The following is a 60,948-nucleotide window of genomic DNA, read 5'->3' as shown; positions in this document are numbered from 1 at the left end:
GTTTCTTCAAAATCATTCATGAGTAAAATGTTCTGCAAAAGATGTGCAGAAGTGTTGAAGGTAGAGGAGATAAATAACTTTATGACGAGAAATAAAGGTTGAAATTGTGCAAATATAACTTAATCAGAATCAGAACTTCTTAATCATCAATGACTTCAAAAAGGATGACTTAGAGCATGTCATCCTTTTTGTCAACTCACTTAAAAAAAAGTTTTCACATCCAACTAAGGCTCATTTTTTTTTTTATCCCTTCTTTTCTTTAGCTTGACGGCTGCATTATGTCATTTGGCCCGAGAGAGATTTTAGTTGCTCAACCTTGGTCACAGATCTACGAGTACAAAACGAGGTTTAAAAGTCCATCAATAAGTTTCTGAGTCAAACAATACACTAAAGAATTATTTACACAAATATTAACGTGTCACATCTTTTGGACTTTATTTAGAAAATATTTACAATAATTAAATAGAAAGAGGTTTCACCAGAACTTTAATTTAACACCAGACACGTGTAACACGTGTATAACAACACAGTTGACGAACATGTACACAATCAACACACACACAGAGAGTGTGTTGCCGCAGCTAAACGTGTCCACGAGCGTGTTGGTCAATCCCGTCAAGACGTTGGCGAGTAAGAAAAACACCAACTGGTTCTGTCCGATGGCTCGGACCAGACAGACGCCTTCGCTCTTCTCGTCCCGCGAGTCTTTTTTGGTCAGACTCCACGACGACGGCAGGAAACTACAGCCCGACGCGCTTTTGGCGAAAGACAAACACAGATCGACGATCCCGAAACACGACAGCAAGAGCAGACACTGAGCCACGGTCCAGACGCAGAACGGGAAGTTAGCCATTCGTCTGGAAACCGGCTCCACGAGACTCTGACACGCAAACAATCCTCCGAATAAAACAAGACTTCCAAGTAACAGGTTAAATACGACCTTCAGCCAGTCTTTAACTCGTGACCTTGGTTTCATCACGTAGTGTCCGATCTGAACCCCGGCGAGGTAGATGCACACATGGCCTATCACTGAGAATATTCCCTCCTTGTTGGCGTACAGGAAGTTCCTCCCCCGGTCGTCGTTGTGGATCAGGAATTCCTTCAGCGTCGTGGTCTCCAGGGCGAACTGGTACGAACCCCCGATCAGGACGGAGACGAGGGCCAACGTTCCGGTCGGCAAAACGGTCAAAAGCACGGACGACAGGATCCTCACGCCGGCCAACGTGAAGAAGAAATTCCAGTGAACGCCGTACTCGGTCACGTGCTCGTGGTACCCGCTCATCTTGACGCTCGCCAGCCGACCCGCGCCCAGGGCCATCAGGGGCCAGACGGAGACCAGCTGCTTGAAGATCTTGGATCCGGGCGAGGGTTTGCTCCGAGCCTCCGGCGAGACCACGGCGTTGGCGAAGACGTAAGCTCCGACGCCGAAGTCCATGACCCCGGTCCCGTAGGTTTCCGTCTTGGCGAATCTTCGCGGGAACACGGCGAAGTCCACGGCGAGGATGCTGATGGCCGTTTTTATACTTATGAAAACTCGGAAGACTGTCAAGAAAGGGACGTGACTCGACCGGACGTGGCCGAGGAGGAACTTGCTCGCCGTGTTCTTCGGGGCTTTGACCCGACACGAGGAGAGCGTCAGGGCGGCCAGCAGCAGCGAGCCGGACGCCAGGAACACGGCGTGGAGGTGGTCGCTGAGGAGGGTGCACGATACGACCAGGGGGAGGACGAGCACGGAGAAGTCCAACAGAAGGTGAGACACCGGTGAGAAGGGGAGGTTTATCTTGGCGTGATGGAGGAGGATACAAGTCAGGCCCCGGCCGAGGACGCACAGCGGCGCCAGGAGGGATCCGATGGCGACTTCGTCTGTCGTGGTCCCGTTGAGGTTCCGGTAAAACGCTTCCTTCAGGCTTTTCTGAGACATGATCTGTGAACAATTGTCACAATATTAGGCGTTTGGTCGAAACTAATGACCATCTGAATAAGAAAACAACATGTAAAATGTAATTTACAATCTCCATTTATTCGTAAAAGTATCAAATAGTGAAGTTAAAAATACATTAAGCGAAAAAAAGGGTCAAAATTTACGATAAAACAGTGACGTAAAACAGTCAATAATCTATTATTGTATGAATGTATCGCCTATTAATTATTTAATATACATATATAAATCTACAAGTTGGATACATTTGTGGTTGCGATAAATACTTCAGTAAATGGACTGATAAAGGAAAAGAAGCCAAACTACCTGTTAGTGTTTAACCGGGTATTTTCAGCGTCGACCAACATAAACACGGAAGTGTTTGAATCGTGGTGCGTTCACGATAACTCGGACTTTAGGGATTTCATGAAAAATAACGTCACCAACTAGTTTAAAATCATGTTACTTTTTCTCACATTTAAACTATAACAATATTATTATTTCGTTTTAAAACCTTTAAGTTGGAATCGCTTAAATGTTGACTTTGTAATTATTTTATTAGTATTGCTCGTTTTTCTTCGTCTAATAAACATGATACTCATATACATTTTAATATTATAAAATTACAGTATAATCGTGATTGATTGTAGTAGAATAAAAAAATGTACTTTTGAGATAATATTCAATGGGAAAATAAGCGCCGTCGTGGACCCTGAACGCACCGGGGGGAGAGGGCGGGAATAAAGTGCGTGGTTTGGAGTTCTGGGAGAGTCTCTTGGACTCTTTCCGACTCCAAGATTCGTCCTTGAAGGATTTCAAACCGCTATGAAAACCACGTGATATAACTGTCTTCTTTTATTTCATTTGATCTTGTTTTATTTAATGGTTTTCGACTCAGAGTTAAATCCAATGAGTTCGTTAAACAGACACGTTTTAGGATCTTCCAGCAAAGCAGTGGAACCGGTGAGTCAGGAGAGAAAAAACACACAAACTCTCACTTAGTTTTGACTTTAAACCTGTCGTAACTTAGATTAAGTACTTTAAGAAGTACTTGCATGCATGCATTTGTCTTTAAAAAAAAATACACAATTATTCACCACTTGACTATGTGTACTTAAACTTTACCAGAGTACTTTACTAGACCAAATATTGACAGATGGAAACTTTAAATTGACAATAGATAGCAGAAGAGAATCAAATAATAACAACACAGATAGTTACCGACCAATAAAGGCAATAACATCAAGATTATAACTACGTTATAACCATCACAGAATTTAAGATAAACTCACATATTATTCGATTCACAATCTGAATTCAACACAGAACATTTCATCTTGATTTATTATATTATATGCATTGATGGAAATAACGTCATTATTTCCTAGATATATAGATTTATTGATGTGAAAATAAATAAATAAGATCCAAATCTGAGATTCACAATCTTGACGGGAAAACACATGTGACAATAACGTGTTGGAATATTCGCACCTGCGTTGTTTTCCTTCTAAAGTCATGGCCAGGTGTTAATTCAATATAACTAAGGCTATTAAACGGTTTATAAATGGCTTGTGCGATCATGAGACGTAGGCCACCTTAACTGGATTAATACGTCTGTACGAACCTTCAGGTTAAACTCACGTGGACCTGCCAGGTGAGTTTAGACTTTGATAGGAGAAGATTTGATTTTAAATAACTCTTGGAAACTCTTTGACATTTCAATGTCTGCATCTTCCTCGTATATCTCAGTGAATGTTGGTATCAATGTTAAATTCCAGGTTAATGGCTCCGTTCAGAAGCAGGAAGTGGAGGCTTTTCTCACAGACGAGGATCAACTGCACACTTTCGATGACCTTACTAAAGTCAACCCGGTCACGCCGACGACCGGTAACGTTTGAATAAGAGTTGTGTGTGTGTGTGTGTGTGTGTCTTCTGCTCGTGTAAGTGATTGTTCAGCCTTTAATTTGTTGTATAAACTTCGTCTCTATTGACAATGTTGCAACCAGCATGACCAGTCGCACTGAATTCAACCCTGTGTTATGAACCAACAACAACATGGAACCACTTATTTGGAGTTTAAACTCTTATCATAACTAAGGGTGTGTTTTTGTAAGAATCTGGCGATATACGAGCAACGATACGATATATTGTGATACTGTAGTAACAAGGATTTATGTGTAGTATTGTCTAGTACTTGACTCTGGTGAATTTACAGACCACATGACTCTTGACAAAGTCGTAACTGCTTTCATTTTTTTTCAAACCGAAATATGTTCAAACATCAGCTTTAACAGCTGCTGGAGTCACTGTATCCTCTCGTCCTCAGTCATCGCTATAATATTTTAATTTCTAGCTCCTAAAGTTCTTAACCTGGATCTAAAAGCATTTTTCTTAATCTAAATTTATTTTCCCCAGAAAGTTTCTGGCTTGTGAAGGTGTCTCAAATATGGATGTGTGCTATCTATAATCTTGCGATACAGTGTCACAGTACAGGTGCAACGATACAATATATTGTGATACTGAAGTAACAAGTATATATTTGTAGTATTGTCGAATACTTGACTCTGGTGTTGTAGAATTTACAGACCACATGACTCTTGACAAAGTCGTAACTCCTTTCATTTGTTTTCAAACCAAAATATGTCCAAACATCAGCTTTAAAAGCTGCTGGAGTCACTGTATCCTCTCGTCCTCAGTCAACGGCAGGATCTCGCGGGATTTCATTGCTCCTTTAGCCGTGGAGGACGTAATGACTGCTGCAATCTATCAGATGGGAGTTTAATTGCGACAAAAAAATGAGGAAACACAGTTTCCTTTTTATTATTAAACTAAGTATATCTTATAATAATGATGAATCTGCTTTTAACAATTATATTAAATGTAAACAAAAAATATTTGTACTTAAAATAGAAACCACTAAATAACTATGATAAAAAAATATAATATGATTTGAAAGCCAATTAGTTTTTAATCAATCAAAACAATGCTGTTGAATATAATACAGTATTGTAAAAAAAACAAGTGTATCAATATTTTCTATCTACGAGGAGTTTGCATGAAAGACCAAAAACATACACATTCGTATTTTTTATGTAGTTTAGCTTCTTTCTCACAATTTTTTCTTCCTGTTCCCAGTACTAAAATGTCTGCAGGCCAGGTACAGCGCAGGGGTATTTTACACCCACGCTGGCTGCACTTTAGTGGCTCTGAACCCCTTCCAGCCTGTTCCAGACCTGTACTCTCTGGACAAGATGAAGGAATACCATGGTGCTGCTCAGCCACAGGTAATAACACAGAGACTTGCGCTCAAACATTTTGGCATGTAAGGTTTTTTGGAGTCGGATCGTGATTTTTAACTTCCTTACTCTGTGTTCGCAGGAGTCTAAGCCGCACATCTTCATCGTGGCTGAAGAAGCATATCGGAACGTGAAGGGTCAGCTGGAGCCGGTCGACCAGTCGCTCGTGGTCAGCGGGGAGAGCGGCGCTGGGAAGGTAAATACTGCTTCATTTATTCACAACAAACATTCTCGATATGCTTTATAAATCACACTTTGTCCTCATTCAACATAGAAATTCATGACATAGATTAGGGGATGGATTAACTTGAATCATGTCAGAGGCGAAAACCTTCTAAGATTTTAAGTCACGGCCTGTTATTGTTGTGTTTTTCTGTACTACTTCCATCTATATTCTCATAATGAAAATGTTTTTATTATTGTTTAATTATTATTATTGTGTTATGATCATTATAATTATTGTTATTATTAGGGTTATTTAGTTTCTATCAGGCGTGCCTAACTAATATTTAGATGTGCACGACGGCAACCTCAAAATATTTGCATTGTATTACTTTTTCAAAACAATTTTTACGTACAAAATATTCAAAAGTGTAGTTATTTTAATTGTTACGTGCTTTAAACATTTATTTTTCCGTTTTTCTTGTAAATAAAAAGTGTTGACTTTGAATTTGATGTACTTTTTTGTGATATATAGAATGACATTAAGTGTCTAATATTTTGGTATCTGTATCAATTTCTTTGGTATCATGACAACCCTATATGTTATTATACTATTATTGTTATTTGTTTTACCGAATGTTTAGTCTTGTGTGTGTTGTGTATGTTTTAGCTTTTTCTGTTCCTGTTAATTTGTGATTTTCGCAGAATCCGTATTTCTTAAGGACATGAAAAAGGCTTTTAAGAAGAAGCGCTAAGATGCAAGTGTTTCCGAAACACATTCCTAACTGCCTTGTTATGTAGAACCTTAATATTAAGACGAAGAACCTTCGTAAGAAGCTCTTAGTGATCTTTGGCATCGCCTTTATAATGTGGACCTCTGAACAATTTGGTTTGTTTATTTCAAAGTATAACAACCACATGACATGTTTTGTTGTGAACCTTTTCCCTCTTTTTTGTGTTTAATTTTCCTCAAAATAGTTTTGAAGTAAATTGACACATTTCATCTTTTATTTCACATCTAAAAGATTGTAACTTATTGAGCTTTTGAAGGACATAAATGTCGCTGAGGTTGGTCATGTGATAGCTAAGACGACCTTGTGGGTCAGCTCCATCTTACATTTCCTTCTTAGTGTAAGATCTTCTTAAGATAAGAGCGACTCTGGGAAACACTTCTTTCTTTTCCCAGCGTTCTTAAGAGCGCTCCTAAGAAGGTTGTAGCACTTACGAGCTTCTTAACCAATCTGGAAAAACTTGGCGACCACTGCCTTTGGCTTTTTGGAGGTTTGACATGTCATAATGACCTTCATCCTTGATCAAACATTCCCGTCAAAGTCCTTCAAAAATTAACATTAATCTACTTTGATTTACAGCTAAATACAAGTATCATAACATGATATTTTAACTTCCCTTTGCTCTTGTAATCGTCATCTTTTGGTTCCAGACGTGGACGTCTCGGTGTCTGATGAAGTACTACGCCACGGTGGCGGCGTCCTCGTCAGTGCAGAGGAGTCAGGACACCGTGGAGAAGATCGAGAGACGAGTGCTGGACTCAAACCCCCTCATGGAGGCTTTTGGTGAGTTTAAACAAGGGTTAAACTAGTGATCAATGTCAACACGCATGTATGCATACTGACCACTGGTCTCTCCTGAAGGGAACGCCTGCACCTTACGGAACAACAACAGCAGTCGGTTTGGGAAGTACATTCAGCTCCAGCTGGACAGGTGAACGTGATCCATTATGAAGTGTTTTATTTACGTGTGGAGTCACACTGTGTGTGACCAGAAACTGTTTCCTTCAACTGAGAAAAATCTCTAAACTTGACCATGTGTTTGTATCTTCTCGTTGAGACTATTTTAACAGTTTATTTTGGTGTCTAAAAAAGAAGGAGCTGTCTTGCCTGCCGTTGTTATAAAACTCTGCAGCAAGAATTCTGACCCGCTCTAGTAGAAGAACTTACATTTCCCCGATCCTCAAAAGTCTTCACTGGCTGCCAGTTTCTTTCAGGATCAACTTTATAATTCTGGTTCTTACTTTCAGATCTATTCATGGTCAGACCTTCCATCAGTGTGTATATTGTTTTATGATTGTTCGCTTTACAAAGAACATCTAGCTTTGGAACAAACTTCCTCTCTCTTTGCGCTTGATGGATCTACTGACTCTTTCAAGAAACATCTTAAGAGGTTTTTATTTGTTCAGGCTTTTCCTTGATTTTCTGGAACTCCTGTTGTGTTATCAGTTTAACTTGCCCTTTAAAGTATATATTTTATTGAGTATTGTTTTGATTGTTTAAGCGTTTTGTGTCTGGAAAAGCGCTTTATAAATACAAATTACTTACTTACTTATTTACTTGCAGGTGCCAGCTGTTGGTGGGCGCGTCGGTGCAAACGTATTTGCTGGAGAAGACGCGAGTGTCCAGTCAGCCTGGCAATGAAAGAAACTTCCACATATTCTATCAGGTAGAAACAAACATCGGACACAACCTCGTGTTTGGAAGTGTTTTTTTTGTACATCTGAATATCTAGTGGTAGAATTGAACATTTTATATGTTCAATCTTTTAAAATTTCAATTGAAATTTTATCGTTTTGTTTTTTTTTAATCATTGAGTTCAACATATCATTTTTTTACACATATAGTTTGATATTCTAATTCCAATCATTCAAAAATCTGTTATAAATTCAACAATTTTTTATCTGTAACCTTTTGAATTCAATATAAAAATGTTGGTATAAAAGTACCAACGTGATTGGCTGAAAGTTCGATGGTTTAGCTTGGTACTCTTTTGGTATTGTATGGTGTTACTACTATTAATTATTGGAATATGAATATCAAACTATTTATTTTTTTAAAGAAAGCAAAAATCAATCATATTGAAAATATAATCTACAAAAAAATCAATCATTCAATATTCTAATGGCACTGATATACTTCCACTATAGTGTCTCCTGGTTAATGTCACTTTAGGATTAAATTAAAGATGAATTATTTAATCAAACTCTATGTTTTCTCGTCAGATGATGAAAGGTGCGACTGACGAGCAGAGGCTCGACTGGAAGATGCAACGAGGCCGACACTTTTCATGGCTGCCAAACGCCGAGGAAACTATCGAGGGTACGATCGTGTCGAAGCTTGAACCTCATTATTTTAATAACATCCTTTTTCTCTCAAGAGGATTGTTTCGATGAGACGCTCGACGCTATGAACCATCTGGGGATAAATTCTGATTCACAAACACAGATTTTTACGGTAACTCATTTTTTTTTAATCGTTGTAATGTTTATTACAATAAATGTTTGTTTTTTTAATCACAGATTTTGGCTGGGATTCTCCATCTGGGCAATTTGACTTTCTCTGGAGCGGATGAATCACAAGTTTGTAACATCGACGATTGTTCCAAAGGTAACACAATGTTTTTGCAACATAAAAACGTCTATAAAGAGTGTATGAGTGTTGATTAGAGGTGTGTATTGATAAGAATATGTGGTACAGGGTCAACGATACAATATATCGGGATACTGTTGTGAATTTCTCTACTTAGATAAATAAAGTATCTATGTATTTATCTAGTAGTGAGGATATATTTGTAGTATTGTCGAGTGCTTGACTTTGGTGTCTCTTTGAAACCAAAATATTTCCAAACATCAGCTTTAAAAGCTGCTGGAGTCCAATGTATCCTCTTGTCCTCAGTCACCATATAATAACCATGGTAAAAAAAATAAAATATGATTTGAAAGCCACATTTTAAATGTATTTATTTAATTTAAATTACTAAGTGCGTTTGAATATCGATACAGTATCGTGAAAAAATATTGCAATACATCGCTGTATCAATATTTTACAACACCTTCAAATACAGGGTCAACGATATCATATAATGAGATGTAATACGATAATGTAGTATGAAGGATATATTTGTAGTATTGTCGAGTATTTGACTCTGGTGTTGCAGAATTTACAGACCACATGACTCTTGATGAAGTCGTAACTGCTTTCATTTGTTTTCAAACCAAAATATGTCCAAACATCAGCTTTAAAAGCCGCTGGAGTCACTGTATCCCCTCGTCCTCAGTCATGTCAAGTCAGTATCTTGCTGCTTTGATTGTTCCTCCACAAAAATGAAAAAAAGCCGCAAATATTGACATGTTGATTGTAAAGATGTTGCTACTATAGTCAAATATATCCTCTCGTCCTCAGTAATCACATGGATCTCTTATTTTAAATGTAATTAATAATGATTATATTTATTGAATAGACATTGAACTATAAACCATAAAATAAAAAATAAAAAATGAAAATAAAATATGATTTTAACCCCGCCCAAAAAACAACAACAATGTTTAAATACTGATAAATTAAATCGCAATATTTAAATGTATTGATTCGTACCTTATTTACTTTCACAAAAACACTTTCAATAACTGATTACAGCTTATATCGATGAAAACACATTGTATCATCAGAACATGAGGTACTTGGCTCCATAAATGAAATCAATACACACTTAAAAGTAATGAAAAGTACTTGTGTTAGACTTCCTGCAGAGCGCCGCTGACCTCCTGCAAGTCCCGCCCGAGGATCTCCAGGCGTGTCTGAGGGTCAGAACTCTGATGGCGGGTCGACAGAGTCTAGAGAAGCCGTGCACACAAGCAGAGTGCGGCATGAGGAGAGACTGTCTGGCCAAGGTGGTCTACGCCCAGTGAGTATTCTGGAGGTCACTCGGTTCAATAATACCATACGACCTTCTGAGGTTCTTCTCTTGTCCTGCAGAGTGTTTGAATGGCTGGTTTCATTCATCAACAGAAGCATTTGTGCCGACACGTCTGCCTGGTGCAACTTCATAGGTAACTTTCATCCTGTTTATATCAACGTCAATCACTGTCGTCACAATATTGGATTCAACATTTGACATGTTGACACTTTGAATTTATTTATTGAAATGTTGTTGCGAGCACATTTAAAAAAAATGTATTTAAAAAATGTTTAAATTTAAAGATTGAATGTGTTTTTACTAAACAATTAAATCCAAAAATAATATATATTTTAAGGTTGAATGTGTTTTCACTAAACAATTAAATCCAAAAATAATATATATTTTAAGGTTGAATGTGTTTTCACTAAACAATTAAATCCAAAAATAATATATATTTTAAGGTTTAATGTGTTTTCACTAAACAATTAAATCCAAAAATAATAAATGTGTCTTTTCAGAATGTGTTATTATTAAAACGATCGATTAGAAAATGTCTAAATTTAAAGATAGAATGTGTTTTTACTAGAAATGTAATTAAAAATGTCTATGATTAAAGTTTGAATGTGTTTTTTACTAAATATTTAATTAAAAATGTCTATAATTAAAGGTTGAATGTGTTTTTACTAAAGATTAAATTAAAACATGTCTACAATTAAAGGTTACATTTTTTTTTTTAAACAATTAAATTAAAAATTGTATATAGTTAAAGTTTGAATGTGTTTTTACCAAAGATTTAATTAAAAAATGTCTTTAATTTAAGGTTGAAAGTGTTTTTACTAGAAATGTAATTAAAAATGTCTATAATTAAAGCTTAAATGTGTTTTATTAAACAATTTAATTTAAAAAATGTATATAGTTAAAGTTTTAATGTGTTTTTACTTAACAATTTAATTTAAAAAAGGAATATTTTCAAAATGAATGGATTCAAAGTGTAAAGAAAACCCCCATAGAATTTAATATTCTAATACTAATAATTCAAACACAAATATAGTTTAAATTGTAGGCTTTAAAATTCAATATAAAAAATGTTGATATTAAAGTCAGTCCAAAAAATACAAAAACTGTGAAAAATAACTTTTTAATTTTTGGGATTAAAATATCAAACTATACATGTAAAAGTATTAATATATTTTAAAATGTTGATATCTGTATTTAACTAAAACAACTTCAATAAAGATATGAAATAAATTAATGCAAAAATAAGAATAAGAAATTCGAAGTTTCAACATCCATTCATTCCTCTGCTGACACCGATCCACGAACCATAAATCACGAGCTATAGATCTACGATTGGAAACACTTCACTGGCTCCTCCTCAGGCGTCCTGGACGTCTACGGCTTCGAGTCTTTCCTGATCAACAACTTGGAGCAGTTGTGCATCAACTACGCCAACGAAAAGCTGCAGCAGCACTTTGTGGCCCATTATCTCCGCGCCCAACAGGTGCTGTGATCCATTACTACCTCCCTGGAAATTATTAGAATATACAAGATGGCGTCTACGTTGAGTTTGACGTACTTTTCTACCACAGGAGGAATACGTGTCCGAGGGGCTGCAGTGGTCCTTCGTTAAATACCAAGACAACCAAAGCTGCCTGGACCTTTTGGAGGGAACTCCCATCAGTGTGTTTTCTCTCTTGAATGAGGTGCGATTGTAAAATTCTTTCCTACCAGCAGGAGGTGTAACTAACTCTCGGTCTGTCCTTCTCTGCAGGAGAGCCGCCTGAACCGGGTGTCGGACGACGAGACTTTCAAGAGTCGTTTGGAACGAGATCTCGGCGACAACGTCAACATCCGGTGGGACAAGTTCAGCAAAGTGCCGCATTTCACCGTGAGCCACTACGCCGGCGACGTCAACTACCAGATACGAGGGATGGTGGAGAAAAATAAGGTTTGTTGTAAATAGGACTGTACGCTTTGAAATATTTACATATATACTCTTAATAGTACTATTTTAATGGTTTAAACTTCAGTGAGTGTGTGAGTCAAATAAAATACATTTTTATTTACAATTTACATGCAAATATTTACAGCGTTTGTTCATTTTTGTGTTGCTATTAAACTTCCTGCCGCTAGATGGCAGCAGCCATTACGTTCTCTGCAGCTAAAGGATCAATCAAAGCCAGCAATGACTGAGGACGAGAGGATACAGTCGACTCCAGCATCTTATAAAGCTGATGTTTGGACATATTTTGGTTATGAAATCAGTTACGACTTCATCAAGAGTCATGTGGTCTGAAAATTCTGCAACACCAGAGTCAAGTACTCGACAGTACACATATCATTCCTATAGTATCACAATATATCACAATGTATCGTATTGTTTTTTTTTTGGTATCCTCAGCTTTTGTTTTGCTTTGAGACCAAAATATGTCCAAACATCGGCTTTAAAAGCTGCAGGAGTCGACTGTATCCTCTTGTCCTCAGTCATGTGGTCTGTAAATTCTGCAACACCAGCGTCAAGCACTCAACAATACTACAAATATATCGTTGTTCCTATAGTATTGCAATATATCGTATCGTTGCCCCTGTAGCAAACACATCGTCTCGCCAGACTCTTAGTCGTAAATACTCAGAGATAAGTATTTGGTTGGTAATCTAAGTGTTTTTTTAAATCCTCAAGTACGTCGATGTGGACGAATGACACAACAACAACTATGTGGATCATCTTTTCAGGACCCGGTACCGCCCGAGCTGATCGGCCTGCTCCAGAAGTCTGAAAATCAGTTACTCCGTCAAATCTTCTCCGACGCTCCCGCCGACGGCTCGTCCGTAAAGGGTCTCGCCAAAGTCACGGTCGTGTCAAAGTTCAAGGTACTAATCTACCGTAGCCCCACTTGAACCATCGGGGTCTTTCTAACGTCAACATCTCGTTTTAGAACTCTCTGGAGACCCTGATGAAGATCCTCCACGGCACCACGCCCCACTACACTCGCTGCATCAAGCCCAACCCGGACTGCAGGCCGCTGGTCTTTAAGAAAGAGGAGGTCTGTCAATCATTCTCTTGACCCTTGAGGCCCCAAAACAAATGTGTTTTTGGTATCCCTTGTGTTGCCTCTGGGTCACCTTGACCCGAGAGACAAGAGGCTAACAATGTTGACCTTTTTATTGACCTAATAGGTGAACCTGCAGCTGGAGGCCTGTGGTATCGTGGAGACCATCCACATCAGCGCTGCTGGATTCCCAATAAGGTGAAACAAAGTCAGACCTCAAAGTACGATTGGATAGAAAAATAGGTGAAGAAATGAAAGGGCCAATGTTTAAGATAAGATAAGGGATGTCAACAATTATACAGAGACGTCCAATGACAGGAAAACTGATGTCGAAAGTATTCAAAAGGGAAGAGAAAGGGAGATGAATCGGATGGAAAAATACAATATTACTACCATAATCATGATTTCTGTTGAAGAATTTACCTTTTGTTTGGACTGGTTGGTGTGATTGCGTTGTTATGACAACCCTGATCTATGAAGGACACAAGATATGTTTCAAGTTAACAAGTTCTTTAACTATTTGGTGATTTTATTTTTGTTTTTTCCAGGATTCCTTTCACAAGCTTCATTCAACGTTACCAATTACTGGTGAAACACTCCGACGCAAACCGCTTTGGTACGTAATCATAAATGTCATGTTTGTAAATAATCTTTTGGTTTTTATCTTCAATATCTTGGTGATTTTAATGCAACTTAAAGTACATTTGTTTTGGACAAATATAAAAATTGTAAATCGCTCATGACACATTCCATGTATTCTTCATTGCTAATATACTTTCTACTATAGTAACAAAAGTTCTTGCATCCACAGTAATGAGTGACAAAAACTGTCTTATACGACTTGATTGACAACAATTGTTTGACAGACAACACTTCTCTATTTTATTGGGATTTAGTAGCTAAACAAAGTGATTCCTCTTCCTCTCTGTAGGTCTTCTGGTGCCTCTTTTTCACTCGCTTTTGTCGTCTATTCCGTACATTTCTTGGGACATTTTCATGATGTTTGTAGACGTCGTCAGGTAGATGCGTGTGTGAGTGTAGTTTGCATCTGCTTTGTCTTTTCTTTTGTTCTCACTTCCCACACTGACTATTTTTTTTGCTGATCCTCGACTAACATTCTCTTCGTGTTAAAATGAGTTGTTATAAAGCAGGTAAAGTCTAACTGGAAATAAATGGTGTGACTTTAGGCATTAATTTTTCCAATCCAGACACATGTTTTCTGTCAAATATTTGAGTTTGATTCTGTATATTTTATGTGTAATTTTAGATTCGTCGACTGAAAACAATCTTGGCACGAGGGTGAAAAAGCTTCTCGGTATTCTGGAGTGTGACGTTCAAAAGCACAACTCCTCTGTTCACATCGGACAAAGCAAAGTGTTTCTCGCCCAGACCATGGTCGGTAACAAGTTGCAACTTTTTGGTTGTGTTTTTTTTTGACCCGTCCGGTCCGTTTCACAGCTGGATCTCCTGGAGGATCGGAGGAAGACGATCCTGTCTAAGTGCGCCTTCTGCATCCAGTGCTGCTGGCTGAGGTTCCAGCGGCACAAACGTAACATCAGACGTCGGTCAGCAACACTCATTCAAGCAGGTATAATCCATACATCTCGATTAAACTGGATACGAGAGCTGTCTGTTGATGATAGTCTAAACACTTGTCGCTGCATGGATGAGTTCACTGAGAGGTAGTGGGGGAAAAGGAGGAGCAGTGTTGGCCATTTTGGAGTTGTTGAGTATTTTAGTTGGAAAGTGAGTAAAGTGATGATTTAATAACTACATCACTGAGTTTTTAACTAATATTAAAAACTCAGTGATGTTGAATAATATGAAGGTAGTTTCAATTATTTAATTATTAAATCGTTATGATTCGATCAAAAAATATTTTTCAATCGAGATTTAAAAAATGCCCATTAATAAACATATTTTAAATCAAAAATATATTTGCTTCAATTAAAACATTAGGTTTAAAGCAATCTTTTCCTTGATTGAAGTATCCTTGTTGAAATTTTTGTCTTATTTCGGCAAACGCAAAATATTTGCTTCAATTAAAATAAAATTTTGAAGTCTTGGGACTGAATAATATAGACAGAAAATAACCTCATGTATATAATTAAGGCCAAAACACAAAAAACTTTTAGAGAAAAATAGTTTCAATCTACAAGAATTTTTTTTTTTGATTGAAGCACCTTTTTTTAATTAAATTTTTTATTTACTTTTTTTCCCCGATGGTATTATAAGCAAATGGATTCACCTTTATAGAATAACTGCCGGTCAGATATTTTACGTTGTAACTTTATCTTTACATAATTTACATACTAACATAAGTACTTTCTACTGCTAACAATTCTACAGCTGTGAGATCACTTTTAAATCAATATTTATTGACCCAATTCTAGTATAATAAACTGAACAGATTAAAGTCTGATGGATATGACATGAGAATTATATCCATTTTTCTGTGTAGCTGTGCGATCGTGGCTCGTCAGGAGGGAGATCTACCGCTGGAACCAGGCGGCAGCACTTATTCAGAACACATGGAGGAAGTGGAAGGTAAGATTGAATTAAATGATTATAAAAATACAGTCCTAAATTAAATATTAACATCTTAACCATGTATGACAACAGTCTTACATGAAGTCACTGACAAAAAACGCTGGTCTCTTTGTCGTTTTTAGGAATTGCTAAATGTTTTGGCCGACGAAGAACTTGACGATCCAAAGGATTTGGTGAACGAGGACCAGCTGGAGTTGAGCTCCGGCATCAGAGCCGACGGCTCGGTGCAGCTGCCGACCATGCACGAGCCCGTCACCGTGCGAGGATGGCCCATGGGTCTGGCTCTGGCCTCGGCGCCGTCCATCACCATGTCCCTGACGGTGACCGGCTTCCAGAAGCTGATGTCGGTCACGGCGTGTCTCAACCTGTCCTCCAGGAAGGGAGACTACAGGGTGGAGACCAACCAGCGCCGCGAAGGAGTCGCCTCCATACGAGCTAAACCAAGGGTGTGGCCACCGCTACAGATAGCCGTTGTTTTTATTTACTACTGTGTCAACTTGGTTTATTTCATCACCGTCCATTTGTAACTGCTGTGTTCAGGGATCAGTCAAGATGCACTACCAGCGCTCTCCACTACTATACGCGGACAGGCAGCCAGAGCTGAGGACCGATGTGACCGGGTTCAACGAGATCCTGCTAGAGAAAACTTTGTAAGATGTTTAAAAGATATGCATGAGCCTGTGTTGCCCAATTTACTGTCGTAACAAGATAATGATCACTTAGAACAGGTATTTTGTTCTCTGCCAAAGACGCCAAGTCTGTATTTATGCAACAGTGAAGTCATATTTTGGCTTTAAAAACAAAGTTTTATTGTGATGCATGATGTCGGATATTTAGCGCCAAGTCTTATTATAGTAAAAGGGCCTAATGTGTTGATTTAAGTGTCACTTAAAGTAATGTTGGAGTCGATTGTATCATCAGTATGTGTCTGTAAAAAAAACGATTTTTTCATTGAAATATTGACATTAGAAAGTGATCTTAAGCCCCGCCCACTGAAAGCACTTCTGGACCTTAAATCGTGTTTATCATAACAACGCCCACTCTTCTGTGATGGTCAAACATTGAGGTTTGTCACTACCCGTAATCAATCCCAGAAGTCTCGACCTCCAAGGGACTCGTTGTATAAACGAAGCAGGAGTGATTACAGCTGGCTGGAGGAGGAGTGAAGCCATTATAACATCATGATGCTCTCGTAACCTCTTGTTCGCCCAGATTTCATGGTCATGATGAGGGACTTCATCTTGGTGAGGAAGACTTCAATATTTAAAACATGCGAGTGAGTCAACACAGCTGGGTTTTCACTTTAGTTGCCCTTTAGGTTGTCAAAATAATTAATTCTCAACTTCTTTTTAATTAAATCTTTGCAAAGTATTTGAAAAGATTTTGATAATATATTTGAATTGTCGGCAAGTGCCTTTACGTAACCAGCACATGTTTATATAATGAAGAAATGTTGTCATTATTTTTGTTATTGCACATTTAGAGAATTATGTTGCACATGAACTTATAATTCAGAGAAGTAAAAAAAACAAAAAGCTGCTTTGGATTTTCAGACCTCATCACATACTTTAAAACATTGTGTACTTTTCATGAATACACTTTTGCCAAGACCAAACAAAACTATTTAAGATGTTAAATGTTTCTATTTAAATAGTAATTGCTTATGCATATTGTGTTGCCTGGAGGAGAGCAATAAAGCTTCACACTACATGAGGGAATATAGAAAATAGTCGTATGAAAACTTGAATTGTGTTCATGTTTTATTGTGTTCTTGAAATAAATTGACCAAACATGACCAAAGGTGAACTTGTTTTGTTCTTAATTAAATATTCAACAAATCATTGTAAAATATAAACTAAAACAATTATTAAAATATATATATATATACAATTAACATGATAGACATTTTTTTAAAAATCATCATCGTCATCATCATCATCATCACCATCTGCATAAGGAAGTTGCTTGGGTTCATTTTCTACAACCTTCAGACATCGATTGGAAAACTCCACAAACAAAGGCTCCTGCATGGCCGACTTCATCGCCTCATCTTTATTGTCTGCGCTGTCGACGGTCTGCAGCAACCGTCTCAGATGTGGGTTGCAGAGAAGATCCTTCAGCTCTTTTGACTGGGCTACAGATTAAATTATGGAATGTTACAAGTGAACAATTAATAATTCAAAGATATATTTTTATTAAATATTCATACCTAATCGCTGGAGGTGTTGAAGAAGCACTTTATCGGTTATTTCCTCTTCATAAAGGAGATCATCGAAATTCAAATCATCTGTGAAAAGCGACAGCTTTAACTTCAGATTGATAAGAAATCAATAAAGACTTTCCACAAGTTGTATTTTTTAATAAACAAGAAACATTACAAGTATATTTTCGCTGCACAACATTAAAAAAGATTTGAGAAAGAATATTAATATATAATAAGAATGATAAAATAATTAAAAGCATACCAGAAAGACGGGTTTCCTTAACATCAGCAACTGTAGCTGGAGGCATATTTACCGGAACACATGTTTCTATAAAACAAAATAAAAATATTTAAAAAATATTTCAAGGTGTATGAACATTAAATGTAAACTAGTAGAGTAGTAAATGTTCATACACTTACCTTTATGTGTTTTGTAACAGCCAAGTGAACAACTGGAGGAGGAAAAGATTGATTTTGATGAAGTTATTTCTTGCACATTAAAATTGAGTTTCGTTTTTAACCACACAAGACGCCGTAGCGTGAGGTGGTGAGACGTTCAGGAACACAAACAAATCCAGCTTAATTATACATCTAATAGCTATTCTGTAACTAAGTATATCAACTTTCAAAGAAATAATAAGACACAAAAGCATAATTTAACACATTAACCACCATGACATTTCCAAGTCGGATACCACATTAACACGGATGCTAACGGTTAGCTACACAGCATTCCCACCGGAAATTCGATTGACTTACTATTTTATTTGGCAGGCAGGACATCTGTACTTCGTCTCTTGCTCACTGCAAACACTACAAATCTGCATTCTGTTGGTCTTTGACAAATCGGAAGATTCGCTCTTCAACATAGGTTCTCCAGTGAGGCACACACGTGTGTATACATATACAAGGAAACGCGCATCCGTTGTGTCGTCTCGACTTCCGGCTTTCAAAATAAAATCTCAATTTAACAATAGACGTTTCAAAATATATGAAAACATTTCAAAACAATTTTTTTAATCTATACATAGTATACTATCGAGTAAATGTAGTTCTTAATTTGCATCGATTGTTTGTTCATGTCTCGTCATTTACTACCTGCAGTGTCATCACAAGACTTTTTTTCTGTTTATATTTCTTCCAAGTAGGTGAGAGGTCATGTTTTCTTTCTGAACTATTTAATTGTTTATGCGTTTCAAACATATAATACAATCCAACACATTGGTTTTATATTAAAGACAAACATCTCATGTAGGTTTTAATAAACATCGACTTTTATTAAAATGTCAATACATCCGTAACATCATGTGATGTCTTGTACAATGTACTCATAACACACCTCTTGAGCTACACACAGTTAAACTCTTCCTCGCACAACTGTAACACGAGAAGCGATGATGGTCCTGTTACAGGGAGGAGTATGGAATTAAAAGTGAGCTCCCTCGTGATCCTGCCATCGCAGCACTTCAGTCACTGGGTCAGGGAGGGAGGAGACACGTTTGCCACAGTCAACACGGGGAAATCCAGCCTCTGTGGAGGAAAAAAAAGGGAAAACAAACCCATTAACTTGTTCAAGTACAGCATAAACAGTGACTCGCTCATGTGGATCGGAGGGAATTTTGGCTTTTTTTAATCGTGTACCAGGGATTATTACGGGGCGTTAAAACATAATGTAGTAGCTCTAAAAAATTAAATAAAAGCTTTGATTTATTAGACAAAAACTTTAAATTTAAATGTAGTATTTAAATGTAACATTCAATCCAAGTAATGGCATTACAGAGGAGAGAAATCCTTCCAAGCTGTTGCTCCTAAGCTTTGGAACGATCTTCCTCTCTCTTTGTGTTTGATGGATCTACTGACTCCTTTAAGAAACATCTCAAGACGTTTTTATTTGTTCAGGCTTTTCCTTGATTTTCTGGAACTCCTGCTTTGTTATCAGTTTTATCCACGCCCTTTAAAGTATATACTTTATTGAATATTGTTTTGATTGTTTAAGCCCTTTGTGACCTTGGTCTGGAAAAGCGCTATACAAATAAAAATGACTTACTTAGTTAGTTAACTTGTTCAACCTACAGCATAAACAATAACTCGCTCATGTGGATCAGAGGGACTTTTTTTTAACCGTGTACCAGGGATTATTACTAGGCGTTACAACATAATGTATTACCTCTAAAAACATTCAACTGAAACTTAACATTCAATCCAAGTAATGGCATTACATTTATTATCGAGATCATCAATCAAATTGTGGATTGGAGCAACTATATAGTAAATTAATAGCCATTATAAACGTGTTAAGATTAAAGAAACAATGTTTTACCGACTGTGTCAAATGTCTCTAAACAGTTCAAGGCCAGTGGAATGTGAACAAAAACAAACGCGGCCTAGTTTATTTTTCCATCTGGGTTGAAGGAGGAACACCTTGTACCCATCACAACCAGTGTCAAGAAAAAACAAATAGCGGTACCTTGAATCAAAACGAGAACCATCAAGGCGACGAGGAGCTCTTGGTTCTTCTCCTCTTCATCTCGCTGTTTTGATATTTCTCGGCGATCTTCCTCTCGTGTCCGGCGGGCAGGTGTCGGTTGGTGTTCAGCTCCATCTCGCGCTTGGACCGTCCTTTCCCCGCGGCGTTGCACGAGTACTCGTTGAGGTTATAGTAGTCGTACTCGTCGTAGAACGCCTGCTCGAAGGAGACGAATATCTCCATTTCTTTCGCCATTTTTCGACAGCTCTCTCTCGAAACTCTCCGTCGCAAGTAAACAACAGATGATGTCACACTCTGTTTATATACACGCGGTCACGTGATGAAAGCGCAAGTCTACAAGCCATTAGGTTAACTTTTTTTTTTTAAATGTCCTTTATTACGCTCGTTTAAATACTTTTATCACCTAGATGTCCATTAGTTTTTAAATCCCCTCGCTATTATTTTTATTTTTCATAAATCTTTATTTAGCGCTTCAGATCACGATTTTTTTTAAATAAAAATAATGGTTGAATTAATAGATAATCGAGGGACAATTTTAATCCTTTTTAATTTAACATTTAGCCGCCGACGAGATTTTCTCCCAGAAGCGTCCGCGACCGGAAGTCCCGCGCCTCGAGGCTCCGCCCACTGACGCGCTCCACGTCTCACAGGCGGAGACTCTCTCGCTGCTGCGTGCGTGTGTATGCGTGTCTCCAGCGCAAGGCCCGGGAGTGATGGCGGCGCCCGTCCTCAGAGTGTCCACCCCTCGGTGGGAAAGAATAGCGAGGCTCCTGGTCTGCTTGCTCGGCGTGCTGCTCTCCCTCTACGCCTTCCACGTCGAGAGGGAGACGGCTCGGGACCCGGGCTTCCAGGCTCTGTGTGACGTCAGCAGCTCCATTAGCTGCTCGAGAGTGTTCAGCTCAAGGTAAGAAGCGCCCGCTCGAAAAAAAAAAAAGGAGCCGCTGCTATTGTAAGGGAAAGGCACCGGGTCTGGCCAACAACACACACACCCCCGGGTATGGCGTGTGTGTGTCTACGTTTGCCGGCGTTGAGCAATGTTTTGTCAGTCAAACACAAGCTAGCAACTTGCAAAAATAACTTGCTATAGCAAGAATGCTAACAATGCTAACGCTAGCAAGAAGGCTATACCCTTTGTATTTCCAACACTATATCCCATTTAAACGACTTTAACCGCTCGTACTATACAAGAGCTCGTTCTCATATCTATAAGACAAGTCTCGTGTGACCAATGGTTCAGTATTCGACGTTATGTCCAATGTTGTCATGCTAACTGTTGACAAGTCCTTGCCTTTTAAAATGAACGTGGAGCCACAAACCGGTGGAGCTGTCACACCGCTGACACTGTTGAGTCGGATCACACCCACAACAACCAGACGCTCCAAGAGGAACCAACCGGCTCTTGCGTGGCGGTCTGACAGGTTCAGTGAGTTGTGCCCACAGTGGGTAACATTGTGGGTCATGAATGATTTGCTATTCAGGTTTAAACGTTGCAACACAGACTAGTAGTTTTTTTTTAATAAACAGGAAACGGTAGAAGTATATTTTCACTGCACAACGTAAAAAAAGATTTGAGAAATAATATTAATATATAATAAGAATGATATAATTAAAAGCATACCAGAAAGACGAGTCTTCTTTACATCAGCAGCTGCAGCTGGAGGCTCATTTACCGGAACACGTGTTTCTATAAAATGAAAATATGAAAACATTAAAACAGTGTAACACCGACTAAACTACAGTTTTACTTGTATTCTCTAGGTCTGTTAAATACGTTTCCATTCAGGCCACAAACATACGTTGGCCTTGTTTTGGGATCTTGTCCTCGCTCACGCAAGAGTAAGTTAGTGAACCGAGCGTTTCACGAAAAACAATCACAATCCACTAAAATATTTAAAGGACTTGTTGGTGAAGCATAAATTATGATCGGGCAGTTCGATGTCAGGTAGTTGTACCGTCTGTGCTTCACTTTACCATTTTAGAGAGAAAGAAAAAACGTAATCAAAGGTCAACTAATTTGTAAACCAAACTCACTCGCATGTTTTAAATGTTGAAGTCTTCCTCTCTAAAGACTGGCACGGGATTAGTTTTACCCGTGGACCTTTGGTGACTAGGTAATTTACGGCAGAATTAATTAAATTAGAAATCACTGACATGGCGAATTCACACTGAATTAAATCTCCGACATTCTCTGCAATTATTACAAATCACCAAAGGTCCACAGGTAATACTTATCCGGTGTGAATCGGGCTTTAGATGCAGTAAGTCCCTCATCAGGACCACGTTTTGAAGTTATAACATTATAAAGTTCTCCCCCGTCTGAAGTCTGGGCGAACGAGAGGTTACGAGAGCAGAGATCATTATTGTGTAATAATGACTTCACTCCTCCTCAAGCCAGTTGTAATCACTCCTTGCTTTGTTTACACAACAAGTCCCTTGTAGGTGGAGTGTTCAGGGATTAAGGGTGTGTGGTGACAAACCTCCACGCTTGACCAATCACAGAAGAGTGCCTGTAAACACATGGTAAACAATATTTCCTCTCCAGAAAAAAAAAAAACACTTTTCAGTGGGCGGGGCTTAAGATAATTTTCTAATGTCAATATTTCAATGAAGAAAGTTTTGTACAAACAGACACTGATGATACAATAGAGACTAACATTTATTTAAGACACACTTAAAAGAACACATTAGTTACTCTCTAATTATCTTCAAACAGAAAGGGTGTCATTAAAAAAAAACTCATGCCAACCGTCACATTTTTGTGCACGATCAGACAATTCTTGTTTGTAAAGCCTTCCAAGTTTTTTTTTTTTTACTGCTTAAAAAAATCCGATCAGTCATCATTTCACTCTACTATGGGATTTTATGAGTCCATATTTGTCTTTGCCGAGGGACCTCGTCATGTCTGGAATGTCCTACGTATCCTGAACAGTATGAGGGTGAATCACTGTGTATTTGTATAAGGTGTGTAACAATGTGCTCTGCTTGGACAGAATGGTCTAGTTTTGCACAAGATTATTGGGTCAAAATTAACTCCACAACCTACTTAACGTCCCAATCAATTTGAAGCCCAGATTCCATAGCCAACAGAAAAACTCCAGAAATGAAATCACTAGCATTGAAACGTCCAGAGGAAGGTTGTTGGTGACACATGCTGACAAGTATGTGAGATATGTTGTTAAAGCAACATAGGTAATGACACAGTGCTGCGGGAGTTTGGGAGTACTGGGCACAGGGAACACCTGTTGACTTGAAATGTTCACATATCAATGTCTTATCTCTGTCAGTTTAGGTTGGGAAATGTCATCAGCCTCTCTCTGTACAAGCATAACGGTCAAAGCAGAACATTTTTAAATCGGCAAAAAACTCAAAATCGGCTTTAGTTTCTCTCCTTCAGAGAAAAATAACACACTGGTGGATCTTGTATATGATTATGTTTATACTACTTTTTCAGGACCAATCAATTCTAACAAAAACTATTTAATATTACACATAGTATAAATTGTATTTTTATTTTGTTCAGCTGTGTTTAATGTAGTATGTAAGTTATTTAATCAAAGAGAAATTAAAAAACATAATTTCCAGTGCAAAAGATCTTTTGCTAACAAGTTGCGAATGTTCTCTAACTTTTGCACTTATCAGTATTTCTTCCGAAAAATCCAGAAATGATCCAAGGTTTTGCTCACAAATGTGCACTGAAAGACGAAGCAAATTTCGATACTCTGTACTACCGAAGCATTTTGGTTGGTGCCACAAAATAACCAAAGTTAAATGACCAGCCCTAGTCATATCTTAGTATAACACCTGGAACTTCTATTAGCTTGACACCAGAATAGTTAACAATTTAATTCGGGTTCAGTAGGTTTATTAACAAAAATATATACAGTACAGGCCAAAAGTTCATTCAATTAATTTCTTAATTTCTTGCCACTATGTAGATCATCACTAAAAGCACAAAAATAATGAATGCAAGTGAAATTATGTACTCGTCAAACACATTTTGAAAGTATGTCTCATTTTTTCAAAGTGGCAATCATTACTTTAAGAAATGCGAGTCAGCCAGACCGGAAAATTGCAAAAAACTTGAATGATTTATTTATTATTTGAATGATCCTGTTAAGTGTCAAAACTTTTGGCCTCTATATGTTAGGTTTCTTGCTTCTACCTTCCTCTTTTCACCTCATGTATACCTAAATATTGAGAAGAAATAATGCAATGATAAATGATATGGTTGTGAAGTCCTTTGCTTTCATGTTTTTTTTGTATTAAAACCAAGTCATGGCTTTATTTGTCTCTCAGATGGGGTCGAGGATTTGGACTCCTGGGCTCAATTTTTGGGAATGACAGCGCACTGAACCAGCCAAACAGTGTCTACGGAATCGCTTTTTATGCTTTCCAGCTTCTACTAGGTAACGTTTCCTGCTTCCTTTTACTAGTATGATTGACCATCGACTACCTCACGTGTCTTGCATTCATGTTTAAATGTTTAAATAAATTGTAATACATCCAGTTGAGATGAGTTTATGAAAAAAGGATAATTTTTGTTTTTCCTACAGGAGGCAAATGGAATAGATTGCATTATGATGTACTCTCTTGCACTTGTTGCTCACTGTTTACGAGTCATGCTGGTGACATTTTTACTAGTCTATTGACAAGAGCTGCCCTTTAAAACAATCAGGTTTGACTAAACTTTAAGACAAGGTAACTGAAAGAGGAGTTAGCTTTCACTTTACTTGATGACATGTCATTTTGGAAAAAGGGATATTGGCTTAACAGGACATCACATAAAAATCTGATTATGATTGATGTGCACACGAAAAACCACAAGTTCATACCATCAACTTTCAATTATTCAAGCAATTTGTTTGGGATTTCTTGTATGCGGAAGACAAAGGTTGGTGCCAATACACAGTCAATTAGTGTTGATGCCAAATTACCTTTTACTTCTCATGCATGCACTTTATTGGTCACAACCAAATCTGTACTCGATGTTGCCATAGAGATCATGGGGTCCACATATTGGACTTCACAGCTAATGTTCCCCACAACCATACAACAGTCTTTGAACATCTAAACTCATGTGACAGGTTAGGGTAGAATGTCATCACGATAAAATGTATGCTTTTAAATTCAGAGCCCCGCAGTGGTCCTAGTGCTGCCAAAAAGTGCCAAGTTACGGAGGTCGTCGCCTTTGAATTTTGAACCGTCTCCTTCTCTCTGCAGGAATGACTGTCAGTGCGATGGCTGCACTTATTCTCATGACGACGTCCATCTTGTCGGTGGTGGGCTCCCTCTACCTGGGCTACATCCTCTACTTTGTCCTGAAGGACTTTTGCATCATCTGCATCACAACGTACGCGCTGAACTTCATTCTCTTTATTCTCAACTACAAGCGACTGGTTTACTTGAACGAGGCCTGGAAGCAACAACTGCAGGCCAAAAGGGACTAAAAGCTGTCGAGAGCGACAGGAGGAAAACAAACAAACAACGAAAACGACAAAAAATGAAATGTGACCTCTGAACATTTTACTCGCCACCAGGAGACCTTGCTTCCAAACAATGTTCATTCTGCTGTGTGTTCAAAAAAAAAATATGAAGAAATTTAACTTAAGTGTTGGGCCTGACATCTCGATGTTGATTGCAAACGGAGGAATTTGTGAGCGAAAGGTTTGTTTTTATTTTCGTTTTGCTTTAACATTCTAGTCACTAAAGGGATGGGGGCACCGGGAGATTCTGGGGTATCAACCAGAGCAAGCAGAGGGCCAGAATACATAAGCGTGGAGGATGACTCTCAGAACCTGAAGACGGGCGACCGAGAGGGAACGTGGGAAAATTTTGCGGGGAGGGGTTTACTTGAACTGGTTAGTTATCGCTGCACAGCAGATCTGCACTAAAAGTTCCATACCTTGCAACAAAAAAACACTCACAGTTATGGTCCTTGTTTGTTTTGAAACAAACGTTTTATTTTTTTTTCATGTTTACACGTTAGATTTTGTTAAAGGACCACTAAGAATAAACGTGACAATGCGAGTTATTGTCCGTCAGTAGTTTGTATTGCAATTCTGTAAATAGCAGCCAAGCAATATTCCAGGCTAGGTGTGGCAAAAGAAAAACCCAGAAGGGAACGTAAGAAATGTAACCAAACGTGATCACTGGAGGGGGACTGTTAAGTAAACAAGGGGCACGCGGTGGAAGTCTGGTATCCTTGGTCAGACCTGCAGCTCACACGTGTGTTACGAGTGGTTTCTGCTCCTGAACCTGCCGACACATTTTACATAAAACCAATGGTTCTTCACATGTTCAGTGAAAACACGTTTCTGGGGTATCGTGTGAAAAGCATTCCTGACCTCCACACAAGTGGATCCATACGACTTATGTGCCTAAAGGATTAAGTTGAATTTTGTTTTGTTTTTTTGAGGGAGGGTGGGCGGGGTCAATGTCTCGTTAACACCACTTTCTGTTGTCTCGCCTCTAAGGCATTTATTTTTGTGACGGCTTTTTGTTTTGTAAATTATTCTACCAGTGAAGTGTTTCTCCCTCTTCGGTAAGCGAAGCGAGGTAGCGAAGGCTGCTACACTGTGATTGTCTGCTCTGAGGTTTGTGGCCTGGTGGCAGAAGCATCCCTCTTCACCTCGCAGAGTCATTTCATGCGTGCGTGTTTGACCTTGATAACATGCGATGTCAAGTGGAAACGGTAGCGGTGGATGTCGTCGAGATGAGTTACGGTTCATACGCTAAAACTTGATAGCAATGGAACAAATGTGACTTTGGGTCATTGGTTAAGCCATTTGTGTTTTCGTTTTTTTTTTTTTATTATTGCAACAAAAAAATAATAATTCCGAACTGTTCCATTTCATCCGATTTATTGATACGGTGTCATCACTGCTGGCTTTTAATGTTTCTTGCATTGTCAAGTTGAATCCACACTCCTCATGTGAGACAGAAACCCTCCTGTGTTAACCCAAACTACACTGTTACAAATGTGATCCATTCATGAGCAGCACTGCTTTAACAATTGTTTGAATAAGTATACGAGATGAAATTACACACTAGTTGGCTTCTAAATGTTATGTAGTTTAATCTCAAATTAAACTACAAGCAAGATGGTGGCAACCCTTAACGGGAAATGCCAAAAAACAAAGAAGGCTGCATGCTTTAACTGCTTTGCACCAAACCTAAAAAAGGAAAATATTTAAATCTTAAAGAATACCGCCTTAATTTTTTTTTCATTTTTGTGCAAATTAAGCAACATAATGTACTAAGTGTTATTTAATCAACAACCCCCTCAGCTTTGAGCACTTTTAAACGGTGCAGTTACATGTAACTATTTCAGGTCAAACTCTGGCTATTGAGCGCTTTTATTATTAGGTATCGAGTCAGGCTCCGAGTTCTACGCCAGCACCATCACATTACCACATGTCAACTCAAGTGCCTTCTGTTTGATCACCAGGCCTCGAGCCAAAGACGAGCAAAAGTATCAGCCTTGTGAAAAATAAAAAACCGGCACTTCCTTACCCGACCAATTGGTTTCTCCAGATTTGAATCCGATTTTGTCGTCCTTCCACTTTTTTTTTTCTTTTTTTTTCCGTCAAGCTAGGACACGCGTGTCAGTCATCACTAATTTTAGCTGTTTAGACTGTTAACATTCAAGATTATTTTAGAAGAAGGTCAAGGGCTGAGAAGGGGCTAGGAATCCATGTGTCAGCATACTTTTTTTCTTTGTGGAGATCCGTCGTAGTGGGTTTGCTTCTGTATTGCCAAATATGTTTTAAAATGCTGTATTTTCTTACATGGAAAAGTGTTACATGAACGATTGGAGAGAGAAATTGTTTCAACCCAAACTGCATTAAAAAGGAAACTGGAGAAGGTAGATGTTTTTTTTTGTTTTTGTTTTTTATTTTATTTTATTGTGTCATTGTCACGTGGAAGTGATCTACCATTAAAACATTCCCTCTGAAGTCAACTGTCATTTCAACTCATTGTCAATATTATTCATGTGTGAAAAGTGGTGACAGGACACTGTGTCAAAGTCAAATTTAGTCAAGATTTACAAATAATGTACTCAAGCGTCCTGAAGAAAAATATGGTTTATCATTTGAAGTACAACAAAACCACATTTCCTAGCTTTGACATAATGAGAAGCATGATCTATCATTTCTAGAGTAGAAATACATATATATAAAACCACCGGTTAATAAAATTTATAATAGAATTGTTGCTACTACACTTTGTCATGTTCCACTCTGATCTTATGTTATTAAAAGTTGAATTTAAAAGACTGTCAAAAGTATTTAAATTAAAGAAAGCACACTATAGATGCAACATTAGAAAATGTACCCATTAAACTATCAAGTGGGGTCAAAGGTCACTCAAATGGTAAAACTTGTTCATTTTCTAATTATTCATCAGTATTTTCCAAACATTGCATCAAATGGGCTCAAACAATAACATCCCTGTTAATGTAAATTACTTAGTTTCGTGTGAAGACACTCTTGGACCTGTGCCTTGGATCTTAGGCGAGGAGTGTTTGACAACAAAGGACAGCTCACAGAACAGGGTGTGGATTCCAACACTGCTTCAATTGTAACACATCTGTCTTAGGCCCATGAGAACATGACTGTCAATGACAGGGCGGAGCTTGTGGTGTAGCTGCCCTGCCCTTATTTTAGTACCTAGTTCTACCAGGTACCAAACTACCTCCAGCCATGCAAAAATGGGGTCATAAAATAAGATTATTGTTTCTCTCAACAACTAAACGGTTCCAACAAAAAAAGGCTCATGGGTAGCTCGGTGCCCTTTGATCAATTAGCTCCCATGATCAAAATACAAAAGAAAAATGTCATACAAGGGATTTTGTCTTTGTTTTTTTTCATTAAAGGTAAACTTTATACTTAGACCTAATAGTTCACAAATATATCTTTAAAGTATCTTTCCTAGAGCACCTAATTTATATGAATAAAAAGATTAAAAAGCATAACCAAAAGATTAACATTGTTAAACCGAAATTTCAGCCTGTTTTCCTAAGATGATTCTGAACTAATGTTTTAATTTATATTTACAACACAATTGTAATATTAAAGTGCAAGTTTATTTTTTATTTATAAATTTAATGAAGCAGTTTAGAGATCTATGATTTCTTGAAGAAATTGACCTTTAATAATTGCATTTTCGCATTTAAATAAGCGGAAAAAAACGTTTGTTTTTTTATATATGATAAATGTTTAGTTGTAACCATTTAAAAATTTAAAAGAATATCATGTGAGTGACACTTCTAGCGAAGGTTGTGTATAAGTCATCATTCGAGAATATAAGTGACCACTTTTCCGCTCCTATTTTTGAGATAAATAACTTAAATGTATGCATTAATCCAACTCAGCATTTGGTGCGCCTACATTATGTTATTTATCGTCTTATTTACCACAATGGCGGGATGATCACAGATCTGTAGAAATTGCTGTATGTATTGGCTATTGGAAAAAAAACACTCCCGAAGGAGACCTCCGAAGGGATCAATAAAGTTTTGTACCTTACCTTCATTGGACACAGGTTGTTGCTGGTGTAGAAGGAGTTCCTTCTCAACCGCTTGAGGAAGTTGAAGTCCTTGATGATCAATTCAGACGTTTTCAAGCCAAATCTACAACAACAAAAAAAAGACAAGATCTAACCAAAATGGTTCTGACCATGTTCAATGACCATCAAGGCTGAAATTAATAATTGTTTTCATTCATTCTTTTTTAATCAAAACACCACTCTATGGATTATGGTCAACTATGCTAAAGGACGAGCATTGCAGCTAGCACAACAGGTGACAGTTAAAATGTGTCTCGAGAGACGTTTGCTCTGACGGTTTTTATTTTACAGCTGAATATATGCCAAGTCAGCTTCAGCGATTTACCATATACATGTAACCCTTATTAAAACCTGTTAAAAATAATAAATATAAACATGTCAAGTATTTGAAATATTGGGGTTGTTTTTAGTTAAGAGAACATTGTTTTCTTTGATTAGAATTTAAAGGTATTCCACGGAGCCTCTGGCCTTTGGCTGGTGCTCTTCTCTAAAGTCCACATCTTTGTGATGTCACTCTGGAAGGAGAAGCAACAGTCGCAGCTTCAATATGTGTTTAAAGTAATCTACAAGTGAGCGGTAGAAGATGTGCGCTTGTAAAGACGGAATGGTGAGTATCTTTACAGTACTAAAAGTCCATCATTTCTAACTTACTCTATAAGTGGATGTTCACCTGCGTTAAATCAACTATGAATTGAGGTGAGGAAGCAAAAAAGAGAGTTCTACGGGGGGAGAAAGAGGATTTTAAATTCAGTATAATTTAACTTTACAATGATATTCTGAGTTACACTGACGCCAAACTCTTCACCTCACTCGCCCTATTTTACGGAATTTTGAGCGTAGTTTAACTTGGCTATTGCACTAAAGGTTGAAAAAAACAACATGTATTGTTTGTCGCAGGATCTTTTGCAAATCGAAAACCTCGGCTCAGTTAACCCGGGAGTGATGGCGGCGCCCTTCCTCAGAGTGTCCACCCCTCGGTGGGAAAGAATAGCGAGGCTCCTGGTCTGCTTGCTCGGCGTGCTGCTCTCCCTCTACGCCTTCCACGTCGAGAGGGAGACGGCTCGGGACCCGGGCTTCCAGGCTCTGTGTGACGTCAGCAGCTCCATTAGCTGCTCGAGAGTGTTCAGCTCAAGGTAAGAAGCGCCCGCTCGAAAAAATCATTTGCTACTTTGGTTGAAACGTTGTAACACAGACTAGTTGTTTGTTTTTTTTTTAATAAAAAAGAAACAGTACGGGTATATTTTCACTGCAAGACATAAAAAAAATTTGAGAAAGAATATTAATATATAATAAGAATGATATAATAATTAAAAGCATACCAGAAAGACAAGTCTCCTTTACATCAGCAGCTGCAGCTGGAGGCTCATTTACAGGAACACATGTTTCTATAAAATAAAAATATTAATATATTAAAACGTTGTAACACCGACTAAACTACAGTTTTACTCCTATTCTTTAGGACTGTTAAATACGTTTCCATTCAGGCCACAAATATAAGTATGCCTTGTTTTTGTAACTTGTCCTCGCTCACGCAAGAAATATACATTCACGAAGAGTAAGTTAGTGAACCGAGCGTTATACGTTTCACGAAAAACAATCACAATCCACTAAAATATTTAAAGGACTTGTTGGTGAAGCATAAATTATGATCGGGCAGTTCGATGTCGAGTAGTTGTACCGTCTCTGCTTCACTTTACCATTTTAGAGAGAAAGAAAAATGATCTAAACAAAGGTTAACTTATGTGAAAACCAAACTCACTCGCATGTTTTAAATGTTGAAGTCTTCCTCTCTAAAGACTCGCACGGGATTAGTTTTACCCGTGGACCTTTGGTGACTAGGTAATTTACGGCAGAATTATTACATTAGAAATCACAGACAAGGCGCAGTCGCACAGGATTAAATTTCCGACATTCTCCGCAATAATTACAAACCGCCTTTGGTCCGCATGATATACTTATCCGGTGTGGTATCAGGCCTTAGATGCAGTAAATCCCTCATCAGGACCATTTTTGGAAGTTATTACATTACAAATTCGTCTGAAGTCTAGGCGAACAAGAGGTTACGAGAGCAGAGATCATTATTGTGTAATAATGACTTCACTCCTCCTCAAGCCAGCTGTTATCACTCCTTGCTTTGTTTATAACAACAATTCCCTTGTAGGTGGAGTATTTGGGGATTAATTAATTAATATTTAAATGAAAAGAGTTTTGTACAAACAGACACTGATGAAACAATAGAGACTAACATTTATTTAAGACAAACTTAAAGCAACACATTACTTACTCTCTAATTATTTTCAAACAGAAAGGGTGTCATTAAAAAAAAACTCATGACAACTGTCACATTTTTGTGCACAATCAGACAAATTCTTGTTTGTAAAGCCTTCAAAGTTTTTTTTTTACTGCTTAAATAAATCCGATCAGTCATCATTTCACTCTACTATGGGATTTTATGAGTCCATATTTGTCTTTGCCGAGGGACCTCGTCATGTCTGGAATGTCCTACGTATCCTGAACAGTATGAGGGTGAATCACTGTGTATTTGTATAAGGTGTGTAACAATGTGCTCTGCTTGGACAGAATGGTCTAGTTTTGCACAAGATTATTGGGTCAAAATTAACTCCACAACCTACTTAACGTCCCAATCAATTTGAAGCCCAGATTCCGTAGCCAACAGAAAACTCCAGAAATGAAATCACTAGCATTGAAACGTCCAGAGGAAGGTTGTTGGTGACACATGCTGACAAGTATGTGAGATATGTTGTTAAAGCAACATAAGTAATGACACGGTGCTGCGGGAGTTTGGGAGTACTGGGCACAGGGAACACCTGTTGACTTGAAATGTTCACATATCAATGTCTTATCTCTGTCAGTTTAGGTTGGGAAATGTCATCAGCCTCTCTCTGTACAAGCATAACGGTCAAAGCAGAACATTTTTAAATCGGCAAAAAACTCAAAATCGGCTTTAGTTTCTCTCCTTCAGAGAAAAATATCACACTGGTGGATCTTGTATATGATAATGTTTATGCTACTTTTTCAGGACCAATCAATTCTAACAAAAAGAAAATTATATTACACATAGTATAAATCGTACATTTATTTTGTTCAGCTGCGGTAAATTTCCACTTCCACAAGTTATTTAATCAAAGAGAAATAAAAAAAAAATAACCCGTAAAAACGTGCAAAAGATCATTTGCCAACAAGTTACAAATCAAGCGAATATTCTCTGCCTTTTGCACTTATCAGTATCTCTTCCGAAAAATCCACAAATGATCCAAGGTTTGGCTGATAAATGCGCACCAAAAGATGAAGCAAGCTTCGGTTCTGGTTCTTTTGCGGCACCAACCAAAAAGCTTTGGTAGTACAAAGTTAAACAACCAGCCCTAGTCATATCTTAGTATAACAGCTGGAAGTTCTATAAGTTTGACACCAGAATAGTTAACCATTTAATTCGGGTCTAGTTCAGTAAATATATTAACAAAAATATATACAGTACAGGCCAACATTTTGGACACACCCTTTCATTCATTTTTTTTTCTCTCCACTATTTAGATTGAAGATCATCACTAAAGGCACAAAAACTATGAATGGATACAAGTGAAATTATGTACTCGTCAAACACATTTTCAAAATATGTCTAGCTTTCTTCAAAGTGGCAATCATTACTTTAAGAAATGCAAGTCAGCCAGACCGGAAAATTGCAAAAAACTTTGGACGATCCTGTTAAGTGTCAAAACCTTTGGCCTGTATATGTTAGGTTTCTTGCTTCTACCTTCCTCTTTTCACCTCATGTATACATAAATATTGAGAAGAAATAATGCAATGATAAATTATATGGTTGTGAAGTCCTTTGCTTTCATGTTTTTTTGCATTAAAACCAAGTCATGGCTTTATTTGTCTCTCAGATGGGGTCGAGGATTTGGACTCCTGGGCTCAATTTTTGGGAATGACAGCGCACTGAACCAGCCAAACAGTGTCTACGGAATCGCTTTTTATGCTTTCCAGCTTCTACTAGGTAACGTTTCCTGCTTCCTTTTACTAGTATGGTTGACCATCGACTACCTCACGTGTCTTGCATTCATGTTTAAATGTTTAAATAAATTGTAATACATCCAGTTCATGAAAAAAGGATAATTTATTTGTTTTCCCTACAGGAGGCAAATGGAATAGATTGCATCATGATGTACTCTCTTGCACTTGTTGCTCACTGTTTACGAGTCATGCTGGTGACATTTTTACTAGTCTATTGACAAGAGCTGCCCTTTAAAACAATCAGGTTTGACTAAACTTTAACACAAGGTAACTGAAAGAGGAGTTAGCTTTCATTTTACTTGATGACATACAAAGTTATATTTTACAGCCTGTAGGGACATGTCATTTTGGAAAGGGATATTGGCTTAACAGGACATCACATAAAAATCTGATTATGATTGATGTGCTCACGAAAAACCACAAGTTCATACCATCAACTTTCAATTATTCAAGCAATTTGTTTGGGATTTCTTGTATGCGGAAGACAAAGGTTGGTGCCAATACACAGTCAATTAGTGTTGATGCCAAATTACCTTTTACTTCTCTTGTACTTCACTTGTTAAGAAAAAGGCATGTCTTATGCATGCACTTTATTGGTCACAACCAAATCTGTACTCGATGTTGCCATAGAGATCATGGGGTCCACATATTGGACTTTACAGCTAATGTTCCCCACAACCATACAACAGTCTTTGAACATCTAAACTCATGTGACAGGTTAGGGTAGAATGTCATCACGATAAAATGTATGCTTTTAAATTCAGAGCCCCGCAGTGGTCCTAGTGCTGCCAAAAAGTGCCAAGTTACGGAGGTCGTCGCCTTTGAATTTTGAACCGTCTTCTTCTCTCTGCAGGAATGACTGTCAGTGCGATGGCTGCACTTATTCTCATGACGACGTCCATCTTGTCGGTGGTGGGCTCCCTCTACCTGGGCTACATCCTCTACTTTGTCCTGAAGGACTTTTGCATCATCTGCATCACAACGTACGCGCTGAACTTCATTCTCTTTATTCTCAACTACATGCGACTGGTTTACTTGAACGAGGCCTGGAAGCAACAACTGCAGGCCAAAAGGGACTAAAAGCTGTCGAGAGCGACTGGAGGAAAACAAACAACGAAAACGACAAAAAATGAAATGTGACCTCTGAACATTTTTCTCGCCACCAGGAGACCTTGCTTCCAAACAATGATATGAAGAAATTTAACTTAAGTGTTGGGCCTGACATCTCGATGTTGATTTTCGTTATTTTCGTTTTGCTTTAACATTCTAGTCACTAAAGGGATGGGGGCACCGGGAGATTCTGGGGTATCAACCAGAGCAAGCAGAGGGCCAGAATACATAAGCGTGGAGGATGACTCTCAGAACCTGAAGACAGGCGACCGAGAGGGAACGTGGGAAAATTTACTCTTCGGTAAGCGAAGCGAGGTAGCGAAGGCTGCTACACTGTGATTGTCTGCTCTGAGGTTTGTGACCTGGTGGCAGAAGCATCCCTCTTCACCCCGCAGAGTCATTTCATGCGTGCGTGTTTGACCTTGATAACATGCGATGTCAAGTGGAAACGGTAGCGGTGGATGTCGTCGAGATGAGTTACGGTTCATACGCTAAAACTTGATAGCAATGGAACAAATGTGACTTTGGGTCATTGGTTAAGCCATTTGTGTTTTCGTTTTTTTTTTTGATTATTGCAACAAAAAAAATAATAATTCCGAACTGTTCCATTTCATCCGATTTATTGATACGGTGTCATCACTGCTGGCTTTTAATGTTTCTTGCATTGTCAAGTTGAATCGACACTCCTCATGTGAGACAGAAACCCTCCTGTGTTAACCCAAACTACACTGTTACAAATGTGATCCATTCATGAGCAGCACTGCTTTAACAATTGTTTGAATAAGTATACGAGATGAAATTACACACTAGTTGGCTTCTAAATGTTATGTAGTTTAATCTCAAATTAAACTACAAGCAAGATGGTGGCAACCCTTAACGGGAAATGCCAAACAACAAAGAAGGCTGCATGCTTTAACTGCTTTGCACCAAACCTAAAAAAGGAAAATATTTAAATCTTAAAGAATACCGCCTTCATTTTTTTTTTCTTTTTTTGTGCAAATTAAGCAACATTATGTACTAAGTGTTATTTAATCAACAACCCCCTCAGCTTTGAGCACATTTAAACGGTGCAGTTACATATATGCTTTAAAATGCTGTATTTTCTTACATGGAAAAGTGTTACATGAACGATTGGAGAGAGAAATTGTTTCAACCCAAACTGCATTAAAAGGAAACTGGAGAAGGTAGATGTTTTTTTTTTTTGCTTTTTTATTTTATTTTATTGTGTCATTGTCACGTGGAAGTGATCTACCATTAAAACATTCCCTCTGAAGTCAACTGTCATTTCAACTCATTGTCAATATTATTCATGTGTGAAAAGTGGTGACAGGACACTGTGTCAAAGTCAAATTTAGTCAAGATTTACAAATAATGTACTCAAAGCGTCCTGAAGAAAAAAATGGTTTATCGTTTGAAGTAAAACAAAACCATGATCTATCATTTCTACAGTAGAAATACATATTATAAAACCACCAGTTAATAAAAATGATAATAGAATTGTTGCTACTACACTTTGTCATGTTTCACTCTGATCTTATGTTATTAAAAGTTGAATTTAAAAGACTGTCAAAAGTATTTAAATTAAAGAAAGCACACTATAGATGCAATATTAGAAAATGTACCCATTACACTATCAAGTGGCTTAGGCGAGGAGTGTTTGACAACAAAGGACAGCTCACAGACAGGGTGTGGATTCCAACACTGCTTCAATTGTAACACATTCGTTCTTAGACTAATTGAGCTGGTGGACAGCTTCAAATACCTGGGTGTTCACCTCAACAATAAACTGAACTGGTCCACACATATCAACGCCGTGTACAAGAAGGGTCGAAGTCGCCTCCACCTCCTGGGGAGACTGAGGTCCTTCGGAGTGTGCAGACCACTTTTAAGGACCTTCTATGACTCCGTGGCAGCCTCTGCTATCCACTACGCTGTGGTCTGCTGGGGAGCAGGCAGCACGGACCGGGACAGGAAGAGACTGAACAGGCTGGTCACGAGGGCCGGCTCTGTCCTGGGCCGCTCGCTGGACTCGGTGGAGGAGGTGGGAGAGAGGAGGACACTTTCCAGACTATCCTCCATCAGGGACAACACTCTCCACCCACTGCACCTGACCGTGGAGGAGCTGGCCAGCTCCTTCAGTGGCAGGCTCAGGCACCCACAGTGTAGGACGGAGCGTTATAGAAGGTCCTTCATCCCAACTGGTGTCAGGATATTTAACTCTTTACTTTAAATATCCTGATGCTAATCCGTAGTGTGTTTTTCTTCTCGTATTTTATTTTATTTTATATTTTACTTTATTTTATTCTGTTAATAGTGCTAATTTTCTAATACTGTAAATAATTTGTATATTTTTAAGATAGTTTTATTTTATTTTATTATCTCTTTTACTTTTTCTTTTTTTCCATGCACTTTATTTTCATTGTCCTGCTGCTGCTGTTGTAACAGTGTGTTTCCCCTCTGGGGATGAATAAACGTTTTCTATTCTATTTTCTATTCTTAGGCCCATGAGAACATGACTTGTCAATGACAGGGCGGAGCTTGTGGTGTAGCTGCCCTGCCCTTATTTTAGTACCTAGTTCTACCAGGTACCAAACTACCTCCAGCCATGCAAAAATGGGGTCATAAAATAAGATTATTGTTTCTTTCAACAACTAAACGGTTCCAACAAAAAAAGGCTCATGGGTAGCTCGGTGCCCTTTGATACATTCTGGGTAGCTCCCATGATCAAAATACCAAAGAAAAATGTCATACAAGGGATTTTATCTTTGTTTTTTTCATTAAAGGTAAACTTTATACTTAGACCTAATATTTCACAAATATATCTTTAAAGTATTTTTCCTAGAGCACCTCATTTATATGAATAAAAAGATTACAAAGCATAACCAAAAGATTAACATTGTTAAACCGAAATTTCAGCCTGTTTTCCTAAGATGATTCTGAACTAATGTTTTAAGTTATATTTACATTACAGTTAACACAACACAATTTTAATATTAAAAGTCCAATTATTTTTTAGTTTATTTTTTGACAATTTAATGAGGCAGTTTAGAGATCTGTGATTTCTTGAAGAAATGCCCTTTAATAATTGCATTTTCACATTTAAATCAGCAGAAAAATGTTGGTTTTTCATATGATAAATGTTTAGTAGTAACCATTTAAAAATGTAACAGAACATCATGTGAGTGACACACTTCTAGCAAAGGTGGTGTATAAGTCATCATTTGAGACTATAACTATAAGTGACCACATTTCCGCTCCCATATTTGAGATCAATAACTTAAATATATGCATTAATCAAAGTCGGCATTTGGTGCGCCTACATTATCTTATTTACCACAATGGCGAGACGATCATAGATCTGTAGAATCTTCATTGGACACAGGTTGTTGCTGGTGTAGAAGGAGTTCCTTCTCAACCGCTTGAGGAATTCCTTTGATGATCATTTCAGACGTTTTCAAGCCAAATCTACAACAACAAAAAAATATCTCTGTAACCAAAATGGTTCTGACCATGTTCAATGAACATAAATGCTGAAATTAATAATTGTTTTCATTCATTCTTTTTTAATTAAAACACCACTCTATGGATTATGGTCAACTATGCTAAAGGATTAGCATTGGAGCTAGCACAACAGGTGACAGTTAAAAAGTGTCTCGAGTGACGTTTGAATGACAGTTACATTTCCAAAAAAACATAACCTTTAAATAACATAATAGAATATAACAAAATAATAGAATATAACAAAAACAAATGACCAGCAAAAGACATGTATTCATAACAGGGAGTCCTAAATACATATTGTAGCTCTCAATCAAGCAATACAACAAGGCTCCCTGACTTTCAAAATGAAATAGGACATTATAATAATAATATATAATAAGAGCAAAAGTATTGTGATTTCTGTTTTTTTTTTGTTGCCGTTTTATTTACAGTTTTATTTGTTTTTATTTTACAGCTGAATATATGCCAAGTCAGCTTCAGCGATTTACCATATACATGTAAACCTTATTAAAACCTGTTAAAAATAATAAATATAAAAATTTGAAATATTGGGGTTGTTTTTAGTTAAGAGAAAAAAAAGTTCTTTGATTAGAATTTAAAGGCACTAAGATGTTATTCCACGGAGCCTCTGATTGGCTGGTGCTCTTCTCTAAAGTCCACATCTTTGTGATGTCACTCTGGAAGGAGAAGCAACAGTCGCAGCTTCAATGTGTTTAAAGTAATCTACAAGTGAGCGGTAGAAGATGTGCGCTTGTAAAGACGGAATGGTGAGTATCTTTACAGTACTAAAAGTCCATCAGTTTCTAACTTACTCTATAAGTGGATGTTCACCTGCGTTAAATCAACTATGAATTGAGATGAGGAAGCAAAAAAGAGAGTTCTACGGGGGGAGAAAGAGGAGTGAGGCCCCCGCTTTTAAATTCAATATAATTTAACTTTACAATGATATTCTGAGTTACACTGACGCCAAACTCTTCACCTCACTCGCCCTATTATACGGAATTTTGAGCGTAGTTTTACTTGGCTATTGCACTAAAGGTTGAATAAAAACAACATGTATTGTATTGTTTGTCGCAGGATCTTTTGCAAATCGAAAACCTCGGCCCAGTTAACAGTGTGGATCCCCCACATTGTAGTGACGTGGATTTTGAATGGGAGATAATGCTCTCCACGCTCCGAGGCATGTGTGGGGCGCTTGACGAAAAACCTCCAGTTGAAGCTCACCAACTGAAAAGCTCTGATGATCTTGCATCAGAGGACCTCGTCCATCCTCAGCAGCCACGAGCTACCGACCCGTCAGCTCCTGTGACCGTGAAAATTCGGAGTCAAGGACTGGATCCTGGCGTCGCAATGAAGCAAGAGCATGGTTTTTCACCTTCGGTCGAGCCATTACAAGGGTGCTACCAAAACTACACCCCATATTGTGTGAGATATGGGCCACAACACCCGGGCGCAACAGCCATTCAACCCAACTACCGTTGGCAACATCAACTTCAGCACCAGGCGAGTGAATAGACCTGTTAAGTAAAATATTCTAACCCAACATAATTAAATTACGAATGTTATTCTCAGACTACAAACTTCTGGCCAATGACAGTAAACAACACTCAGCATTACCTGGGAGCCATGTGAGTAACATTCAAGCACACATCCACCGTCATAAAAGTTAAATTATATTCTCTCTTCTTTTACACAGGAATGGGCATGGAGTGAGTGACGGCGTCACTCTTCCCCCGTGTCCCGTGCCCTCTCTACCGACCAACACCTTTAAACCAAGGTCAGATTTGAAACACAAACACACACACACACACACACACACACTTAAAAAAAGTTGGGTGTTAGACTACCAAGCTCCGTTCCTTTAAAACACAATTCTTATGGTTTTCTTTCCGATTTTCAGCCGACCCGTCATCCAGAAACCCTACGTCAGGAGGCCACCAAACGCCTTCATGATCTTCATGAGGGAGAACAGAGCGCAAGTAAACGCTACTTCAAAGCCAAAGCACAGTGTTGAAGCCAACAGCATGATGGGTCAGATGGTAAATCTTTCTCTTTTTTTTTTAAAATCAAAGATGTTATTTTTGCACAATTTCATTTACTTTATATTTTCACAGTGGCAATCGATGTCGACTGAGGAGCAGAATAAATATTATTTGATCGCTGGCGAGGAAAGACGGAACCATGAGGTGATGCACCCGGATTGGTCCAGCAAAGACAACTATGTGAGTACAACATGTCTACGTGTACATCGATTGTAAACTTATCGCAGAATACTAAATGAAATTCAATTTTTTCAGGGGAGGAAAGTGAAGCGACGAAGGATAAAATTTCCAAAGCAAGAGTTTCCCTGATGTTACAATGAGGTGTACATATATGTATGTAAATACACGGTTAATAATGATTAAGTTATTTGTCTTTACATCTGTTCTTTAAAGAAGCCAAAATCATTGCGTCTAGTGAAAAGCAAAACATTTTAAAGGGATGTATTGTGTCCAGTATTTGTCTTCGTGAAAATTCTCAACAGGTTTTGAAGAGCATTTTTTTTTCTTCTCAATAATTGGCCGTAAGCTCGAAATGCGTTTTTCTGCTTTAAATGTATCCTTAAACATCCATAAAGCAACGTTGAATAAAATGATTATTAAAAAAAGCAATTCTTTCATTTTTTTCTCATAAGTTTTAACTAATGCACTCAAAAATACCTTTAATTTTCTTGATCAATACAGTAGAAGAATGTACATTTTATCACGTACAAAGCTGATCAAACAAATAACATATGTATATATCAGAATTCTTTATTAAAGCCATTATTAATTATAAAAGTAAATATTAAAACTTAATAGTGAATGATGAAGTAGTGATGATGGATTTAAAAAAATATATATAGATAGCGTATACATGTGCACTAAAGGGTTAAAGTATAGCAAGGCCAAGTTCATGGTTAGCATTAGCTTGCTAGCACAGAAGCCAAAAAGAGCCTACAACATAAAATGGAACTACTTCCATATTAGAGAGCGTGTTACTGGTGTTTAAAACCACCCATTCTACTTTAAACAGTACGGGCCATTACAATTTAGCAGCACTTTTAAAAATAAATAAATAAATGCTTAACTTGCGAAAAAGCGAGCTAGCGCTAGCTTAGTGTAGCTCACATGCTAGCTCACAAGCTAGCTCACTTTTTAATCACAGAAATACCCGCAAACTACAACATTTACGATAGTGGTGCTATTTATAAAATACGAAAAACTTACTTTCTTGCCGAATATAAAGCATTGTGGTACTTTTCGGCAACCGTTTTACTGACGTTTTTGTCGGTGCGTATCGACAAACGTGTCTCAAAATGGCGGCGCGTCATCGGAGTCTATACTTAATTATACTATTAAATATATCCAACAAGTCCCGGGTTTTAAACCAACGTTTACAACAGAAACATACTGAAAACTTAACTTACCTGAGGAAAGTGCAGATCTTTGACCACCAGGTGTTGCTCACGCAGTCGTTAAGTGGGTATATATACATTTTAAATTGTATTATAAGTGCGTTTTATGCATTTTTTACTTCTAAAAAGAACCGACTTTATATATGTGTTCAAAGTATAAACTGTAAGTAAAAAAAAACGTTATTCTAAGTTGTTAAAAAATAAAATCGTTTTGCCTTAAAAGTGCATTTTTATTATTGGAAAAACAGTCACAGCAGTAGTTGAGGTCCATTAAGTCAGACACACAACCTTTACATTCCATAAATTCTAAAAATAAATAAACAAATTCAAGGCGATTGATAGGTTTTATTACATTCATTTGAATTAATAATTTCTTTAGAAATATAGATTTGCTCTGTTCACATCCAGCTAGTGACTAAAAATGCAATGGAATCAATAGAAATATAAAACACATTTACAGATTCATTTAACAAAATTCAATGTAATCAGCCGTGACATTCCAAAAATAAAAACACTGGTTATTTTAAAGTAAAATAAAATCAATCCAGTAATCAAAAGAGGTCACATAGCGCAGGGATATTTGGCCCACAAAGGAAGTCTCCCAGTTTCATTCGCTATCTTCCAGTATCTGTCCTTCAGGACGAACGCGGCGGCTTTAGGCTGCCGTTGTCTGGTGAAAACACCCTTCTTGTTGCCCACAACCCGCGTGATCCCTGTAACAACGACACAATATGTCATTTATTAGAAAAAAACTTTAACTACTACTATAATTTAACAGTTTATTCTGTATCAACGTTACCTTGTACTGTCATGAAGTCCGCAAAGTTCCAGATGAGTTCACCGACGACGTACTGCTTCCTCTTCTGGTCAAAGACTTCGTGGTAGATCCGCAGGACCTCTTTCTGGTACTCCTCGCTAAACATCACAGGCGGGTCCTAGAACACACATATTTAAGATGTTCACTGAAGATTTGAATAAACAAAATGATCGGTTCATCATCAAGGGAGGGGAAAACACTCACACTGTGCAGTCCTGGAACTGCATCTGCGCCGTATTCACTCTGGATGATGGGCTTCTGGTACTTGCCGTACCAGTTCTCAAACTGGGTGTTGAGTTGGATGGCGATGACCTCCAAGTGGCCCGGGTCGTGGTACCAGGAGAAGTAGCTGTTCACGCAGACCACGTCCACGTACGGGGCCTTGCATGTTGGAAGACAGAGAATTTTGACTTTAGTCGCCGTTTGTTTGTGCCGCTTGTGGGGGGGGGCTTCAGCGTACCCCAGTTTCTTCGGGCGTAAGGTGGGGGACACCCTGGACAGGATGCCAGTCTGTCCCAGGGGCACACAAAGACACACAACCATTCACACACACACACACACACACACACTTATACCTTACACACGTTCCCAATCAACCTCTGTATGTTTTGGACTGTGGGAGGAAACCAGAGTACCCGGAGTAAACCCACACAACACGGGGAGAACATACGAACTCCACACAGAAAGTTGGTTTCCATCCCGACCCTGGAATCGAACCTGCAACCTTATTGCTGTGAATTGATCTCGGTGACCATGTGAAAAAGGGCCTTTTTTTTCTTAAAGCATTGTTGTTGTTTTTTTCTTTTGATACACAAAAATGTAGATATAAAATACCATTAAGTGACATTTTAAAGTGTAAAAAAAAAAAAGTGAACTCACTCCTTTGTCTCTGGCGAAGTTGCTGTTTGTGATGAAAGTGACCGGTCGAGTAGGGTCCAGAGATTTGGTGTGTGTGATCACAGTCCTTAAATTAAAATTAATATTTATTTAATTCAACGTATTTGCAGGTGGACAGGTTTAAATTGAAAAAAAAACGAGTTTGGACTTTTAATGTTTCATATTTTCAGGAAAAATAACTCACTTGAAATAGTTGCCAGCAGGGGGCATCTCTGACGCCGGCTCATTGGCTACTGACCACATGACCACGGACGGGTGGTTCTTGTCCCGCAGCACCAGCTCGTCCATCACGTCCAGGTGATGTTTCAGGGAGGCGTTACCGAAACTACCTCTACGGGGAGAAGAACGTGGAGTTATTAACAATGTGTTCAAATAAGGCACGTAGAGGATCTTATTCTGCACTTGTGCCGTGTTGTTGAGGTATTGACCTCTGTCGCCATCTAGCGTCAGAGGAGGGATGAAGCACTTGTTACTTTTTTCACAACCATAATAAACCAAATTATATAAACAAACTTTAGGCGCAGATAACTTTACGCCTCTATATTGAATTTCAGTTTTCTTAATTAACATATATCATTTTGAAAATACTATAAGTGAAGAAAAAATAATTAAACACTTCAATGTACAAACTATTAAATCCAAATATTAAATACAAAACAAAATAATCATTTTAATATAGAATTATGTATTATATAGTAGTAGAATAGTATTTAAGCGTAAATATTTCATTCAAACAATTATATTCTATATTTTGTTTATTTTGTTTTGTATTGAATATATGGATTTAATAGTTTGTACATTGTACAAGTGTTTAATTATTTTTTCTATTTTAATAATTGAATTAAATAATTCTTATATTATTTAAATGAATGATTTTGAAATTAAAAGGTTGGGAATTAAAAAATATTGAATTTAGAACATTTATTTTTGAAGTTAGAATATCAAACTGTGTGTAAAAACAACTTGAGAATTCCACTTCTATTACTTTATCATTTGAAAAAAAGAAATGATGAGAAATTATAAACTGAATTATTCCAAAAAAGAATGAAATGCTTAAAAATATAATTTCTATTAAACCATTCACATTTTAAACATTATATTCAACCATTTAATATTCTGATGGCACTGATATACATTTATACAGTTATCCAACACAAACACACATGTATCAACAAAAAGGTGTTAATATGTCGAGTATGTCCGACAGGTGCCACTCACATGTCTTTGATGCCGACCCCCGGGCACTCGTCAATCACCACGATGCCGTGACGGTCACACATCTGCAGGATCTCCTCTGCGTACGGGTAGTGACTGGTGCGGAAGGAGTTTGCGCCCAACCACTTGAGGAGGTTGAAATCCTTCACGACGAGCGGCAAGTCTAGACCTTTACCTCGAATCTAGAACACAAGAGATTATCAAGAAGTGTCAAATATGGCCTTAATATTGAAGAATATCAGTGGCATCGGTATATTGAATTGTTGAATTTCAAATGTTGTCTTTAGTAAAATGTAGTTTATTTAAATGTATAATTTCTACTTTAAAAGATGAATTTGTTTTTGTGGAATAAATAAATTAGTAATATCTATACTAAAAAGTTGAATTCGTTTTTACTGAATGATTTAATTCAATTTCTATATTGCAATCATTTGTTTTAATTATATTAAATGATATCTATATTCAAAATATGAATTCGTTTTTTTAATAATTGAATTGAATAATTCTTACATTAAAGGATTTTAAAAAAAATTGAATGATTTATTAGAATAATTGTATACATTGACAGGGTGAATTTGTTTTCTTTAAATAATGGAATTAAATCATTACTATATCAAAAGGTTGAATGTGTTTCAATTGAAAAACTGAATTCATTAATGACTATGTTGACATTGAGTCTGATATTCTTAAAAAAAACAACTTCTAAATTCTCTCTATATATTTATTTTATTTTAAGCCTATTCAATTCAATATTAAATGGATGTATTCTAGTGGCACTATTACACATTTTTTAATTGAATTTAAATGTTACGAATTAAAAAACATTTAATTTAGAAAATGTTTTTATATTAATGGAATAAGAATATCAAACTTTATGTGTTAAAAAAAGTATTGAGGTAAAATTAATTCATTTTTTAAAAATTAAATTATATATTAAAAGTCAACCTTAGAATATAGAAATAATTTAATTAAAATATTCAAAAAATAACTTAATGCTTGAAAAAACAGCAGCATTAAATAACTCAATGTAATATTCTGATAGCATTGAAATATACCCGACACTAACATGTTATATTTACTCACATCAGAGTCTTCGTGCTTGTTGACACCATGGAAGTAGAAAGGTTTGTTGTTGATGAGGAACTGTGTGCTGGTGACGTTGACGGTTCTGATGCCGACGGGCAGAACGTAGACGTCCTCGAAGGTTTGACCTGAACCGGCTGCTTTCATGTGAACCTTCACGGTGAACGAGAGCAGAACCAGATACTAAATAACAATCGTGAAAGTCGATTTATTCGACGGCGTCCGGGCCTCACCTCCAGAGAGTAGAGGTAACCGGGCGAGTCGTGCATCAGGAACGGCCACCAGAGATTGACGTCGGGCACTTTGAGGACCCCGGACGGACCCGTGGAGGAGGCCACGCACTGACCGTTGGCATCGGTCAGTGTCACCGTCAACGTGCTGGAATCAGCGTTCTGGACTGAAACTTCATACTTGACCAAACCTGAGGGTTCACATGATTTCACAATTATTTTTTCTATTTTCAAATCATTAAATGGTTAAAAAAAATGGATTAACTTTGAACAACATTCAAAGAAAACAGGTCCACAACAATTTTCTCCAAGCCTGTATTTTGGAGTCCCACAAGGCTCAACCTTTGGTCCTTTTTTTGTTTCTCAGTGAACATGACGCCTTGTTTAAAAACACATGATTTCACAATTATTCTTCTATTGTCAAATCATTAAATGGTTAAAAAAAAATTGGATTAACTTTGAAAAACCTTCAAAGAAAAAATGTCCACAACAATGTTCTCTAAGCCTGTATTTTGGAGTCCCACAAGGCTCAACCTTTGGTCCTTTTTTGGTTCTGGTTGAACATGACGCCTTGATCAAAAACACGATTTTCTCCGAACATGTTTGTGCAGAAAATGGGAAACAAGAAGTATTTGTTTGAGCAGGCGATCAATCAAAAGTGAAATGTTTTAAAAAGTCGTAAATAATTTATTGCGTATTGTAGAATTCTGTGAGGGAAAGTACTACAGAGGTCCCTTGTTCCTGAAGTAGTCACCATTTTATTTTTTTTACTCGTAAATTACCAACATTTATTTGAGACTTCAAACTAAACTATGCACATGAGGAGCCTTCACTCTTAACAACCCTCTTAGTAACAGTGACCTAAAAAGCCTCCACAGCGCTTTGCCGCCCAGCCAACCAAACACAAGACCACAGAAGGTTAACTGGTTAATAGCGACCATTTTATCAGCAAAACCGAAAAGTACGCAATTACCTGTGTCATCCAAAAAGTCTGTCACGACGGTGATGTCATCAACGTACGCCCGAGGGGTCGTGTACAGCAGCACCGGTCGATGTATCCCGGCGTAGTTGAAGAAGTCAAAGTAGATATTTTGCACGAAAAAGCCTGCAGGATACCTTTTAAAAAAACATATTTAAGCTGTTAGGATAATAATAATAAAAAAAGTCAGAAACCTTTGTTTACACTTTGAGAGATACTTCCCTATCAGATATATTGCAACACACATGTCAAAGTACGACTGATAAAAGCGTTTCCTCTCCTGGTGCAACAGTTGCGACAGAAAAAAATGATATATTCTGAGTATTTTGGATAAAAAGACAACGTTTTAATACGGTTTGAAATGGATGTACAAACCTGGTGGGGTCGTTAAAGTGCTGAATGGTGCCTGGAGGAAGAGTGTGAGGCGTCAGAGTGTTGTTGACGGCTATGGTGATCCTGCAAGGTGAGGCCGGGTCCTGACGGAGGACGCTTCCTATGTCGGCCTCGAAAGGAAGATGGCCTCCTTCGTGCTCCGCCACTTGAACGCCGTTCACCCACTGCGACAAGATGCCATTTTTTTTAAATCACCTTACGCTACTTTTTAAATCTTTCTTCTTTTACGTACCACTATTGAGTAATAATGAGCACTGCCCACTCTCAGGACCAATCTGGTCGCGTCGTCGGCGATCCAGCGAGAAGGTACGACCAACTCACGGTCGTACCAGACCCAGCCGATGAAGTCCCTCAGCCCGGGGTCCTGGGTGATGTCGTTGTAGCTGGCCGGCACCGGCATGTCGATGACGGGCCCGGTCTAACAGGAAAGATGAAGATGGAGTCATCACCACGATAGAAATTACTATTAGTTAGACATTATTAGTAGTAGCAGTATCAATAAATAATAAGTAAACCAAGTGAAAAGTAAATAAACGATTTTAGTATGTAGGAAGTATGTTCCTTTTTTGTGTGATCTTTGACATTTCTTTGTGCGTTTAAATGGGTTTTGCTGTTTAAAGTGTATATATACACTGACCTTAAGTGTCTATTATTAAATACAATTTCTGAATAAATACAAAAAAATACTCTTATTTAAAAAAAAAACAAGGTACGTCACTGTAATAAACAAAGCAATTTATACAAAGCTAACAGGAATTCAAATGAACTTGTTTTAATATTCTCCAAAATGGAGCTTATTCTTTGCATGCATGTCATGTTCAATGACAACCAAAAAAGGACCAAAGGTTGAGCCTTGTGGGACTCCAAAATACAGGCTTAGAGACATTTGACCACTGACTGAAATGTTCCATTCAAGCACTTTTAAGACTTTTGAAAATAATAATTCAAATTAAATTCAAGAGTGACCAAGTCGACAACTTGGGGAAAAAACATCACATCATAACCTTTTTGGGTTTTAGGGCTATTTTATCTAAAGTGTCACGAGAGAACATGAGTTGCACAATGCATCCGGGTCCTTGGAAACTTTTGCCAATATCACTTTAAGCCAGGAAGAAAAATATTGGTTCAATTCTCATTAAATTTGCACCATCCCATGACTCACCCAAACTTGTTAAATAAATAGATCTTACCCAATATTTGGAGATTTTAAAGTTTACTCAGATAACATTTTTTAAGACTTTTTAAAATGTCATTTAGGATCTTCATTTCCAATTAAGGCCTTATTTTTACTATAAATTTTACTTGAACCTTTTAAAGATCCATTTAAAACCCTGAGTTAAGATCTGAGTGTATGTGATTTACCATTCACTATTCTTTTTTTTTTACCTGCAGCCAAACTACCCTTGAGTAGGGATGTGTATTAGCAGGATTCTGGCGATACGAACAACGATACAAGAGCATCGATATGATATATTGTGATACTGTAGTAACAAGCATATATGTGTAGTATTGTCGAGTACTTGACTCTGGTGTTGCAGAATTTACAGACCACATGACTCTTGACGAAGTCGTAACTGCTTTCATTTGTTTTGAAATCAAACCATGTCCAAACATCAGCTTTAAAAGCGGCTGGAGTCCACTGTATCCTCTCGTCCTCAGTAATCGCAAGGATCTTGCAATGATTTTATTGTTACTTTAGCTGCAGTAGGACGTGATGAATGCTGCCATCTAGCGACCGGAAGTTAAATTGCAAGATTAAAATGAGCAAAAGCTGCGACTATGTCCATGTTAATGGTTGATACAAAATCAAATTAATTTATTCTAAACACATGTTATTAAATTGTAAACAATAAAATAACTATACGATGTTTTGAAAGTAAAAAACACGACATTTTTGATATATTCTTTGTAATCAATACATTAAATATTGATACAATATTGTGAGAAAAAAAATGTCTAGCACACCTACCCTCTAGTACCAATAAAGTTTTTGTAATCTTTATTTAAATGTTTTAATTACTTTTTTAGTATTTATTGCAGTTAAACAAAAACAATACTTCAAAGTTTTCTACAAACGTATCCAATATGAAAAAGTAATCACAGGTAATGTATTGTGTTAACAAATCAAAACAAACATAAAGTAAGAGTTCAAAAGTTTGTTTTGCTAAAACCTATAATAACTTTCTCACCTGTGAGAGTCTGCTCTTGAACCAGCCTCTCTCGAAGCCCTGGTTCCTGCTGGAGGACTTGTCCGCCCTGAAGCTCCACAAGCCGCTCAGAGGCTTCACTTCCCGGGAGGAAGACTCCCGAGGGAAGAGCATCCCCAGCGGACACACGGAGCCCCAGCACAGTGTTAGGAGCAGCACCGTGGAGCCTGTGACTGGAAACATATTCAACTTTTTGTTATCTGGTCAAGAAACAACAACACAGAAGTGACACGAACTCCTGCTGCTGCCGCGCTGCAGCTCAGTCACGTGACGAAACAAGCGGTCACGTGATCAGGTAGCTTACGTTGTCTTCCGGTGTTACTAAGTTGTTTTTTTTAAATACTTTTAAATTCTTAATAAATTAAATGTTGCCTACCAAATAGACGAGGGAAACATTTTAATGTCCATTTTTTATTTAAAAAAATTAATTAGACAATTTTAAGATTGCGTTACGCTAGTTTGGTGCAATACTAAACAGTTGACACTAGGTGGCAATAGATAACAACGGTTACAGTTTAACAGCGCCACGTAACTTGAAAGTTTAGTTCTTATAGAATGTGAAGTAATGATAATTTAGTATATAATTACTCAAAGTAAACGTGTAACTGGCAATCACTGGATCATTATTCGTTTTTGGTAAAAATTAAAAAAATAGTAATAATAAAAAAAGGGTTAATAATAAGTAATTAAATAAGTAAGTAATATTTAATAGAGCGCTTTTTTAGACCAGGGTCACAAAGCACTTAAACAATCCAAACAATACCCAATAAAACATATACTTAAAAAATTAAGATACATAAGACAAACAAATGGATAGTAAATTCAACATTAAGTTTGTGGTTGTGGTTCTCAGAGAAAACTAGGTTGAATATTTACATTATATTGGCGAGTAAATGTTGGAAGTGAAAATGCTTCATTACTTCAGTACTCCAAGTCTCTTATACTAATATTTAAAAAAGATTTAAAACACAAATCATATCTTCATCATTTCTGACATATTTATTAATTGATTGATCCACCTTTGTTCTTTCCACATTGTGAAAATATGAGTAGTCACACCCCAAAAAATTAAACATTCATACAAATTCAACTATACAGTACAGTAACACAGTACACATATTAAAATGAACAAAAACAATTGGAAAAAACATAATAATGACAATAAAATCAACACAATTGTGAATGAAATAATGATAAATATATCGACAACTAAAAAATTAAACAGTAGTACAAGTGCACACACTATAAAAGTACAAGTATGTAGTATTTGTAATAAATAGCATGACTGCAGTGGGCAGACAGGATTGGTGTAATCTCTCCTTCCTGCAGCACAGGTGTATTACAGTATTTTAAAAATGATTTTATATTTTTCTCTTGCAGTATTAAACATAAAATTGTCTTTTCTTTCTTCCATTTTTTTTAGAATAACAAATTGGTGTTTTAATTACATTTAAGTGCAAAATAAATATATATTTTTTAATACTATGATTTTTTTCAACTGAGAAAAAATCTCTAAATTTAGGAAAATTTTACTATTTTAACAGTTTATTTTGGTGTCTAAACCAGAAGGATGTGTCTCGCCTGCAGTTGATACAAAACTCTGCAGCCAGAATTCAGAGCCGATCTAGTAGAAGAACTCACATTTCTCCGATCCTTAAAACTCTTCACTCACTGACAGTTTCTTTCAGGATCAATTTGAAAATTCTGGTTCTTACTTTCAGATCTATTCATGGTCAGACCTTCCATCAGTGATCTGATCCAGCCTTACACCCCAGCTCGGGCTCTGAGGTCTGTGGATCAGAATCTACTGATGGTTCCTGAACACGCTTCAGGACCAGAGGAGAGAAATCCTTCCAGACTGTTGCTCCTAAGCTTTGGAACCATCTCTGTGTTTGATGATCTACTGACTCCTTCAAGAAACATCTGAAGACACTTTTATTTGTGCTTTTTCCTGATTTTCTGGGACTTTGTCTCATGTGTCTTGATCTTTTAAAGTATATATTTTAACTGTGTGATGCTAAAGTACGAGATCTGTCTTCTTCTCAAAGGTCACAGACACAGAACCTCTCCAGATACCTCCTAACTCACGGTGTTTGTTTTAACTCGGACATCTTTGCGACCCGTCGGCTCACCTCCAAAAGTGGTTTCATCCGTAAATCAAAAATATTTCCTTTAAGTGACGCAGCCGATGTTGGGAATCTGTCGTCCAGAGAAGGAAGACTTTAAATGAATGTTGGAAAATATATGTTGAACATACGTTAATAAAGAGGTCGCCGTTCATTTCCTGCTCTCCCACCAAAACTCATGTGTTCTCTGTACAAATATTTGATCTTATTTGGGGGAAATTAATTACACATCAGTTCCCACGAGTGACACTGTGTTGTCGTACAGATCCTCCACTTCCGTTAGTGCGAGTCTCACAAAATAACAAGTTATGCAAACTTATCACTCGGAATGTAATTATCACTTTTTTAAAATACGTGACAAAATATCGATCAGAAATGTCAAGATTAATATAAAAAGTTAAATTAAATATTTTACCAAAACCTTTCGGAAAAAAGGATAAAAAATATGAAAAAGTTGATCTTTTATTTTAATGAATGAGACGATTGAAGACTTTTCACTTAAAGAAAAACGTTTTGATTGACAGAAAACTCTTAAACTCTCAACTTTCAACTATAATCAAACAATTTTCAACTATAATTAAACAATTTTAAACAATAATAAAAACAATTTTCAACTATAATCAAACAATATTCAACTATAATCAAACAATATTCAACTATAATCAAACAATTTTCAACTATAATCAAACAATTTTAAAAGATAATTAAACAATTTCCAACTATAATCAAACAATATTCAACTATAATCAAACAATTTTCAACTATAATCAAACAATTTTCAACTTTAATCAAACAATTTTAAACGATAATTTAACAATTTCAAACTATAATCAAACAATATTTAACTTTAATCAAACAATATTCAATTATAATCAAACAATTTTCAACTATAATCAAACACTATTCAATTATAATCAAACAATTTTCAACTATAATCAAACAATATTCAACTATAATCAAACAATTTTCAACTATAATCAAACAATTTTCAACTATAATCAAACAGTTTTCAACTATAATCAAACAATTTTCAACTATAATCAAATAATTTCAACGATAATCAAACAATTTTCAACTAAAATCAAACAATTTTCAACTATAATCAAACAATTTTCAACTATAATCAAACAATTTTCAACTTTAATCAAACAATTTTCAACTATAATCAAACAATATTCAATTATAATCAAACAATTTTCAACTATAATCAAACAATATTCAACTATAATCAAACAATTTTCAACTATAATCAAACAATTTTCAACTATAATCAAACAGTTTTCAACTATAATCAAACAATTTTCAACTATAATCAAATAATTTCAACGATAATCAAACAATTTTCAACTAAAATCAAACAATTTTCAACTATAATCAAACAATTTTCAACTATAATCAAACAATTTTCAACTTTAATCAAACAATTTTAAACGATCATTTAACAATTTCCAACTATAATCAAACAATATTCAACTTTAATCAAACAATATTCAATTATAATCAAACAATTTTCAACTATAATCAAACAATATTCAACTATAATCAAACAATTTTCAACTATAATCAAACAGTTTTCAACTATAATCAAACAATATTCAACTATAATCAAACAATTTTCAACTATAATCAAACAATTTTCAACTATAATCAAACAATTTCAACGATAATCAAACAATTTTCAACTAAAATCAAACAATTTTCAACTAAAATCAAACAATATTAAACTATAATCAAACAATTTTCAACTATAATCATACAATTTGAAACGATAATTAAACAATTTTCAACTATAATCAAACAATTTTCAACTATAATCAAACAATATTCAACTATAATCAAACAATTTTCAACTATAATCATACAATTTTAAACGATAATTAAACAATTTTCAACTATAATCAAACAATTTTCAACTATAATCAAACAATTTTCAACTATAATCAAACAATTTCCAACTATAATCAAACAATTTTCAACTATAATCAAACAATTTCCAACTATAATCAAACAATTTCCAACTATAATCAAACAATTTTCAACTATAATCAAACATTTTTCAACTATAATCAAACAATATTTAACTATAATCAAACAATATTCAATTATAATCAAACTATTGTCAACTATAATCAAACATTTTTCAACTATAATCAAACAATATTTAACTATAATCAAACAATATTCAATTATAATCAAACTATTGTCAACTATAATCAAACCATTTTCAACTTTAATCAAACAATTGTCAACTATAATCAATAATAAATAATGTTTGTATTGAATGTAATTGTACTTAAAAATGATAATAATTTACTGCATTATTTTAATAAATATATTATAAAGTCATTTTCATTCAACAATTGACTCTAAAAAAGGTCGATTTCTGTTGAAATTATCAAGAAAATTCTCCTTTTCGTCCCCTGAACGCGACATGTCAGTCATTTATCTATTAATAGAAATAAAACATTCTCTTGATATTGTTTTTAGCTCCTTTGTTAAATATAGATGAAACAAAACAGTGATGAAAACATGATATATTCTGTTCTATTTCGGGGTCTGGTCTCCAGAATCCTGTCTCTTACACTTAGACCGGCTGAAATGTTAAACTTGTCCTTTTCATGAATACATTTACACAGTAAACAAACTAGCAAACTCTGTGCATTATTCATCGCTGAAGGGAAGCGAATAAAGGGCAGGAACAAGAGACTTGATTTTTCCTCAGATAAAGTTCACAATGATCCAGTTGCGGGTTTAATGGAGTTTCTGTGGCGGAGAAATAAAGTGTTTTTCTAGTCAATAAAGTCGACTTCAGGTGGAAGATTGTTGCACCTGTGGATCTACGTCAGGGCAGATATATGGGCTTGAAAGAGAGTAAATAGTAAATATCAGTCAGATTTTTAATGATTTCAGGCTAATTAAAGCACTAATAATTGATTTATGCGGGTCACTGCTGTCTTTTTATTGAATTATTTCTTGTTTTCTGAAGTTACCAGATTTAATTTTGACATTTTCTATCTCTGCTTGATATAAAACAACTTATAATCAAGAAAATCGTTTGATTATATTTGAAAATTGTTTTATTATAGTTGAAAATTGTTTGATTATAGTTGAAAATTGTTTGATTATAGTAGAAAATTGTTTGATTAAAGTTGAAAATTGTTTGATTATAGTAGAAAATTGTTTGATTAAAGTTGAAAATTGTTTGATTATAGTTGAAAATTGTTTGATTATAGTTGAAAATTGTTTGATTATAGTAGAAAATTGTTTGATTATAGTTGAAAATTGTTTGATTATAGTTGAAAATTGTTTGATTATAGTAGAAAATTGTTTGATTATAGTTGAAAATTGTTTGATTATAGTTGAAAATTGTTTGATTATCGTTGAAAATTGTTTGAATATAGTTGAAAATTGTTTGATTATCATTGAAAATTGTTTGATTATAGTTGAAAATTGTTTGATTATAGTTGAAAATTGTTTGATTATCGTTGAAAATTGTTTGATTATAGTTGAAAATTGTTTGATTATCATTGAAATTGTTTGATTATAGTTGAAAATGGTTTGATTATAGTTGAAAATTGTTTGATTATAGTTGAAAATTGTTTCATTAAAGTTAATATTGTTTCATTAACGTTGAAAATTGTTTCATTAAAGCTAATATTATTTGATTACAGTTGAAAATTGTTTGATTATAGTTGAATTGTTTTTGATTAGAGTAGAAATGAGTTTGATTATTATGATTATTCAGCAAACAAAGTCAAGATCACACGAGCACAGAGATCAGACTGTTCTTCAGATCCAGAACAGAGCTGATGTTTGTGGGTTTTAGTGAAGATTGTCGCAATAATTTGCTGAACCGATCATGTAGTCGTGGCTGTGATATCAGAAGAAGCTGGAGTTTGCAATGTTGGATGTTTATCTGCCGTTTTATATTTTTATATACACAGTTGAAGATGTTTGACTTAAGACACTAGTTCAAACAGTCGCCATGGATCTCCTATACGTAATTAATTTATTTAAAATCTATATAAAAATCAAAGTTATAAAAAATGCCAGAACAATGTTGGAAAATTGACTTTTTCTGTAATTTAAAATGCATGTTTTTGAAGTGATTAAGCTAAAACATAGACCTTTCAACAATAACATGACTTACTTGTTGAAGGTCATAAACGTTAGATAAATAATAATAAAACAGAGAATCTCAGCTAAATGTATTGGTTATGAAGTACTAGCACAGTTATAAAATATATTTGTATTTCTTATGATGATCAACCAAACTAGCACGTCTGGTCTCTCTTGTCCTCTTGACTCGGATCATAAACTGGAATTTATTCAGCGTCCGGTTCCTGCCAACGTTCGTCAAGTTAACTTCAAATGCGTCTGGAGATCTTGTCACTTTAAGTGTGAGGCTTGTTTCTCATCCTGTCAGCAGCTCCAGATCTGAGATCTGTGGAGTGTTGAAGTGACGTGAAGTGACATCACCTTTGTCGTGCAGCTGAGAAGCTCAAACACTCACCGAACTAATGAAGCGTCGCGTCTAAAATTAGCCGCTAATGGATGATGAACCTGGTTGAACATTAGCCGTGAAACTCTGCTGATGGATGAGATTTGAACTCAGGAAGTGAGAATCAGTTGAGTTTGACCTTTGTTTATTATGAAGACAAGAATATATAAATTAACTTTTTTTTTAATATACATGTATATGTATTTTATTTATGTATTATATGTATTTCATTTCATATAAAGGCTATTTTTCAATAAAATAAAGTTACAAATTAATAAATTTCACTCCTTAGGTTAAAATAAAAAGTAAAATCAATATTTACAAATGCAACAAAAGTATTATTTGTATTTATTAACAGTAGATATTTATTCATCTTTTGATATCCATGTTGGAAAAAAACAAACAATAATGCAAACAAAATAAAATGTATTTTATGTTCTCTTTATTGATAATTGATAAATCGTTTTTTTTTTTTTTAAATAACTAAAATGAGGGATATGTTTATTAATATTTTTTCTTGTACAGTGAGGAAAATCACACGATTAATAAGACATTTCAGTACAGTTTAAAAAATAAGAATCATTTTTGATTATATTTACTGCAGCCATATGTGCAGATTTACACATACACACTTAAAAAGAAATCCTTTAAAAAACCCTTTCATATTTGAGATTTGGTTAAAAATAATTACAAAAAATAAAATAATAAATCGTTCTCTAATATAATCTCAAAACATATGCGTAATACTCAAGGCTTGGGGGCCTAATCTGGCCCGCCAAGTCTCTTTATGTGGCCCCGCCAGATGGCTTGCTCAAAGTAGAACTATGTTACAAAAAAATTACAATTTTGTATGAGGATAAAAAACATACTCATTTTGGTCTTATTCTTATGATAATCACTGCAGCCATATTTGCAGATTTACACATACCCACTTGAAAAAACCCTTTAAAAACCCCTTTCAGGTTCCAGATTTGGTTAATAAAAATAAAAAAAATAAAAAAGAATAAATCGTTCTCTAATATAATCTCAAACGTATGCATAATACTCAAGGCTTGGGGGCCAAAACTGGCCCGCCAAGTCGCTTTATGTGGCCCCGCCAGATGGATTGCTCAAAGTAGAAGAACCATGTTACTTTCCTGACCTATAAAATAAGTTTAACATATTTTCAATCATAAGTAACAGATATTATTAATGTCAACAATTATCCTGAGACTTTGAATATAAGTTTTATTTTGAAGGGGAAAAGGATAACAAAGATAATCACGATAAATCCAGCTTTTAAAAACTGTAAGACAACATCATTAGAGTCTGTTTTTTTCGGCACATGATTATTGAAATTAAACTTCTGATCCGGAAAAAATACTTTAAATGAAAATATCCTCATTTTTGGTGGTATAAAAATGTCACTAAGAGAGCTCTTTTATTAAATAAAACAACTTCCTTGCTACAAAAAACAAACCAAATCAAACCATAGCCTCCCTCTCTGGCTGCTCGTACAATATCAATCAATAATTGATCGAATCCTGGATTTAATTCGGTTGTTTTTCATATTAAATTATTCAATCCAGTGATTTAATGTGGCAGATATCCCTTCTTCGCTCCTCTATACGTCGGGGCGGCGGCGGCAGATGGAGACGAAGCCATTAAAATCTCGTCGTCTGACAGCAGAAGTGGCAGATCTGGCGGCGTGGGCGAGATGGAGGACGAGGAAATCATCCGTCAAGTCCTACTGCGCCCGCTTCCTCTGCCAAAACTCCCGCTGTGATCAGAAGCCATCAGCCCCGGACACGTTCCACTTCCATTTTTTTTACACTTTCTATTCCTAGAAACATCTTAGATGACAATATGCAAATCAGCTTCTGGATGTGCAAGTGAACGCATCGTTTCTCTGGGCGCAATAAATGCTGCTCAGATGGTCTCGTGACGTGAACACAATCACACGTCCGCCGCACACGATCGATTTCAATCTCGCTCTCCAATCTTGTTGCCGTCCACACGGGGCGAGGAAGACGTACGATGGTTTCGTTCCACACTTCCTCCTCGCCTCGATATTATTATTACATACAGTGGCATTTGTTCTGGTTTCCTGCTGCTACCTGCGCAGGTGGGAGGCCATGGGGATGGAGATTAACTGCTTCTCGGCGACCATTACTGGATATGAGGGAAGAGCATAATGGCCGTCGTGGGAGTGAAGGGCAGAGGGGAAGTCAAGGGTCAAGGGTCAGCAGCAGCATCATCATGTTTTCCTGTTAATAACTGATCAGACGATTCAAAGTGGACTTAAAACTGTGATCCTTCCGGTCTATTGGTTACTTACTTACTTACTATTACTGTCGGAAAAGGCTTTTATTTTGAAAAAAGATGGGGTTTATTTTGAAGTGACCTTTAGCATTAGCGACAAGACGCTCGTTTCAGTTGAGTTTACCCAAAAAATAAACCTGTGAACTTGTGAAAAATGAGTCAAACACAAACTCTGTATGATTTGTTTTTACTGTTAATGTTTTGTGAATATAACTAAGAGATTAAAATGATTTTTATTACAATTTCTTTTTTTCATTATCTTACCAGTTGACTGTATGACATCGCCTCGTCACGTAATAAATGCATTTGTGTACGACTTTAATCTTGTAATAAATGACTTCCGTAATTTTTTATTCTTGCAATAAATTATTTTCGTACAAATTGAATCTCCCGATCAATTTATTTTATGAGAATTATCTTCGTACAAAATGTATTTTATACTCCTTAAATCTTATAAGAAATAATTTCCATACGACTTTAACCTGGTAATAAATGTATTTTATACGACTTAAATATCGTAAAAAATGATTTTCGTACAACTTTTACCTCGTTATAAATTATTTTATAAGACTTAAATATCGTAAAAAATGATTTACGTACAACTTTTACCTCGTAATAATGTAGTATATTCAACTTAACTTACATGATAAATGATTTCATTAGGACTTCAACCTGGTAACAGATGTATTTTATACAACTTTAATCCAATAATATTTATTTAAACATTTCTTTGAGTGGCCTGAAAAGTATCCGGGCCAAAAAAAAAAAATCCTTGTTTTTTTTTAAACTGGAAATTCTGGAAATAAATGTTTTATTTATTCTGATTGAACAGTGGCCAAGAAGGGTCAAAAAACAGAGCAAAGACACAAATACGAGCGGAAAGTGATACATTCGTCATAATAGGTTTAATTTTCCCCATGAGACGAGCTAATGCTAAAGTTAGCATTATTACATCAATAGCGAGCCAGTACTAAACACCTCTACAGGGATACGATTCAAGAGTACCTTATTAACCTTATTGAGGTTGTATTTGTTGTTTACTAAGGCAACCACTGGATGAGACAGAGTTGATAAAACGACTATTTTGGACCGAGTGAACGCCCGAGACAAGAGTCTCCTGCGGGGCCACATCAGGTCGGACGCTCTTCCTCAAACTTTCCAGTCCAACCTTTATTTTCGGCCCCTAAATAACTCTCCTCAGTCCCATGAGCTGGTCACACTTCCTACATTTTAGTGTTTTGTTCCTTCCACGTAGCCTGGCGTCCTCTGGTGATTAACTTCCCCATCTTATGGTGATTCATATAATTTGCTTTGAATGTTGGTAATTCAGCGTCGGTCACGTAGACCAGGGACGTCGATCCCACAAGAAGCCGAAGTCAAAAGTTCGGATACGAAGAAAACGTTTTCCAAACCGTCCTTTTCGGGAAAAACTATTGCGATGTTGTCCTTTAATTCATTGAGGTTTGATTGATCTTAATTATCTTTGTGTTTGACCTCTTTTGCCCTCAAATTCATTTCCTTTAACTTCAGTTTTACTCTTATTAAAATTCTCTAAATAATGTTTAATTCTTCAGGGATGTCAAAGTCAATCATTCGAGTCGACAAAATCCTGAGCTGTGACTGAAATCTAATACTTCTCTTAGTGCACTGGAGGTTAGTATGCATCAGGATAGTTTACGTACTAACTAGTAACTAATTCTCGACAGATAGTATGTCTCAAATCAAACACTGCAGCTACGCAATAACCGGAAATGACGCGAAATATTCTTCTTTTACTACTTTTTAACGATGATTTTCAACCAGCTGTAGGAACACTATCGCCACCTGCTGGCAGCACGTTTGGTTTGGATCAAGATATGTGAGAAATTAAATATTGGTGAGATATTTACGCCGGTATCAGCACCGAAGACGTGTCACCCTCCTGGTGCTGGATGAAAATACACCTGTAAGTATATGCATATATATATATATATATAAATATATATATATATATATATATATATATATATACATGACGTTTACAACGTCGACGTCACTAAGATGGAGCTGTTTAGGGTAGAAAGTGTCCATCGATCCATACTCAGTTTTGTAGGTGTTTTAGTACGAGAATTTAGTGTGCATGGAGCACTACATTTCACACACTTAGAATTGAGACGCACTTATGTTTAGGTACGCAAGTACTTGCTTTAAGAAA

General features: G+C 36.5%; 8 protein-coding genes across 9 annotated transcripts; 4 read left to right on the top strand and 4 right to left on the bottom strand.

Annotated features, from left to right (window-relative positions):
• Positions 1–410: 410 nt before the first annotated feature.
• pigw (phosphatidylinositol glycan anchor biosynthesis, class W) lies at positions 411–5,405 on the bottom strand. 2 transcript variants are annotated; one of them, XM_087808248.1, is made up of 2 exons: positions 5,287–5,405; positions 411–1,924 (listed from the first exon to the last, which is right to left on the bottom strand). In XM_087808248.1, exons 1-2 carry the CDS (start codon positions 5,320–5,322, stop codon positions 476–478), a joined length of 1,485 nt encoding a protein of 494 aa, XP_087664374.1. In that variant the 5' UTR covers positions 5,323–5,405; the 3' UTR covers positions 411–475. The 2 variants fall into 2 exon arrangements, with proteins under 2 accessions (XP_087664374.1, XP_087664375.1); XM_087808249.1 differs by lacking the exon at positions 5,287–5,405 and adding an exon at positions 2,246–2,285.
• On the top strand, positions 2,701–17,310 carry myo19 (myosin XIX). The gene is made up of 24 exons (XM_087808247.1): positions 2,701–2,881; positions 3,700–3,808; positions 5,057–5,205; positions 5,300–5,413; positions 6,821–6,953; positions 7,032–7,101; positions 7,734–7,836; positions 8,393–8,489; positions 8,548–8,624; positions 8,690–8,777; positions 9,909–10,074; positions 10,146–10,219; positions 11,448–11,569; positions 11,658–11,771; positions 11,840–12,016; positions 12,802–12,939; positions 13,005–13,112; positions 13,246–13,316; positions 13,667–13,734; positions 14,386–14,513; positions 14,577–14,706; positions 15,580–15,665; positions 15,791–16,114; positions 16,209–17,310. The coding sequence occupies exons 1-24, from the start codon at positions 2,801–2,803 to the stop codon at positions 16,320–16,322; spliced, it is 2,841 nt and encodes a 946-aa protein (XP_087664373.1). The 5' UTR covers positions 2,701–2,800; the 3' UTR covers positions 16,323–17,310.
• A 105-nt stretch (positions 17,311–17,415) lies between these two features.
• On the bottom strand, positions 17,416–18,781 carry znhit3 (zinc finger, HIT-type containing 3). Its single transcript, XM_087808250.1, has 5 exons — positions 18,631–18,781; positions 18,292–18,323; positions 18,134–18,199; positions 17,878–17,955; positions 17,416–17,802 (listed from the first exon to the last, which is right to left on the bottom strand). Exons 1-5 carry the CDS (start codon positions 18,738–18,740, stop codon positions 17,579–17,581), a joined length of 510 nt encoding a protein of 169 aa, XP_087664376.1. The 5' UTR covers positions 18,741–18,781; the 3' UTR covers positions 17,416–17,578.
• A 342-nt stretch (positions 18,782–19,123) lies between these two features.
• On the bottom strand, positions 19,124–20,654 carry LOC148065942 (nuclear protein 2-like). Its single transcript, XM_087808246.1, has 2 exons — positions 20,339–20,654; positions 19,124–19,401 (listed from the first exon to the last, which is right to left on the bottom strand). Exon 1 carries the CDS (start codon positions 20,591–20,593, stop codon positions 20,360–20,362), a length of 234 nt encoding a protein of 77 aa, XP_087664372.1. The 5' UTR covers positions 20,594–20,654; the 3' UTR covers positions 19,124–19,401; positions 20,339–20,359.
• Positions 20,655–20,789: 135 nt separating this feature from the next.
• On the top strand, positions 20,790–28,314 carry LOC148065941 (vitamin K epoxide reductase complex subunit 1-like protein 1). The gene is made up of 3 exons (XM_087808245.1): positions 20,790–21,263; positions 24,656–24,765; positions 25,580–28,314. The coding sequence occupies exons 1-3, from the start codon at positions 21,073–21,075 to the stop codon at positions 25,804–25,806; spliced, it is 528 nt and encodes a 175-aa protein (XP_087664371.1). The 5' UTR covers positions 20,790–21,072; the 3' UTR covers positions 25,807–28,314.
• Positions 28,315–30,473: 2,159 nt separating this feature from the next.
• On the top strand, positions 30,474–36,247 carry LOC148065940 (vitamin K epoxide reductase complex subunit 1-like protein 1). The gene is made up of 4 exons (XM_087807850.1): positions 30,474–30,533; positions 30,824–31,059; positions 33,832–33,941; positions 34,812–36,247. The coding sequence occupies exons 1-4, from the start codon at positions 30,510–30,512 to the stop codon at positions 35,036–35,038; spliced, it is 597 nt and encodes a 198-aa protein (XP_087663976.1). The 5' UTR covers positions 30,474–30,509; the 3' UTR covers positions 35,039–36,247.
• Positions 36,248–39,271: 3,024 nt separating this feature from the next.
• On the top strand, positions 39,272–41,220 carry LOC148065939 (lymphoid enhancer-binding factor 1-like). Its single transcript, XM_087807849.1, has 7 exons — positions 39,272–39,336; positions 39,647–40,072; positions 40,142–40,197; positions 40,266–40,346; positions 40,470–40,608; positions 40,684–40,791; positions 40,867–41,220. Exons 1-7 carry the CDS (start codon positions 39,313–39,315, stop codon positions 40,918–40,920), a joined length of 888 nt encoding a protein of 295 aa, XP_087663975.1. The 5' UTR covers positions 39,272–39,312; the 3' UTR covers positions 40,921–41,220.
• Positions 41,221–42,330: 1,110 nt separating this feature from the next.
• Positions 42,331–50,083, bottom strand: gusb (glucuronidase, beta). The gene is made up of 12 exons (XM_087807988.1): positions 49,809–50,083; positions 47,852–48,037; positions 47,602–47,783; positions 47,221–47,363; positions 46,251–46,438; positions 46,018–46,170; positions 44,938–45,116; positions 43,904–44,050; positions 43,702–43,786; positions 43,027–43,203; positions 42,805–42,940; positions 42,331–42,718 (listed from the first exon to the last, which is right to left on the bottom strand). The coding sequence occupies exons 1-12, from the start codon at positions 50,007–50,009 to the stop codon at positions 42,567–42,569; spliced, it is 1,929 nt and encodes a 642-aa protein (XP_087664114.1). The 5' UTR covers positions 50,010–50,083; the 3' UTR covers positions 42,331–42,566.
• Positions 50,084–60,948: the final 10,865 nt, after the last annotated feature.

Source organism: Callionymus lyra, chromosome 14, assembly GCF_982586985.1.
Source record: "Callionymus lyra chromosome 14, fCalLyr1.hap1.1, whole genome shotgun sequence".
NCBI classification, from domain to species: Eukaryota; Metazoa; Chordata; class Actinopteri; order Syngnathiformes; family Callionymidae; genus Callionymus; species Callionymus lyra.
Note: the sequence above shows the minus strand (reverse complement) of the source record. Positions and strands in the feature narration are given on the sequence as shown.

Excerpts from the sequence above, each read along its gene's own strand:
- LOC148065940 (XM_087807850.1), top strand. The coding sequence starts at position 30,510 with ATGTGCGCTTGTAAAGACGGAATG. Across the intron at positions 30,534-30,823 it reads GCGCTTGTAAAGACGGAATG|GATCTTTTGCAAATCGAAAA; the intron begins GTGAGTATCTTT and ends TGTTTGTCGCAG. Across the intron at positions 33,942-34,811 it reads TGCTTTCCAGCTTCTACTAG|GAATGACTGTCAGTGCGATG; the intron begins GTAACGTTTCCT and ends TTCTCTCTGCAG.
- gusb (XM_087807988.1), bottom strand. The coding sequence starts at position 50,009 with ATGTTTCCAGTCACAGGCTCCACGGTGCTGCTCCTAACACTGTGCTGG. Across the intron at positions 45,117-46,017 it reads ACAAGCACGAAGACTCTGAT|ATTCGAGGTAAAGGTCTAGA; the intron begins GTGAGTAAATAT and ends CTTGTGTTCTAG. Across the intron at positions 43,787-43,903 it reads CCTGCTGGCAACTATTTCAA|GACTGTGATCACACACACCA; the intron begins GTGAGTTATTTT and ends TTTTAATTTAAG.
- myo19 (XM_087808247.1), top strand. The coding sequence starts at position 2,801 with ATGGTTTTCGACTCAGAGTTAAATCCAATGAGTTCGTTAAACAGACAC. Across the intron at positions 2,882-3,699 it reads CCAGCAAAGCAGTGGAACCG|GTTAATGGCTCCGTTCAGAA; the intron begins GTGAGTCAGGAG and ends GTTAAATTCCAG. Across the intron at positions 6,954-7,031 it reads CCCCCTCATGGAGGCTTTTG|GGAACGCCTGCACCTTACGG; the intron begins GTGAGTTTAAAC and ends TCTCTCCTGAAG.
- LOC148065939 (XM_087807849.1), top strand. The coding sequence starts at position 39,313 with ATGTGCGCTTGTAAAGACGGAATG. Across the intron at positions 40,073-40,141 it reads AACATCAACTTCAGCACCAG|ACTACAAACTTCTGGCCAAT; the intron begins GCGAGTGAATAG and ends TGTTATTCTCAG. Across the intron at positions 40,609-40,683 it reads ACAGCATGATGGGTCAGATG|TGGCAATCGATGTCGACTGA; the intron begins GTAAATCTTTCT and ends ATATTTTCACAG.
- LOC148065941 (XM_087808245.1), top strand. The coding sequence starts at position 21,073 with ATGGCGGCGCCCGTCCTCAGAGTGTCCACCCCTCGGTGGGAAAGAATA. Across the intron at positions 21,264-24,655 it reads TCGAGAGTGTTCAGCTCAAG|ATGGGGTCGAGGATTTGGAC; the intron begins GTAAGAAGCGCC and ends TTTGTCTCTCAG. Across the intron at positions 24,766-25,579 it reads TGCTTTCCAGCTTCTACTAG|GAATGACTGTCAGTGCGATG; the intron begins GTAACGTTTCCT and ends TTCTCTCTGCAG.
- LOC148065942 (XM_087808246.1), bottom strand. The coding sequence starts at position 20,593 with ATGGCGAAAGAAATGGAGATATTCGTCTCCTTCGAGCAGGCGTTCTAC.
- znhit3 (XM_087808250.1), bottom strand. The coding sequence starts at position 18,740 with ATGTTGAAGAGCGAATCTTCCGATTTGTCAAAGACCAACAGAATGCAG. Across the intron at positions 18,324-18,630 it reads CCTGCCTGCCAAATAAAATA|TTGTTCACTTGGCTGTTACA; the intron begins GTAAGTCAATCG and ends TTCCTCCTCCAG. Across the intron at positions 18,200-18,291 it reads CTGTTACAAAACACATAAAG|AAACATGTGTTCCGGTAAAT; the intron begins GTAAGTGTATGA and ends TTTGTTTTATAG.
- pigw (XM_087808248.1), bottom strand. The coding sequence starts at position 5,322 with ATGAAGATGTGCGGCTTAGACTCCTGCGAACACAGA. Across the intron at positions 1,925-5,286 it reads TAGACTCCTGCGAACACAGA|ATCATGTCTCAGAAAAGCCT; the intron begins GTAAGGAAGTTA and ends AATTGTTCACAG.